General features: G+C 47.6%; 1 protein-coding gene across 2 annotated transcripts; it reads right to left on the bottom strand.

Annotated features, from left to right (window-relative positions):
* Nucleotides 1-3,979: 3,979 nt before the first annotated feature.
* SFRP1 (secreted frizzled related protein 1) lies at nt 3,980-47,860 on the bottom strand. Of its 2 annotated transcripts, XM_045459652.1 has the most exons (4): nt 46,921-47,724; nt 41,774-41,851; nt 38,517-38,601; nt 3,980-7,528 (listed from the first exon to the last, which is right to left on the bottom strand). In XM_045459652.1, exons 1-4 carry the CDS (start codon nt 47,462-47,464, stop codon nt 7,387-7,389), a joined length of 849 nt encoding a protein of 282 aa, XP_045315608.1. In that variant the 5' UTR covers nt 47,465-47,724; the 3' UTR covers nt 3,980-7,386. The 2 variants fall into 2 exon arrangements, with proteins under 2 accessions (XP_045315608.1, XP_045315599.1); XM_045459643.1 differs by lacking the exon at nt 38,517-38,601 and having other exon boundaries at nt 46,921-47,860.
* Nucleotides 47,861-52,893: the final 5,033 nt, after the last annotated feature.

The raw sequence follows: 52,893 nt of genomic DNA, 5'->3' as shown, positions 1-52,893 counted from the left end.
ACAAATAGTGACAGTGGATGCTGGTGTGAGTTACCAAAATGTGCAAGAAATGAGTTTATGTACAAAGCACTTCAACAGGGGCTCTTCTTTGTACTTCCCTTTTTTGAAAGGAAATCTAAGTTCTGGGTTTTGATTGCTTTATTTATCTTTAAGCCCTGACATCTAAGGAATCTCAAAGGTGCTCTGGCCAGGGATCCCACCTGGCTAGCCAATAAACAGGCTTCCTGGGCGTACATGGTTCTAGGGCCCAGGACTCAGGTACTCTGGGGAAGGTTGATGTAAAACTGGGTCTCTTTCCCTGTAGTTGAAATTTTGCTAGGATCCAAACTGACTGGGACCCACCCATAATCCTTTTTTTTTTTTCATCAAGATTCACAACACCGTCAATCCAGTTTTCTAAGTAAGAATTTTTCCTTGGAGCTCACACTCCATGGCAGAGCTTAGCTGAAATCCTGAGGATGGGACCATGAGAATTCCAAAGCCTTCACCCCAGCCCCCATCCACCACTTCTGGCACTCAGGTGATGGGAAGGTCATCCTAATTAAAACCACGTGGTTGGGTTTCAGCTGTGGAAAATTGCTGGATCCTTTCTCCTTCCTCCCACCTCCTCTTTCTCTCCTTAAACACACACATGCAACTTTCCCTCCCTTTATTTAAGCAAACAATTCTCTCCATGATTAAATACAGCTCCTTCTTATCTAAATAGTCCACAGATGTATAAAGACACAGGAGCTTTCTGCTCCTATTTGAAGCTCGTTCTGGTACCCATCTTCTCCAAACCTACAAAAAAAGCCCTCGCTGACAGAAATTCCTAACGCCTGTTCCTCAGTAAATCAGCCCTGCTCGGCAGGCTGTCCTCAATTTATCAAAGAGGTGGGATTTCCCTTCCAAATACTTCAGTTTTCCCCTCTTCTTGGCCTCTCCCATAACCTGAGCTTGAAACTGCCCAGATGTGAACAAATGGAACATGAAAAGTCCCAATTCTGTTGTCAGATTCTGGTATGACTTCAGCTGTCGAGGTAAATACCGCCAGTTGGTCAACTTCAACGACCTCTGGTGGTCCAGGCCTGGGAACTAAGGGGATTCCCCGGAGGGCAGAGGCTTGGAGTGTTAATAGCTTGCTAAGGAAAAAAAAGAAGGGATCTGTGAGTTTCCAGAGTAAGTGGAGTCTGCGCAAGAAGAATCAACTGTCAAGATCTGGGACAAAAGTGAAATCCAGAGAGTGGGTTGGGAGGGTTAGCCCACAGCTTTGGGTTTCTACCTGGAGCTCTCCCACAGTGTGATTTTCTTTCCAACCCGAAGCATGGTTAATATTGAGTCCCATGGAGACGGGCTGTACACAGGGATCCCAGACATGGCATTATTGAGGCAGGAAGCAAAGACCCTGCTGAGTCCTGCAGCCCTTCTCACCTACCCCTTCCAGCCTCAACCTCAAAGTGTGCTTGGCAGACCAGAAGTCAGCCTCTCATCAGGAGAAGCCCATGGGAAATGCAGGACTCAGGCCCCACCCCCTTGCCCAATCAGAATCTGCATTTTCATACAGTCTCCTGGTGGCTCCTGTGCATATTAAAGTCTGAGAAGCACTACTTGGGAAGCCACATGTAGCCAGCTAAAGGAAATAGGCTCATTCCTGCCCTCGTGTCTCTAACCGACCTCTTTTATTAACTAATACCTAATAAGAATAACTCAGAACTTCAGAAAGGGCTGCAGCAGTATGGAGTATGTGGGTGGGGATAAGGGGGAATACCAAAATAATATCCCGCCTGTCATCCCCAGGCCAAAAAAAAAAATGTCCAAACAAAATATTTTACAAAGTAAGATCCAACAGATTGCTGGTATGTGGGAAACCTAGAGCACTAGTTCAAAGTTCCAATTCTAGGGCCCTATGGCAAACTTTTGGAATCTGAAATTTCCAGGTGTGGATGTCAGAAACTGCTTGTTAGCAGGCTCTCCTGGGTGATCTATGCTAAAAAAAATTTTTTTTTCAATGAAATTTTGAGGTTTATCTGTCATCGAAGGTGTGTTACCTTAACTTTCTCTTACACAGGGAAAGAAATTGGAAACTTCCTTCTGGTTCTTTTCTCTCTGAAGGGCATGGATAAATATGTGGGGCTTGGAATGGGCTAGATTCATGGGGAAATAATAAAACGAACCTATATTTGCATTTCTTATATAGTTCTAGGGATCCGTGCTAAAATTTAAGACTGGTTCTATTTCCTTTGATTACTATTAGAGGATTGGTACAGATTTCTCTTCCTCAGGAGCAAAAGTGAATTGCTGATACTTCTGGACCCACCGTGGGGAGATGGCCTTAGGAGTAAGAGCAACCTGGGGTGCCTGGGTGACTCAGTCAGTTAAGCGTCTGACTCTTGGTTTTGGCTCAGGTCATGATCTCATGGTTTGTAAGTTTGAGCCCCGCTGTCAGCATGGAGCCTGCTTGGGATTCTCTCTCTCTCTCTCTCTCTCTCTCTCTCTCTCTCTCTCTCTCTCCTTCTCTGTCTGCCACTCCCCTGTTTGTGTTCTCTCTCAATAAATAAATAAATAAATAAATAAATAAATAAATAAACAAATAAACAAATAAACAAATAAATAAATAAGAAGTAAGAGCAACCTAACTTGGATAACATTGTGACCCTTCATCTCTTTCTGCCCCTGAGTAGGAGAGCACCTGTACAATTCCCTGAAGAGATGTGGATGTTACAGAGTTGAGGTCAAGGCTGCCAATCTTGGTGCTAGCAGCATGTCTTAGGCACAAGGCTCAAGTAGTCCTGACCCTTGGGTACCCCACACTCCAGGGTGACTCCAGCAGCACAAGCCAAGATGCCTTTGTACATACTTCAGCATCTTTTTGCTGATATGTTAAAAAAAATTCAAAACAGCAGTGGGAAATCATGGGTCACAGTGATGGGGCTTCAGCGGGGTCACAAAGACATGCTACCCAACCTAAAAGAGATTTTCCTTTTCATTAACCACAGGGAATACAAAGGAAAAATGCCAATATTGGCCTTGACCTGGCTAGCATATCACTAGTTCACCAGTCATGTACATTCGTATGGGAAGATCTTTAAATACTAGAGCACAACTTTAATGGAATTTTCCTAAGTCCTCCTACCATGCCTGAGAAATGGTGTCTCTGTGCTTAGGTGTGGTTTTGGGTGACCCAGCAGTATTTGCTCACTTCTGGGTAAAATTGCCAGTTGTCTGAGGTTTGGAAGTGCCCTGTTAATCAGGCAATGACATCAAATGAAGTTGTCACTGTAATTGCTTACAGAATTAAAAGTCACCCTGAGGAATCCCTTGGGCAACAGGCATATTACCTAATATAAAACAGCTTGGGCTCAGTAAGTGCCACACTTGGGGTCCAAAGAGAAGCTGGACAGTAACTGAGATGTCGTTCCCACATGTCTAGCCCGTAGGAGCCCTGGGTTCTGGTTCTAGCAACACCATTGACTGGGACCCCCAAACTCCTTATGAAACCCCAGCCATCTTCCCCCGTCACCTTCTCCATCTGTATATTAAACAGTTGGACATGGTTCCCTCTAAGATCTCGTGTGGGTCTAAGACCCCAGATCCCAGAGAGTTTTCAAATTTTAGTTGGTAATTTTAACCAGAATTAGCTGAAGGGAAAAGGCATCTGAAACCAAAAACATGGAAAAGAACAGCAGCATTGAAAACACAGTCTTTGTAGAACAAGTATTTAACCTTTTCTCTGGTCTGAAACACACACAGCTGGGAGAAACGCTTCTGGAAGTTATTCACAGGAGCAGATGATCACTGTGGGATGGGGGTGAAGGTATCAGGCAATGCCTCCCAGGTGCTCCTCCAGCCCACCCAGGCCCAGTTATCATTTGCAAGTTGTAAAACCAGGACAAGAAAACATCACTGAAGAAACTCAAGCAGGGGGATGTATGTGCAGTGGAAGAGAGTGAGTGGTCTATCACTGGGGACGCTGGGGGGAAAGACACAACTCACATTATCATTGATTAATTGAGTGATTTTAGTCAAGTGAATATTGATACATGGCAGGAAAAGCATGAAAGTAAAATGAACACATACGGGAATTACTATTAACATAAGTGATAACATCAAAACATCTGGTAAAATGCAGTTAAAACAATAACACAAATGAAATGGAATGTAAAACATTTTCACAGTATTCAAAGCTTTTGTAAAAGATTTAGACTCTATGTGAGGGGACTAGGGGAAATGGGAATTTCACCTGTGCCCTATGTATCTGCTGGTGACAGATCGGAATGGCCACTACGTTATTCTGTGGGAGTTACCCAAAGGTGCACTTCAGAGACAGCTGTGGAGTTGCAACAGAGCAACGATTTAAATGGAGTCTGATGAGAAATATACATTCTAGCTCTGAGCATGGGGGTCTGTAATCAACACATCCAAGTGAAAACTGGAGCTCTGACAGGATTCTGCCTCCAAAAGCCCTTGGTGCTAATGCACCAGGACCAGGAGCCAAGTGTCACATGGGATATTCTAAAGGTGAAGTGTTCTTGGGGTTCTCACTTTCTATCTTCTGAGAGACTAGTTATCTTTGAAGACTAAACTGAGCTCTGCCATGACTTCACAGGATCCTACCCAGCAGGATTACTTCTCACCTTTACAAATATGACCTTTGAACTAGCAATAGTTATAAATCACATACAGACCTCCTCTTTTAGAAACCGATGACCAAGCCAATAGTCTATACACTGGTTCTGTTCTACCAATGGTTTGTTGTTTCTCAACAAAGGTTTGTGATAAGAAGGCAGTTTTGAGCCCACAGCCTCCTTTTGCATCCTCAAATTGCTGGTGTGTTGTAGACAAAGAGTGTGTATCTCAAATCCACAGTCAAATTCAAAAGTCCTGGGACCATATGGTTGGGGTAAAACATGCAGCTGCAGTTCACATTTCCAATTTATTTTGAACTCATTCTGAAAATGTCACTTCCTGTCTGAGGATTCCCATGTAGACAGCTGCGCAGCACGGCCGCCTAATCTTCCGTACTCTTTCTGCTGTAACAGCTAATACCCCACACAAAACCCTTCCCAAGGCCCAGCTTTGGGCAGACGCCTGTTGCATGATGCTCTGTCAAAATGAGCAGATACATATAAGCAATGAACTCATGAGTTAATCAACCAAAACTAAGGCCCAGATCCATGCACTCATGAAATTGTTCCGAATTTCAGTTAACAATAGTAAAGTAGAATATTTCTAATTAACTAATGTATATACACATTTAAAAGAAAATCATCCAAAATTACAGGCAAATCACTTAAGATCCCCAACACTTTATGATTAAAGGTCAGAGAGAACCAAAAAACAAAAGTGTTAAAATAACAAGATCACTAATGGTGAGAGGTTAATTATATCAGGATCACCCTCAGGTAGGTAATGAGTTGGTATGCTAATTTTCAGACTGGAGTCTTCAGAAGTTAACAGAATCTTCCACTGTTTCTGTGTCAGTCCAGGGCCATGGGGGTGACACTTCCCAGCCTCACTGCAGCTTCTGGATTGGGTATAAACATTCATCCGGAGGGACAACCACTAGTTCACCATCTTCAGGTGTTACAGAGAATTAAGAATCAGGCTTGAGGAACAAATTCACATTAATTGCTTAGAATGACTTCCTATACACTGAACAGGAGGAGTAAAGTTGCTTCTGTGAATGAGCTTATGTACATCACTTATTAAACACAAGGGTTTTAAGAAACATCTTCGGGCACTCAGGGAAACCTGTAGAGATGTGTGTTGTCTTTGAAACTCTCTCCTTAGATGGAGACATTTTTGACTTAACTCTCCCTCTGCAGAAATTTTTTTAAAAAAATTTTTTTAAGTACAAGGAGGACAGGCAATCTGGCTGTTCTGAATTTCTTTGATCTATAGGCAATCAAATTTAAGGGAATCCACTTCTTCACAGGAAATAAAGGCATGGGAAGCACTGTGAGTTCTGACCGGCACTGTGTTGGGGCCAGGACAACCCAGAACTCCTCAGGAAAGAGGACCACAAGGTTTGCTCTCAGGCAAATCCACTTCCCACCCCAAATGCCCCGTGAGAGAGCAGCTCTGCTAGAAAGTAGCCTCAAATGCATCGAAAGACCCTCAGCCCAGTACGTCTTTCAAATGTTAATGTTGACTTTTTTTTAAACATTGAAAAGTAAACACAGTTTTTGTTGTTGTTCTCTAAAAAAAAAAACAACAAAACAAATAAAAACAGAAACAAAAGTGAAATGAGCAAACGGATGAAATCAGAACACTAAGCTCTTCAACCAATTACAATTCACACTGACTCGCAATTTGCTGGGCTGTTCCTAATTTTTTTTTTCTTTGTTTTCTCTTTATGTTCTTTGAAAACCACTAACCATTGCCTTCTCAGTCTGAAAATCATCATCCCTCTCATGCCGTGGGTTTGGTGCCCACGGTGTTTCCTTTTCCTCACGCAAAGGCAGGCACATGCTGCCCTCCACATGTCTGGAGGCTAGATCACACACCAAGGCTGATGTTCACTGCCACTTCCATGGCACCTGAGACTAGCTGATTCAGATCAAAAGACAATCACGTGGAGAGGCAGAGCAGAGATGACCTCCCTGTGTTTTTACCATTACATACTGTCCTGGTGCTTTTCTTCCCTGCACTTAATTTTCTGGCATTGATCTTCAGTTGTAAGTGTGGTGTGTGTTTGTTTCTGCATAAGGTGGACAGAGACAGAAGTTTCTGGAACTTAAAGCAGCACATCAAAGGCATGGATTAGTTAATAGATCCACAAGCAATTTGTGACCACACAAAGAAAGTTGCAGAACTTAATTTTTTTGCTGTTGTCTCTCACTTTTTTCCCAATGCTTTTTGGTTGGGGGTTTTGTTTGTTTTTACTGGCAAAATTTTCTTTTTTAGTGGCTGTCTCTGGTTGAAATGGTTTGCACCTACTTTTCCTCAGCGATGTGCTGTTCCACACTGTAGATCCTAAAAGACTTCCTAATCTAAATGGTTTTCCTTACCTGGGTATGCGGCTTTAAATACTGGCGGTACTGGGGTCTAGAGCGTGGCTATGGAGGGGAAGGAGTGGGAAAGCTGCCAGAGCAAAGCCAGCTGGATTACAATGTCCTCTACCAACCGAAGGGGCAGTGAGCACAGACCTCCAGGCTCTAGGGTTGTATGCTCAGCCCCGCCCCTCACCCCGGCCCACAGCTCCCTCCCCACCCACCCAGGGAGAATCACTTAAAGACTGATTGAAAAGTAGGGCATTCATGATTTTTCATTTTCTTCATGAAGTTTTTGAACTCCTTGTTTTTCTTGTCCCACTTGTGGATTGCCGTCAGCAAGTACTGGCTCTTCACCTTCCGGCCCATGATGAGAAAATGGTGGCTCAGGTTGTCCAGCTGGTGGCAGGGGCAGTCAGCCCCATTCTTCAGGTATAGGACAAGCTTCTTCAGTTCCTTCTTCTTGATGGGTCCCAGCTTCAGAGGCTTCTTCTTCTTGGGGACAATCTTTTTGTCGCCATTTTCTTTTTTCACTTCTTTTATTTTCATCCTCAGCGCTAGAGACGGTGCAGGCAAGGTTGGGGAAGAGGAGAGAAGGAGGGAGAAAAAGCATTTTAGAACCCAGCTTTCCATCTGAAACAATAACCCGAACTATGGCTCAAGGGGGAGATGAAATGAAAGGCAACTGGCAAGTCAACGAAAGAGGCAGTTTTATAGGTAAGAACCAAGGTCTCAGTTAATTTTCATGTTCTGAGTCTGCCCCCTAGTTTTGTGGTGTCTAATGGTAACTCAGTAGTTGCCCTGGGACACCATGAGATTCTCAAGTAAATTTTCAGAACCAAATGATATTTCTCTTTTTTAAAATTCAGTGACTCAAAATATCCTACAGTGCTTTAAGAGAAGAAGGGAATCATATAATTGAATATAATCCACATAATCTAAAGCTATAGACCTCAGAATTCAAAGAAAAATTTTACCCTGAGGTTGTTTTTTTTTTTTTTAAGAGAAAGCCATTGGTTTAGTTTTTTAACATCCACGGGACCTAAAATTCCTCAAAAGTTGGATCCTATAAACAAGACTGACAAAATCTATGTGTGCACATGCGGCAATAGAGAAATTAAACAGCACATCAAATGGTCATGCTTGAGTGCATCAAAAATCAGTGTCCAACTTCTGCATCGGAGAAATCATAGTCCCTACCACTGTGCCTCTAGGGAGTTCTGACAGCAGGTACTGCTGATGTTCTGTCAACCACAAAGCAACTACTAACGGGTGCTACTAATGCTTCTTTCCACTGGGTAGACCCACACAGAATCAAACTCTGCTTTGAGCTCTTGACAGATTAGAGCAAGTCCTGGTGAAGTCTTGACAGATAAATCCATGCGATGATCTCTGAGTCTAATACAGGACAAGGGCTTCCCTTCCTCAGCACCGCTATCTGCAGGAAAGGAAAGAGCCCATCCACCGTGTCCACCTTATCTTTTCCTTGTCTCTACAGACCCTGAGTTAACATTATTTTAATGTGAATGTATGGACAGGAAATTTAGTGAAGATAATTAAATTTGCATGGAGGCATTCTTCACTTGATCTTAGCCAAAAGGCCGAGAAGCGATGCGTGGAGGCATTCTATAAGATGTAAATGCACTAAAAATATGGTGCCACTGTGACACTCAACTCCCCTCTCAGGTTGGCCAGCCCAGATATTTACCAAAGGAGATGAAAGTCATTTTCTAGATACTAGTCACCAGATAATTTGTGCATCCTCTGAATTCTTCTAACTTCAAAATTAGCAAGCCTCCTCTTTTTCATGACTTGAAACTCCCACCCAGGCTCCATGAGGAAAGGCTTGAATGTGAACAGAATAACAGTAGTTAACAATTATGAGAGCATATGGCATGCCAGGAAGTGTGCTAAGTATTTTCCATGAATTTCCTCAATTAAACCTAACAACTCCATGAGGAAGGTATAATTATTTTCCCCATTTAATAGATGAGAAAAGTGTGGTGGAGGGGGTTAAGTTAACTTGGCCAAAGTTTCTAATCCTCAATTTAAACCCATGTCTTAAATGTGCACTTTTAATCACCATGCAGTCCATGCTGACTCTATGGCAGCAAAATTCTTCATAATGAACCCCATATTTAGAGGACCAGCGAAATGGATCAAGAAAATAGGGGAGAAGAGCTCAGACTCACTTCCTGGTTTCACCCACATTTCAAAACGACTTCGTTTACAAAATGGTAAAAGAGTTTCTCCTGGTTTAAAAAGACTGCTGTAGCAAAGGCTTTATTATTCAGTATTTACTTGATTAAAAAACACACCCTTGGCTAACCCAAGAATAAGAAGGAGAGGGGAAAATCCTAGGAACAAACCTTTAATGAATGTGTCAAAGTCAGTAAATTAAACCCACTCCCACTGCTTTCTTTTCTTTACAAAAGGAGTTCCAGATTTTGCAGTCTACTTAACCTCATATAATACCCTAGGCCTGGTATCCCTTAAGAAACACCTCACTCCCAAGGACAGCAGAAGGTTCAGGAACTGGGCACTAAGCAGCAGAAGACTCTTGCTGAGGATTAACCTTGACCTTTCAGGCTGGTCCAGGCTTCCCAGCACACATGGAAGTGAGTTGAGCACAGCTTCCCAATGAGTTCCTTTCTTTAAGCTCTCCCTGACCCAAACCGGCCACTGCCCAATGCTTCTGATTATGCTTTATTCCTACCCCCACTGCAGACAGAGTGTATGGGGACCAGCAGGCAGGAGTGTGGCAAACAGAAAGCATAGAAACTACCTGTCCAGGGCTTCACCCCAGACATGCCCACACAGGCCTACACTTGGGTTAGTTTGTTGGCTTACAAACTTTGTGCCTGGTGGTTCACTTGGGAAAAGACTTCAACTGTTCTGGTCTGTGGCTTGCTGCAGGAGGAAGGTTCTCAGTGGAGTTCAAGAAGGAACCAGGAGGAGGAGACTCACTGCCCAGGCCTAGGGAAAGTCAAGTTTCCATCTTGGCCTCCCCTCTGCAAAACAGAGAAAACAGGGCTGGGGGAAACCACTCATCAAAGAAAGGAATACTACGGGAGGAGAAGGCAGTAAGAACAATTCTGCTCCTTTCACGAGACCCTTTAAATAAGGTGGCCCCAAGGTATTAGGTGAATCCCAAGCTACTTCCCAAAACCTAAGGCTGGCAACCAAGCATTGCTGTAGAAGCGCCGGAATGCATCAACAGCAGATAATGAGTGCATGCCCCAGCTGACAGTGTGGGCACCTTCTTTTCTGCAGAGAAGTGAGCCATCATTTTTTGAGTGCTGCACTCCACAGATGAGCACAGGGTAGGCTGCTTATGTGCAGCACCTTATTTCATGCTCACAGCACTCATGCTAAGAAGGCATCATTATTATTTATCACAATCAAGGAGAAGGACTCAGGTCAAGTAATGACAACACGAAGCCACAGTATGTAAGAGAGATAGAATCAGAATTAAAACCCACACTTAACCCCAAAGACCACACTCTTTCCTACTATACCATGACTGGGTTTAAAATGATATTGCTTCAGTGGAAACTATTTCACTCTTTTGATTGTGTTGCTTTTAATCACAACTCAAATCAAAAATTAATGTTCCTTTGCCATGACCGTGTAAAGGAATTTAGTTTACATAGGTGGGGGGACACTGAGGAGAGAGGGGAAATCAAATGATGGAAATGTGTTATGCATTAGACTCTTTATTTCTTGCCATTTGGCTCAGTTTCTTTTTTGAGGTGGGGAGAGTAAGGAAGGAGGAGGCACATATGGCCAGAAATTACTAACATCTTTCCATCTTTTAAGGGTTTATTTTAGGGATGCAGATTACCAACAATGTTTGGATAGGCGATTAGCCGGCCAAGGTTGATTTCCCTGTGCCTTGTGGATATACGCACAGCCCCCCACCATACCACATCCAGGGGCTTCTGACACAGGGGTGGGTGCTGGCCCAGGAGCAGCCTGGAACGGATCACCACTTCCTCTTCCCCTACCCGGCCTCCACTACACAGAGGGTGCCTGAGCCCCAGAGATTCGCCCATAGACTGTGTTCACAGTTTGCAATGCAAATGGTGGTGTGGGCAGGGAGGAGAAGCCAAAGAGGCAGCAGCTGGGGCACTAGACAGAGTATTGGGTCCTGGGTTCTAACTGTGTGACCACAAAATCTGGTTTCTGCTCTCTGAATCTCAGTTTTCCGTCTGTAAAGCATACGGTGCTGACTGCTGGCCTTGCAGCACTACCATCCAGAGGGCCCATGTGGGTCAATGCTGGGGGTCTAGCCAACCTCATCTCTAGGATTCCCCATGCTGTGCACAGTCTTCTCTTCCTTCATTGTGTGCCCTTCTCACCCTGGGAAAAAATGCTACAACTACCTCCGGCCCTTGATCTCGGCTACCTGTAACACCTGGACCCCAAACTAAAACAAAACAAATAAACAAAACACCTTAGTGTTTTTTAGCAACAACTTCACATCTTCTGAGAGTAGAATATTACTCCTACCTCTCACCTTGCTGGTTGGTCACTGCCAGCAAGAATTCAGAGACCCAGAAACTTGGAAAACCCCAGGTAAGGTTGCCACTAGGGTTCATCTGGGTCTTTCTGATCAATATTAAAATAAATAATCCCTTATGTTCAGGTAGACATTTAAATTTCATCCCACTTTTCGTCACCTGAAACCCTATTTTTTGCTCCCAAATGATACTTCTTTGGTAGCTTCCCCATGAAGCTTGGCCATATTTCTGAGGCTAAAATGAGAACAGGAAACTTATTACATCCATTGCAAACCAACACTCTCTTCAAAACCACCTCTCCGTCCTGGCCCTCTAATGCTAATGGTGCCACCATTAGTCCAATTACCTCAACAGGGTGCTGGGGTGTATGGCAACCCTTGGCTGAGAGCCAGCCATTCATACAACCAATAACATGGAATTGCTGCTGGAGTGCAAGGAGGATTTGATGCAAAAACTGGAAAAGGGGCTGAGTTAGGAACCAGATCCGTGACTCAGCTGATTACAATGAAGGGAAAAGAGAGAAGGAGGGCCCTCAGCGAGCACCATCATTAGGGAGAGAGGACGTGTTATTGTAAAAGCAATCAGAAGCGCAGATGGAAAACCAGGCGGCCAAGTATCTCAGAAGGCACAGGGGGAGGGCATTTCAAATAGAGGACATGCTCCTCCATCCCAAAGGCTGCAGTTTAAGCATGAGTGTGAGGTGAGATCACTCAACTTGGTGACTTGGGGTCACTGGTGGCCTATGGAAGGCACAGATCCTGATCCGAAGGGGTGGGCGTGAATTCCAAAGAGCTAAAAACCACTGGGAAGTGAAAAGGAAAGGTATGCCATACTGGCAACCACCATGCTTCTGGAATGTTTGTGAAGAGTTACCACTGGCTACTTCTAGCCAAACATATTAGATTGAGCACACACAATCATTTCCATTCCATTCTGAAGTCAGTTTAAAATTAAAGTAAAAAAAAAGTTATAAACACATGCAAGAAAACAAGAACATATCAGCATGCAGTATAATGGAAAGCAAATGGATGGTGAAACCTGGCTTGACAGGGAGAAGAAAAACTGAAGCTTAGCAGCTTACAGATAGGGGTGCCAGTAACAAACAAGCCAGTCCACACCGCAAGACCCAGAAATGCTCATGAATTGGGGCCACTGGGTATTTCTGACCTCAGAATTACAGTTAAAAAAACTGTATTAAGTATAAAAAATGGTTGTCTGTAGAAGGACGCTCAGGTCCGCTAGGCTTGGGCCATAAATCTGGTAACAGCCCCTCACCAACTCCAGCAACATCCAAAAGGTTGATTCTAATAGAATGTGTGAACCAGAAGACTCTGGGCTTAGGCATACCAGACACCAGGGAAGGGCAAGGTAGCGAGGCACTGCACTGAGTCCAAAGGAGTAAGTGAAGTCTGCACAATAAATGGTGAGTCCCTCAGGTCTTAGAACCCTGCATTTATATCCTCCAGAGAGGAGTGAAGTGTTTCTATCTAAAGAAACTAGTAGCCCTAAAGAAAAGACCTACAGCACTCCTACCAACAAAACTCTCAAACGAGGCCCAACAAATCACAGGTCATACATGCACACACAGAGCTTCCAATGTAATGCTTCACTCTTTGAATGGCCAGCCAAAGGTCAGCAGGCATTTAAACAAAGCCTCTAAGGGCGAACAACAGAGACCAAAACATACAAACTAAACAAGAAAAAGAGAATTCAGAGACAACAGAGACCACTTAGGGGACACAAACCTTTTACGAAGATAATATTAGATAAGACATTGTATTCATAAAAGCAGAACACAAAATTTTTAGAAGAAACATTCAGAGGGGTGCCTGTGTGGCTCAGTCGGTTGGGCATCTGACTTCGGCTCCAGTCATGATCTCAAAGTTTGTGAGTTCAAGCCTCACGTCGGGCTCTGTGCTGACAGCTCAGAGCCTGGAGCCTGCTTCGGATTCTGTGTCTCCCTCTCTCCGCCCACCCCCACCCCCCCAAACTCATGCTCTGTCTCTCTCTATCTCTCAAATATAAATAAACGTTTAAAAATTTTAAATAAAAGAAAGAAACTAAGAAACATTCAGAGAACAAAAAGAGTATTAGGAAATTTAAAACATAACAATGCTATACAAGTGTTTTAAGACGTGGTTGAAAACAGTTTCCAGGGAAGCCAAACAAAATGACACAGTTGGGAAATAGGAGACAGGAAGATGACACAGAACAAGAGAGAACCAAGAAAACAGATGAGAGAAATACCAAAGAAATCATACACAAAAATTTCCAGAAATAAACATGAGTTCTCAGATTAACAGTTACCCAGCTCAACAAATCATGACATTTAGAAACACCAACATAAAGAGAATGTTTACGGTCCTCTAGAGAAAAAGAGATTATACATCAAATTCAAAGGATCCAGAAATCAGAATGGCATTGGATTTATCAACAGCAACCCTAGAAGCTGGAGGATAACGGATCAATGCCTTTAGAATTCCCCAATTCAACACTGAGCCAAGCTATCAATCAGTGTATGCGTGCAGAATAAAGACATCTTCAGAAGTTCGATCGTTAGAACAAAGTTGTCTTCCAGAGATCTTTTCTTGGGAAAGTACTCCATGATGCATTCTACAAAAGTGCAGAACAAGACACAGGATTCAGGAAACCAAAGATCTAACATCTGATAAAAGCAATGGAAGTCTTAAAATGATTTTTCCAGAATGACCATGTGGCAGGCCTGAAGCTCAATCAGTCCACACTGAAACAGGAGGAAAGAGGGCTCAGGCAAATTACCTGTAGAAAAGTTCGAGGCTGAATTCATACTATAAACATTAAGAACTGGGAAAATAAAATGAGACAATTGCTATCTCAAAGGGAAAAAAAAGGTACAAAAGAAAGGAAATACAAATGCAGTATAGTACATGGCTCAGCTGCGGATCATATTTATTTATTGTAATAAATTAATCATTGAGTATTAATTTAACTGAAAATGTGATATAATTCTACCATAAAAAATGGGGAGAAGTGGAGATATAAGACAGATAAATCTTTATCTTCAATAATAATACAATATCAATAATTATTCAATAATACAAAATCAAAAAATAATGTCTAAAAATTAAAGTTCAGAAATGATGTCTGAAAAATAAAATTAAAATTCAGAAATAAAAGTAAGACACATAAATCTTTGTCTTCAATAAAAAAAGATCAGTAATAACTAAAAATTAAAATGAAAAATTATTTACTGACCCTATTTTGCTAAATATCACAAGTAGCTAAATTAGTTGGAAAATATTCCCTTTGGGTTGTAAGAATTAGTGGTGGGAAAGGCATCAGGCAGAGGTTTTGTTAGAAACATTTCAATACCATGACTTTTTAAATTGCATTTATTTTGACTCAAAAAAACTTAAGCTTTAAAAAGGCTTATAGTCTAGTAAAGAACTTAAAAGTATATAAACTCTAAATCAATCCCAAAACTGTGAGATCTTAAAAGAAATGCAAGGATTACATTTCTAGGTCCTTTACTCTCCATTCAACCGAGGGAGCTTGGCATTAGTTAGGGCTTCTCAAGGGCTTTGTTTGAATAAGAGCTCTGCTCCTTGCCTCTCCACCCAGAGCTCTCTGCTGTATTCCACAGTTCCTCTGAACAGGAAGTAAGAAAGCAAAGGGGGTGCATGGGGTCCTGGCAGATTCTAGGGGCAGTTGGGCAATGACAAATCATCCTGGGGCAGATAACAGACCACACACCCTGACTCCTTAGTAACTCGCTTTTTGTCCTCGGTTACTTTCTCCTGTGGAGAGGGCTGAAGATCCCAGTAGATGGTTTGAGGAGCAGGGGGTAATACTGGAAAACTGTTTACAACATGACCTGTTACCAGCCTCTTGAATCGGGAAGGCCCACAGATGGGCACCCCATGTAGCAGCCCGGTGGGCTTGGCTTACACCCCTCCTCTAAATGGAAAAGCCTGTTCAGACAGCAAGACTTCACTAAGCAGTAATGACAGAAAGGACCTGATTTCTACTTCCCAGCCCCATTTTCACAAATATCTCAGGTGGACGACCCCAAGGCAGCAAGTGCAATAGTGCAGATGAGATTTGTTAACGGCACTGGGTAAGGGATTGGCTGTGAGAAACCACACATGCAGGAAGCCTCCTTCCAACATGCAGTAGAGGGTCTGGGCACCAGGGCAAGCTGACCCAATGAGTCCTACTGACAAAGACCCTGCAATGGAGGCTTAACAGACCTCTCTGTTTCCTGAAGGAGCCGGTGTTTGGCATCATTAATTCATTTAGCAAAGAAAGAGGCTTGCACTTGGTCACAACTCAGACTCTGTCCCCTGACCACAAACCACACGCTGAACACTTACATGCATTTTCTAACTATAGGACATACATTACCAAACACAACGATTGAAAGCAGCTTTCTTTTTCTCTCATTACAAGAAAACAACAGATGTAGAAAATGCTCCTGAGTGACTTATTTGAGGCAAATTATTTACTTGAATTTGTCCTGGTTTTTGGACCCCAAACGTCTTGGGGAGGTTGGGAGTGGAGGCAGCAGGCAGGAGAGAAGAGTCTGCAGCTTTCAGGACCCTCCTCATCACCCACACAGAAACACACACACAGCACACCAGCACCCATGTCAGCTATCCGGAATCCCTCTGCCTAATTGCTTGATTTCATGGATTGTGTTAAATCCCCACTGATTTAAGCTAATGGTACAAAATGAAAACCCCACTTTGAGAGCAAAGAGTTGCCTGGTGGGGTTTTATTTGGGGAGACGTGTGCACTGGCAGCCGTGGCAGCAGGGACAAGGGCCTCAGAGTGGGACAAAGAGGGGCTTTGGCCCTTCTCCTTCCCAGTAAGCCCTGTAGCCCTCCTCCCCATCCCCAGGCAGGGGGCAGAGGAGAATGGGAGAATTGCTTAAATGCAGTCAATCATTAGGATTGATTGAATCTTGGCTCCAAGTCCATGCAAACCTGCCAAGGCAAACAGTTTTTCCTGCCGCGAGGTCACTGGGTTTCCATTCCTCTCCATTCCAGCCTGCCGTGTTTGCCTAAATGGCAAGTTGGAGTGTGGAATGGTCTCTTGGAATAAAAAAGATGGGGAGTGGGTCTGAAAAGCCATGAGCTTTTCCCAGCTCTGAGAGATATTTAAGAGAAAGCTCCTCAAACTTTAGTGTCACCAGAATCACAGAGGACTTGTTAAAAATGCAGATTGCTAGGGGCCCCTGGGTGGCTCAGTGGGTTACGTGGCCAACTCTTGGCTTCGGCTCTGGTCACAATCTTGCAGTTTCATGGGTTCGAGCCCCACATTGGGCTCTGCGTTGACAGTGCGGAGCTTGCTTGGAATCTTTGCTCTCTGCTCCTCCCCCACTCATGCTGTCTGTGTCTCTCTCAAAATAAATAAACTTTAAAAAAAGTTTTTTTTAAAAAACTCTGCAGATTGCAGAGCCAGTTTCTGATTCAGTAGCAATAGGATGGGGCCCAAGAATCTGTATTCCTGAAAAGTTCCCAAGTGATGTTGATGCTTCTGGTCTGAAAGGATTCAAGGGTAAGGATAGGGTGGGGTCTTTGATTTGTCACCTTGGTTGTTCACAGCAGTGCATTCTGAGGATTCTTTCTTGGCTGGTGTTTGCATATCCTGGAGGCTCCACATACTCTATGCCCTCCAAACTCACGTAAGTTCTGGCTGAGGTCAACAAGTTCAACATGGATATGTCCGAGACCCAGCTGACCTTGAGCAAACTGATCCAGCACCATTTTCAGAATCACCAAGGTCTTTGGGGCCCCGATCTTCAGAGGTGAGTCTTGCAAACACAAAGGCTTTGGTAGCAAGAGACAGCACATCTCAGTGGAAAGGACTCTAGCTTCTGGTTCAGACTCCATCACTAACTTTTTGTATAAACTTGTGTAAATCACTTTACTTCTCTGGGTCTTCATGAGGCCACCTGGACCAATTAACCTCAATTTCCTTTTAGCACTGGCAATCTTTCTAAGTCATCATACTTCCTTTCTCTGTCTTAAAAGCCAATATAGAAACACCAATCAACCAAGGGAAAGTACCTTCTATCTCAACATGGTAACCACTGCCCTCACCTGCTTACATCACCTGGGGACTCGCTTCAATTGACAGTAGTCCAGGGCCACAGTGAACACATTGGCTTGAGAGTCCAGCCCTCATTGCGAAGTTGTCTAAACTGAAAGATAGCCCCAGGATACAGCAGACGGAATATAGTCCATGACAGTGTAATAGCACTGTATGGTGACAGATGGTAGCTACACTTGTGGTGAGCATAGCATAACATATAGAGAAGCTGTGTCACTCTGTTGTATGCCCAAAACTAATATAACGCTGTGTGTCTACTATATGCAAATAATTTTTTTTTAAAGATGGCTCCAGATTATCTGACACACTCCAAGCATGGTCGCCGACAGGTCTTCATGCTATCCCATCTCACAGATGGGAGAAGAGACCTAGGGTGTACCCTGACCCCATGGCTGCCCCTGGACACTTGGTTGGGATATCTCTGAAGAAGGTATGAGTCCAGTGCCTGTGGCAACTGGGGCAGGCCCACCTTAGCTCTTATCCCTTTACTGTTCTCTCAGCTGATCTCTCTAAAGGCAGGAGGTGTACTTGAAGCAAAATTCATGCTTTTTCTACCCATCCTTCTGGCCAAGCTACAGTCCATCTTCTCCCTGAAGCCTCCCCATCCCGGTCCAGCTTTGACCTTCATGGCCCTCCCTGTATGAACCATGATTCAGCATAGCATGATAATTACCCATGAGTGTGCCTTACCTGCCCGCATCCCCACTATGAATGCATGCAGCGCAAGGACCACATTCATCTCTGTTCATTGACTAGTGTCATGCCTAACACATCAGAGAGCTCAAGCTAACATTTACTGGATATACGAATGAATAAAGAGACATCAACAGCATACTCACTGCCCTGAAGTTCACAGCCTCACTAGAGAGACTGGAATTATTTGCACAAACCTCTGCTTTAGCACTAATAACAAGAGCCACTGCCAACAGTTATTGAACACTTGTCTGAGCCAGGCACTGGTCTAGGTGATTCTACACACATTAACTCCATGAAGCCTCTAACGACCCTATGAGGTAAATATTCTAATTAGAAGCAGTTTGCTGATTGGGAGGCAGAATGGTTAACGGGTCAATGGCAGAACCAGAATTTAATCCCAGGGAGTCTAGCTCAAATATGAGTGTGTGTGAATAATACCAGAAGGGAAACTAACCCTGCCAGAAGGGGTGGAGGCAAGGTCATTGTTGTGCAACGCCTTCGGCACAGGTGGTGCTCAGAAAAGGTCCCTGTGCACAAGCAGACCTTGAGTGAGGCCTGATCAGGCAACCACAGCCCTCTGGGTCTATTTCTTCTCTTTAACATGCAAGAATGTTCTCCAACAAGTTTATCCCGAACACTGTCCCTAAGAAATCCTAACAGAGAGGTGCCTTTGAAACTCTTGAATGGTACCAGTAATTAAGGTGATATTAATTTGATATAGTGAAACAGTAAGTAAGAGTCTCCACTTTTAAAGGGCCTAGAATGGGGAAAACTGCGAAGTAATTTTCGGAATGGAAAATACCTACAATCAAGAATTAACTGGAAAGAAGTCACTACGCACAATTGTGCACATCAATGATGCAGGGGAGAGAAACATCCCAAATGTTAACAGTAGCTGTCTCTGGGTGGTGAGGAGATAGGTGATGTCAAACCTCTTTATATGCTTTTCACTATTTTCCAAGTTTCATGCAATAAATATGTATTTTATAATCAGAAAAAAAAAGTTTCTCCAAAAAAGAAGTAAGTCATATCAGGAAAAGATTTGGTCAAATAACATGTTTAAAATCTACAGTTCATGACTCTGGCTCATTGACAGGTGTTCAGAGGTTACTCTCTTTTCCTTGTAAGAGGTTCTGCTGCCTCAGGAGGGGAAGCAGATTTTCACAGAAATCCCAGGAACCACCAAATTTAATGTCTATTAATCCTGTGTGCATTTGACCAGGATTTCCCAACCAAAAAATTTGTTAATTCCTTGCTATGCCATGAAGTTTCAATGGGTGGTCACCACAGAGATGCCCTGGTCATGGGGTGGAGGACCAACTATGTAAGTGAGCTTCCAAACCAGGACATTTTTGAGACAGAAAGAAGGTAATTGATCATTATGCCAGGACAACAGGAATAAACCAGGACCATCCCGGGCAAACTAGAATGTTTGGCCATCCTAGCAAGAAACTAGCCCATATGTAAACAGTGCATGCATGTTTTAAAGATGTGACTGACAGGATGCCTGCCTGGCTCAGTCAGAAAGGCATGTGACTCTAGATCTTGGAGTCATGAGTTCAAGCCCCACATTGGGTGTAGAGATTACTTGAATAAATAAAACTTAAAAAATGAAGATGTGACTGGCATGGAGCTGGTGGTGAGGAGTCTGGTGAACAGGAGGTGACAGATCCCCACCTTCTCCCTCTCTGGACTCCCCAAGCCACCCAGCAGGTGCACAGGTCAGAGAATAAGGCATACTTTATCTAACCCAGGAGCTCCCAACCCTTCCAAAGTGGTGAAAGAGACAGCCCTGGCTGGGGGAAAACAGAGTCCAGTAGATACAGAACCATTCAGCTGGTAAAAACCTTTGACACAGCCATGAGTCCTAAGCCATTCCCTCAGTTTAGGGAGGAGACCAATGCCCAGTCAGTGATTTGAGGCACAAAGCTATTTGAGGTATAATATGCAGAACAGAAGACCCCTGTCCTGAGGTATCTTCCCTTCACTATGGCAAGCTGCTTTTCAGGTCTGAGGTGAGGGAATGTTCTCACTCAGGACTCACTGTACCCCCTTTTCCCTCTCAAGGGCATGCTAGGAATAAAAGGACTCAGAGAGGGAAACACCCCTCTGACCCATCACAGTCTTCTCCAAAGTACCAAGCTAAGAAAGCTCAAAAGACAGAGGCCAGTGTCCGAAATCCTTCATTCTGACCGTCATATGGTTTTGCTCTGAGGCAGACAGAAGCCTCATCTCAAGACCTGATCCCACCCTCCATTGATATTACATGCACTTACTCATTTACATTTCTGATCCTGCATATCTACCCAACTTTCTGCACTTCAATTTTCTGTTTCTTTTTTTCCCCACCATCCTAGTCTTTGTGTAAACAGCAGGGATACTCTGAAGACCTAGTCGCCCTAGCAACGTGCCCAACGGTGGCCCTTCACGGGTACCAAGGTCCAGCCCGAACTTACGCCCCTGGCACACACCTTCCCCATCCATGGGATCCGGAGCCTAAGAGGAGCCCAGGGTGCCAGGGAAATAAAGGCAGTGGGGATGCGTATGCCTCTCTGCCCCCAACTAAACTCCCTGCTGTTTCTTCAGGATTGACACTTACATGGCTGTGAAAGCTGTGGTCCCCTGGGGCAGGAGAGAAGGGACAAATAACCCCAGGCCCAAAGGAGACACACACGAAGTCTGGTGGATAGGCAAAGACTCCGGGCACTGCAGAGACAGAACATAGCAAGTGCATTCCTACCCTTCAGGTGGCAAATGCCTTCTGGGTATTTACCAAGTTCTGGGCAAGGTCTTTCAATGTGCCCAAGTACTCTCCACACAGATGCATCCCTTCCTACTGAGAACAAAGTCCCAGGGGTTAGGGGCAATGACTCTGGCTCCAAAGTCCCTTTGGACAGTCCTGTGATCACCCAGTTCCCCCAACAGGTGTGCCCAGTACAGAGAGAGGGTCAGTAGACTCCCCCTCTCCCCGCTCCCACCAAAAACACACTCACTTTGCCTAGTTCCTTTCTCTGGTTCTCAGTGCACCACCCAGAGAGCTAGGGGGAGGCCTCTGGGATTGTGCCCCAAGGGCATTCATCACACTATCCCCATCCCTACCCCCAATCATCCTCCCACACACACACTTACCCCCCCAACTCACATACAAACATAGAGCACTTGCAGTCACTTCAGAACACAAAATGTTTAAGTTCATGGCTACCATCCAAAGATTTCAGATAAGTCAGTAAGTGGGAATGCATCTTGTCAACTGTGGGGTGCTATACAAGCACCAATACCAGTTTATATCTTTTGTGGACAGATGTGTACAGAGAGACACCATATAAACAAGAGCCACAGTGCCAATCCATAAAAAGTTGAGGATTTGCTGAGAAACTATTCTTAATATGGCATGCACGCTAGAGCTGATTATGATCAGTAGCCTGAGGGGCTGTGGGCAGTGGTCAGAGGAGCCGACACACCCGGTGGTATGAAGAATTGCATAAAGATGCAGACTCAAGATCTAGGATCCCTGTGCAAAGCTGCTGACTGTTTTCTCGTGCTCAAGTCTACCCTGATCATGGTTCCTCCAGCAAAAGGCAGATACTGTGCCTACCATTCAACCAATCTTTATTTTACTGAGCTGCTGGAGCAACTCATTAGAGAGCTTCTGAGCACTCAGTGCTGGGGCACTGCTTCCCAAGCACCTTCTGGGGAGCTGACTGCCCTCCATGTCTGCATCTGACTCTCTCAGGCTGGCTGCATGCAGATGTCCTCTGACCTCAGGTGTAGAACAATGTACCTCGTGGCTCTTGGTTTTCTGTGGCTCCACTCACAAGCATGCCTGTCACGTTAGAAAGTGGGTCTCATGACACCCCTGTCTCCAGCAGCTACACATCAGAGCCACTGGCTATTATGCCAAGCTGCTCCCTGCCTCCCAGTAACTACCAGGAGCCAGGCCGCAGCACGTGGGACGCAGCATCCCTTGGGTTACCATCTCATGCCTAGAATTTCCTCTATCAAGTCAGGCACTCCAGACTGACAATGCTTTCTTCATTGGAAACCCTTTCCAAGATTCACACATCAATAACCCACTGCATGAAGCTGGCTTTGCTTCGTGTGGTTGCGAGTCCATAATGCCTCTGACGACCACTCTGTACTGTCATCTACCAAGTTTGCCTCAGGGATCCCTGGTACTGACTGTCAAGTGCCAGGACTGTTCTAAAGGTCCTATAGTTCATCTTCCCAGCAACCTAATGAACGAGGTACTATTATCATCCACCTTTTAAGACAAGTGGTTTTAGAGATATAATTTCCCAAAAGACACCAGCTAGTAAATGACCTAGAGCCAGGATTCAATCTCAGGAAAGTTGGCTCTAGAACCCTGTAGTGAGTTGAATAGTGTTCCCCCAAAATTCATGTCCAACTGGAACCTTAGAATGTGGTTTTGAAATGTAGTCTTTTGGGATGTGATCAGCTACACATGATTGTAACCTGATACCGGCCCAGGTTGCCCTGTTTGACTTCCAACTCTGCTGTGTGACCTTGGGCAAGTCACCTAAACTTTGGAGCTTCATCTTCCTCCACCTAAAAGGAGGGATAATAATATTTTCCATACATCACAGGGTCACTGGTAGGCTCAATATAAAAATAAGCTCGGGGCACCTGGGTGGCTCAGTCGGTTAAGCGTCCGACTTCGGCTCAGGTCACGATCTCGCGGTCCGTGAGTTCGAGCCCCGCGTCGGGCTCTGGGCTGACGGCTTGGAGCCCGGAGCCTGTTTCCGATTCTGTGTCTCCCTCTCTCTCTGCCCCTCCCCCGTTCATGCTGTGTCTCTCTCTGTCCCAAAAATAAATAAACGTTAAACGGGGGAGGGGCAGAGAGAGAGGGAGACACAGAATCGGAAACAGGCTCCGGGCTCCAAGCCGTCAGCCCAGAGCCCGACGCGGGGCTCGAACTCACGGACCGCGAGATCGTGACCTGAGCCGAAGTCGGACGCTTAACCGACTGCGCCACCCAGGCGCCCCCAAAAAAAAATTTTTTTTTTAAATAAATAAGCTCATGTATGAGAAAGCAAACTGTTCCTGTTACTTTTAAATCTCTACTGTTTGGAACATTTTTATTTTTTAAAAAAATTTTTTTTAACGTTTATTTATTTTTGAGACAGAGAGAGGCAGAGCATGAACAGGGGAGGGGCAGAGAGAGAGGGAGACACAGAATCTGAAACATGTTCCGGGCTCCGAGCTGTCAGCACAGAGCCCGACGTGGGGCTTGAACTCACGGACCGTGAGATCATGACCTGAGCCGAAGTCGGACGCTTAACCGACCGAGCCACCCAGGCACCCTGGAACATTTTTATTTTATACCAGGTGAATATATTGCCATTTCAAAACTGAATTACATAATCAAAAATAAATTATATATTTAATTTATATATTCTGTAAGTAAGCATGTGTGTATAAATTAATGGCTTATACTTTAGTCATTCATTTGAACTTCTCAATTTTAAGCACCCCTCTGACTTTAGGAGAAGCAGAGTGGTATAAATATAGTTTTCTACTGTGCTTAGGCCAAATTAACCCAAGCTGTACAATTTTGATTCATTCCCCTACAGTCTTTCAAGAAGCTCTCTGTAACTATGCACGATCTCATTCTTCTTCATCCCACTCCCAAAGACTAAAGACTCCAATGACTCCACAGATAAGAGCCCTGCTAAATTTAAATCCTTGCTTTCTATGATGTGACCTTTGACAACATGGATCCCCTGCCCTGCCCTCCCTCTCTTTCTGTCATTTATATTTCCATATCTTGATTTCTTGAATTCCAGGACACAGCCACATCTTTGCTACAATGAAAAGTATTTCCTGATGTATTGGAATTAGAGAGCCTCCTGGAGGACTATCACATTTCTCTCCCCCTCTGTGTCCCCTAAAAAGGTTGTGGGTTCTCCACTTGAAATGGAAACAATGATCTTGAAGGCCCTCTCCTGGCAATATGTCAAGTCTTCCCATCAGACAGACCTGGTAGCTGGATGGGAAACTGAGGGAAACCATCCTTAGAAAGACGACATACAGGCACCAGATGGCTTTTTTTCAGCCATTCTCAAGATTTGCTTAAAGACATTCCAATGGAAGGAATCAGAAAGTCAGATCAAAATCAGTAGCTGAGCTTGTAAAAACTTCCCAGATCAATACAACTTCTAGATGGAGGAAAAAATGCATTCCTCCAATTTTCTTGTATCTAATGATTAGCTCAACTAATGCACAGAGTTGATTAGCACCTGTTTCTTTGCTCCATCCAGCCTATCACTGTACACAGGTGTCCCAGCAGGGCCAGAACACAAGTGGTAGCTGTGTTCACCATCCTCCAACCCCACCACCATTACCCATTCGCAATTAACTTATTACATGACTGCATGGAATTTTTTGGGGAAAATAAAACCCTAAGATCCTTAGTGGAACCCATACATAAACAGGCACATCTAGGGGAACTGCCAGGAGCCACATCACTGAGTGAAGATATGACGCCACTAGAGACGTCCAGGAGGAGTGAGCGTGGCTCATTAGCCCTGACTCAGAAGCCGGACCTAAGGTAAGGAGGGAAGTGTGGCTCCAGGTATGGCCGTTGTGTGGATCAGCCACACTGTGGGGAAAACATGCCTTGTAAACACATCAAAGAGCTGCTCCACGAGAAGCTGTGACACCTTAGGGCCCAGGCACCCTTGCTGTAGGGCCTTTGGACATCTGGTCTCCAAGAGCTGGGAGCCTTGGCCTGATAGTGGAGCTGGCAATGCCCGGGGATCACCAGCTCAGCCAGCAGCAGCAGGGACAGGTGGCCCGAGCCTGTGGAGACACAGGCAGCTGCAATGGCAGCACAGGGAGGAGAGTCCCTGCAGAGCCTACCCCCAAAGTCTTTGGTGGGCAGGTGGAGACCACCAGTAAGTGCAGGCCAGCAGGTTAGCACAGTTTGGATGGAACTGTCACCATCTGTACCAAGAGGCTGCTAGGCCAGGGCACATCGGGTAAAGTCCCTGATGGTCCATCCAGGAAGAAAGTAGAGCATGAGTGTCTCATTGGATAATCCCAGCCCTTCATCCCTGAGGTCAGACACCCTGTCCCAGGTCCCGGGAGCTTCATAACAGAGTGCGTGTCCCATGTGCCCCAGGAATTTGTAGTGGCCAAGCCAGTCACCTCCAGGTCCCCTTCTCTTTCAGCCCAGCAGTCTGTGTTGACCAATTTTCTATAATGAAGTTCACAGTAAGGCTTCCTATGAGGGGAAAGTTCTACTCTATGGCCTGTGTGTGTGTTTAAAGAACACTAACTTGGGACATAGAAGAACAAATTCTTAGAGTGGACGGGGACCGAAGAGGCCGTCCAGCCACAATCTCGTCACAGAGTCTGGGAGGAATGAGAACTGTGGTCTCAGCTGTCAGCAGCTGGTCAGGTACTGGAACCAGGGCCACCAATTCCCTGTGGCCCACGTCTCCCATCCCCTAGTTTCCCAACACTTGTCCTTGTTGTTTCTGTCTCTTTGCACCCACCCTCTTTCAGAAAGATGACCCCCAGCCCCTCTGGTTCCAGCACACGGGACCATGCAGCCTCCCTTCCCACCTCCAAATGCAAGCAACCCTCCTCTCACTATTTCAACGCCAGGATAAAATGCCAAACACTGGAAAACTGAGCTCCATCCGGGCTGAAGAAGTGCAACCCCAGCTCAATATCAGATAAGTCGTTTCCTGCAAGAAATGTGACTGAGCTGAAGGAGGAAAGCCGGGACCAGAGGCCCCTCCCCCAGTGCCCCACACTCTTTGGGGAGAAGCGAGGGGAGCTAGGCCTGGTCCTCGTTCTGGCCCAGGGCTGCCGATCAGATAAAACAGCAGGCTGCAGCCCAGCACTCCATCCCTCAACTCAGGAAACTTACTGAGCAATCTCGGGGCCTGTCCAGGTGAGCCCCTGACCTGCCTGCCTGTGAGGAGCATTTGGAGATGAGGCAGGGACTAAGACAGATGGACGGGCTCCCGTGAGTTCCCTTGTCAGAGAGCATGCCATCAGATCACACCCAGAGTGGGTGTCAATGATCCCCCTGACCCCGGCCACTTCCAACGTAGCCGTCCACTGCTGTCCAGTGCCACAGTTCCTTGGGACATGGGCCCAGCAGGACTGTCTGTGCCACAGGCTCCATAGAAGGAACAGGAAGCTTTTCTAGTGCAAGCTGTGTTTCTCATTCTAAGAGACGTGGAGGGCAAGGAAGAAGCACAGAGAGTTTGCAGCTGGCCCAGACTAGATTCCGCTTCACCAACCGACCCCCGAGGAGCATCGGGAAAGAGGGAGAAGGTGGGGATAATGAGCAAAAGAAAAGCGCCGAGTTCTTTGCTAGGCTCGCCTGCTTGCTACTTCAGGTAATCATTCAAAACAAGGAAATCTGCCAGAAGACACATTAAGTCTGTAAGAAAAGAAGGCTCCAGGCAAAGAGCTGTCAGTCACAGAGAAAAATCAACACAATCTATTGATTCTCCTTTCCCAGTGAAGGGGCAGCTTCGTGCTCAACCTTCTCCCTGCCTCCCCCATCATGCACAGTTACTGTGAAGGCAAAAAAGGATTTTTTAAGAAGTCACCAGGAAAACTGATACCAGGGAGTGGGGGTGGACCAGATGGTTCTGCTGGTATGAAGGCAAGGGCAGAAGAGGGAGGCAGGAGAAGAGGGAGGCCCAGCCCGGGGTCTGCACTTCATTCCCAGTCTGCTGGACCTCCCTTCTGGCAATGGGAGGACCGCTCCCCAAGAGCCATGGCCACCCGAAGGCTCCAAGCCATCTGGGCTTCACCACAGGCACATACATCGGAATGACATCGGGATTGATTCTGCACACCTAGCAGTGTCCTTTTCCTTGCTGAAAAAGGGGGTCTACCCATGACTGAATAGAAACACATTTCCAAGGTGCTTTTTCCCATGTTGCTGGGTGATCTAATGAGCTGGGGCTCCAGTTTCATCCTCCACCTTCCTCAGGAAAATCATCTGACATGAGATGAGGAGAGTGCACCCACCACGGTAAGACGCCATTCAGCCTTTGAACAGCTCCTGTGGTTGAGACCCCACTACCTTGTTGATCAAGGTTTTGTTTCCTCAACAAGCCAGGTTCTATCAGAGCTATGCAGAACACATCTTCCATTTGCTGGACCAGACAACTTCAGTAGTCTCTCCTCTACTGTCCTCCTGATACTTGTAGTCAAGAGGCGGACATCTTTAAACACACAGACTCGTCCATTTGAAAGAGGATCTGGGAAGAGAACTACCAGGCCCCTTGGAGAGTGGGAAGCATCCAACCTGACCCCACAACACCTAGGTGCAATGGCCCGGCAGCTCACTTTCCCCCCACTTCATATCCCCTATCTGCAAAAAAATATCTGCCATCGCATCCTGGACCAAAGGTGTGCTGAACCCTCAGTCTGAATGCTGGCATCGGTGCAGGGGAACAGCATAGAGACTACCAATAAAAGTCACTCTTGACTGAAGGATAGAGGGTCCTAGATATGCCACATCTGCACCAGGGCCTGGCGTGGCCATTGTCCCTTCTTTGGGGGCCAGGCTGGCATGAAGTTTCAGGCCTAGATTTTCCAAGTGTCCTTTCCTACCCAGTGCTTTGGATTTCAGTCTTCAGTTAAGATTTGCTCCCCAGGAGCCCAAAAATGGGCTACATAAGCCTTTACTTTAAATAGCCTCCAAAACATAGGGTGCCTGGGTGGCTCAGTCAGTTAAGCATCCTACTCTTGATTTCAGCTCAGGTCATGATCCCAGGGTCTTGACATCAAGCCCCACATCAGGCTCTGCGCTGCTTGGGATTCCCTCTCTCGCTCTCTCTCTCTGCCCCTCCCCCACATGTGCATGCACACTCTGTCTCAAAAATAAACAAACATTTTCAAAAATTTTTAAAAATTAAAACAAACTTCCAAATCTCTAAAACTTCTCTGAGAAAAAATATTACCATTACCATCCTGGTTCAGATTTGATATATCTGCAAATCACATCCATCCTTCATTTTTTTTTCTTTTTTAAGGAAAGCCAAATATGGCTTTCTGTTATGAGTGCTTTAGGGAAAATATGGCTATGCCGGACATGCTGACAGCCCCTACTTGAACCAAAAGCCTGTCCTGGGGACACCATGCAGAAATGTAAGATGGCACCTGTGACCAGCTGCCACAGAGTAACAGGCTGGATGTGAATTTGCACTTGTCATTTCCAGGACAGTCAATGCTTCAATACCGTCTCATGGGGTCTACACACCAGTTCTGACAAGTGTGCACAATTATCCCTGTTCGGCAAATGAGAAAATAACAGGACTTGGCCAATGCCTCATGGTAAATTCTGGAGCTGGAATTAGAATGCAGTTCTGAGGTCTAGAAAGCACGTGCACGAGGCTTCCAAGCTGCTTCCCCATCAGGCTCTCCTTTCCTGTGCAGGCGAGGAAGTTCCCATGCCCTCCATTCCTGGGTTTCTGAGGAGACCCCGAGAAGAACAAGAGCCCTGGGAACATGTGCAGGAGAGGGATCTCCATGTGGGACCAGTCCCCTCAGGAGAGGCACTGAGGTCAGGATGCTCAGCGGCCACCCAGGCCCTGCTGGGGAATGCTGATCCACAGTGCAACAATGCATTGCCCTTTGCAGTAGACCTGTAGCCCCAACTCAACTCTGCAGTTAGGGCATCCAACTCACTTTCCCTCTGCTGTGCACTCTTAGATGCAGGCTTTGCTTCTGCAGGTGCCAAAGATGAGGGCCGAGGGCTCCCAGTGAACATTCCTGGAGAGTGGGGAGGCGCCAATAAAGACAACCAATCAGGAAACCACGTCAGAGTATTTGAGGGGAAAAATGGTACAATTTCAGAGCTAGAAGAAGCATTAGAGATCATGTCAGGTGATCCTTTGGATTTGCTTAAGGAAACGGGTCCAGAGACTTTAACGAACTGGCACGAGTCACAGAGCTATTTAGTGTCAGTGTTGGAATTAGATCCCAGGACTCTGGAAGTTGTTTTCTATCACATGACAGATTATCTCCTGCACAGAGTTTTTATTTTTGCTTTTTGGCAGCTGGGGAAACTAAGTCTCAGAGGGGTTGAGTGGCTTACCTGGGCAGACACAGTAGGTGGTAGAACGTAGAACGAGACCTCAGATTCAGGTCTGTATGACGCTTAAGGGTATGCACGCTCCTGCCAATACACTTTCAAAATTCTTGAGATTGCACCCTGCCCTTTATGACACTCCCTGCCGACCACTGGACTCTGCTAAGGAAGTAGCTCCTGCCCACAGAACCAGCATTCTAAATGGACTTCTAGCAAACACTAGCACCTCAACAAAACAGGCCTCACTGGCATTTGAGGTAACAAACAAAACACCAAGACTACAGGGGTGTTCCCCAAGCTTACAAAATGGCCCTGGATTTGCACAAAGACGTGCTGTGGAGAAATCCCTCATGGACTGCCCTAAAGCCTTCCTGAAGTGTGGGACATCCTCTGCCTGTTCTCAAAGGCCTCCCTCCAAAGTGCCAGTGGGGAGAGGAAACTAAGTCTCCAGTGGAGACTTAGCACCTGGAGAAGCCAGAGTGGCTGTAAGAGGCCAGCTTCTCTCAGCTGGGCAAGGGGCCGACTGGCATGGCCAAGCCCACCAGGTAGACACGCAGTGCACACGCAGACATGCACACAGCTTGTACCCCATGGCCACACACATGCGTCTACACCCACGCCTCAGATTTAGCCTTACACATGCAGACATGAGCGTGCGCGTGCACGCGCACACAAACACACACACACACACCACACGCGCCCCATCTGTGGCCTCTCCCCTTGTGCTTTGTTGTAGCTACAGCCCCTCTCACCTCCCTCTTCTAGAAAGCTCCAGACGCCTGAGCTGACCCAGCCCCTCAGGCCCTGGGTAATGCTGTTACCAGTCCAACCATTACGGGGCTGGCTCCAGAAGCACCACATTTGCTGCCCGCCTGGGCCACTAACAAGGTCTGGAGAGAAAAGTCAGGGCAGTTTATGACAGCTCCTAATGATGACTGCTCTTGGTAATGACCAGCTCGGCGGCGACCCGAGCACGAGCTGATTACGGGCTCTGGCTCCTGCTCCGCACTCCCAGAACAAAGGTTTCCCGGGGGCTCTGACCACAGCACATGGCCCCTTCCCTGGCTGCCCGGGACACGTGCTGACCTCATCAGGCCGGCCTTCGGGGGCTCCTTCAACTGGGTGGCCCAGAGCTGGCCCAGGTCCTGTGCCCTCTCTTAAGGGAGGTGGTTTGAGGGCCTCTTCTCTCGCCCCTCCTCACCCTTACCCAACAGACCGCCTCTCCAAAATATCTCACTCTCTGATGCCTAAAGTTCTGCCATTAGCACTTCATTGTTTTGGATTACCGAGTACCTTCTCTTTCTGTCTCCTTCCCTACCCAAGATCTTCTTTTAAGATGTAAGTGAATGTAACATTTTAAAATAGGCTCCTGATGCCTCTCTATTGCCAACAAGACAAATGTTCCATTCTTTAGCATGGCATTCAAGGCCCTTCACAAACTGACCCTTGCCTACTTTGTCAATCTCATTTCTAAATGTTTGCCTCCACCTACCTTATAAGCTAATGGCAAAAAGACTCACTGCTCCGCAATATGTAGATAATGTCCTACCTCCATGTCTGGATCTCCGCTAGGCCCTCTACATAGAGTGTTCTTCCTATGCCCATCTCTTCAGCCTGGCAAACTCCTACCAATTCCGTGGAGGACAACAAAAGGTATCTCCTTTCTGGAGCTTTCTCTGATACCTCCCCAGGAAGACCCACTCCCTCCTGTGCTCCCACAGCCCCCTAGCTATTACAGAAACTTCAGCATATCATGACATGGTATTATGTGTATCTTTGTTTCCCTCTGTGTCTCCTCAGAAGGTAAGCCCTCTGAGGGCAGCCACCACATCCTAATCATCCCACCCAACCATTCTCAAGTGCACTAACCAGTGCCAAGGCTGACATACAATACTTCCTCAATCCAGGCATTTATTAAACCTCTAACACTAGCATGCCATTAGTTCACTGAGGCACCTCAAAGGCAGGAAATACCACATGGAGTAGCACAAAAGTGCTGGGTGCCAGGCCTGGGAGGCAGAACAGAAGTACCTTTGGGAAGCCCATGGCAAACTTGAAGCTTTGGCCTCAAGATGGCCCCAGGAATGGGGAGGGTGAGGTGCCCCAGTCTCCCATGAGCTCACCCACGGATATACCCCCACCTCCACCTCCAAAACTCACCAGCTCCTATTCAGTCAGATAGAGGCATGATAAAGTAGGCTATTCTTACCTCATCTGGTAGCTCTATGCAGGGCTTCTCACTTAGAATCCAGTGTAAAAGGCACCACAGGATAGAAGTGGGCCTACAACAAATCTCCCCTTGCCTGTACTTATCTGCACAGGTATGAGCTCTCTTCTGGCCAGCTACCTTCCTTGCCAAGAGATCACCTCAGAGTTCAGAAAACCTAGGGGGAAGAAGAGGTGGTCTCTTTGGCTTTGACTATGGGACTCTCCTCTTCCCAGGCCCTGGGAAGAAATGACACAAACACTTGTGTGTGCCCACTGGAATCTCCCTGCGTGTCAATCCCAAAATCAGCATACGCAGTACAAAGCATTAGCAAGGCCATGTACTCACTAGAAGCTCAACCACTGTGTGTTGAATTTAATCTGTGCAAGAGTGCATACCTTCTGCAGATAATTTGATTTGTGAAACACACACACACACACACACACACACACACACACACACACCCCATACGCCTGTTTTTAAATGAAGATGGTTAAGAGTAAAGACACTAACCTTGCAGACATCTGAGTTCCTTTGCACCCCTGCATCTTAGAAAAAAGGCGGTAACCCTTTCCATGGGTTCCACCCTCTGGCAGAAGCAGTCACGGCTTACATGGAAGTTAGAGGCTGCCCTCTTCAGCTGCCTCACTTTCCATGTCTCAGCACCTTGCCCACGGCAGACAGCAATACTTAATGACTGATCTCCTTTCCTCCTGTAGCTGACCCCCACCCGGGGGGGTCCCGTGGGCCCATGGCCACACTGAATGGGTAACCACCGTAACACACCAGCTCATTCTAACTGCAGCTCCCTGAGGAGCAGGCCCAGTGCTGGGGACCCCCCCACCTTCCCAGTGGAGTACACAGGCATCCCAAAAGCCAACTCCTCCCATCACACCTCAGCGAAGCCTTTGCGTCTCCAAGTCTCTGGCCAGGGCTAAGTCCTAACACAGGATGCCGACTTAATTGCTAGAGCTGACAAATGATATTCTCTACTCATATTTGTTTACCTGAATTAGGTTCTGTCATTTAAGAATTACTATTTGTCTGGGGTCTTGACTCCTTCCGGGGCCCTTGTCTCCTGACACCAGGAATCCCTGTCTTTACTTTCTCCATTAATCTTGTCTGAAGTTAGAATACTCATCTCCTCTCATAAAGTTCCCTGAATTTCTCCAGCCCCAACAGAAGACCCTCCCTCCTCAAGCCTGAGAGTTGAAACTGCACATGAGAGCATCTGAAGTTACCAGAGAACACGGACAAACAAGCATGGCCAAGGAAGGGCCTGCCTCGTTCACCAGATTCCTGTATTTGTTGAGGACAAAACATCAGGTCCTTGGCCTAAAGTTAAGACTGAAGGAAGCCCTGAAGGACCACAGACAAGTCCCTGGGGCCAGGAGGTAAGCGTGGCGGGCCGGAGCCACTGCCGCACAGGGGGTGCTACCAGAGGAGACTCACTCTCCAGGTGCCAGCTGTCTCTGCATGTGCTGCCACCACGGACACAGAGCTAGGGGGTTCCTTCCACCATAAAGCCATTTCTGAAAACTGAATGGATCTGTTTTGGAAGACACACCAGTGTGAAGTGATTTTCAAAGGGCTCACAAAGACAAGACATCCGAGGTTCTTCCAGAGGGAGATGTCCTGGGAAGCACACTGACGGACACTCTGGCAAGAGAGAGCCCGAGAAAGCCGCCTTCGTCATCCTGCCTGAGTGACACCAGTGTAGGGAAGTGGGTTCCTCATTTTCCCTACTGCCAAAGCACTACTTTGTAATCTCTTTACAACTCACAGACACCCTTTAAGAATTTGTAAATGACTTCCCTTAATTCCTGCCCTGAAGAAATACTCCTTTATTCCCCTAAATAAATTCCCCTAAATGCAAGCCAGTAAGCATCTTCTACCTGCACTCCAATCTCCAGAGAGCTGCCCCCACACACACACCCGCCCCTCTCACCCAGAAAGACCAACACCAGTCACTCTCAAGATTTAAACACAAGGGTGGATGCTCTCTCTGCACGTGAGCCCAGACCTCAACCCCAAACGTCCTCACAAATGACACAAACGTCACCTCTTCTCCTGGGTCCTTGCTTCCTCTCCCTAACCCACCAAGGAAATTAGAATAAGACCTCAGTCTCAGGATCTAAGTCACAGGATGTGCCTAGGAACACCTATAAATGCAGTCCTGCAATAAGGACCCTGCCCAAGGCCAGGGTGATCTAGAAGCTCCAGACTCTGGGATCAGGACGGTCAGAGAACGAGCTGTTTATCATTCAGTAGTCCCTCCCTGAAGAGCCACTATAAACAATTACCACAATAGCTTCCTTTGAAAGACCTAGAAGGCTTTATTTCATCTCCTTTCTTTTCACTACCATTAGCTTATTCATTCAACCCTTCACTCAAACATGTCATGGGCACTTACTACCGCAGCACCTACAGGGCCAGCTCTGCCCTCTCTATTCCAGACGGATCTCTCACCAGCAAGTAAAGCCAGAGGCCCTGGGGACACATCCGCAGCACTTTTTGCCACTACAATTCAAGCTCAGCAGAATTCACAAGGTGATTCTGCCCCCTGCCACCGCATCCTGGCCCCGGCTCCCAAATCATTCAACAGGCCCCCCGCCCCCTGCCAATTTGGTACAACAAATGCCTCTTTTCCAAGAAACCTAAGCTGGCTGCTTCAGGTTCACCTCCCTTGTAACACATCACAGGCTGTTTGTGTGATGCTGATGGAAGCCATCCTGAGGCTTGCCCTCTCTGAACCAGGAAGCCCCCAGTGCCAGCGCTAAGTGGCACTGCAGTCCAGGGAGGCCCACACATGGGCCCTCCCAGTTCTTGCTCCAGGTCCTCAGGGCCACGACGGGAGTGACAGTGCCAGTGACAGGCTGGGCCTCTTACACAGCAAAGCTATAGCTCAAATATTTAGTGTATGTGTCTGGCTTTCACACGGAATTTGCAACCTGCCAGTTACCAGTGTTTACCTTGGTAGAAATTCACGGGAAATTTTCGTCTGAACAGGCCCAGAGTTTATTTTACTGCCAGATAAACAACTTTCTTTGATAAATCATCCGTGTGACAGTGTTCCTGAAAGACTAAACAAAGATTTCAAACGTAATCTATAGGCCTTTGAGAAGCCTTCCAAAGCTAATGCATGTTTAATTGGCTGCTCAAAGTAGGCTAGGGCAGGGCAAGGGCCTGACATTTCTTTGGCCATTTGTTCTCCTTTAAAAAAAAAAAAAAAAAAAACAGATTGGAGCTCCTGGCTCATTTCTGCAAAACTGGACGGAATTCACCAATATTTAAATGCTCACTCGCTTCTCTGAACACTGCCTGTTTTTTGGCTGGAGTGGGTACATCTCACAAATATCACAAGGCAAAGCAGCATTGGCTGTCCTGGAGATACAGCCTGAGAAAAAGAGAAGTGCGGAGGGCACCACAACACACAAGGGCTTTAAAACCTTTCCTAAACGGAACCCAACAAATTATGAATAGGAAAACTCACACCAGGAATAAGATTTCTAAAAGCCACACACACACACACACACACACACACACACACAAATAACCTCGGGAGCCGCATCCTGGAGCTGCAAACAGTCAGCCCTAGCTCCCTGAGTTCTGCTGTCACAAATGTCAGGTACTCCCCCTTTGATGGTGCCTCAAGGCTATCATCAGACTAAAATCCAGATCTAACTTCTGGTATGCACAAGGTTGGTTTTTTGTTTGTTTGTTTGTTTGGTTTCATTTGGTTTTGGTTTGCTTTGGTTTGCTTTGGTTTGGTTAACTCTAGCACCTTGAAGCTGCATAAAGCTTTTAAAGTTTTTCCAAATGGGCTTCTTAAAAGGCTCCTTCAATTTAGTCCTCTGTTAACCAGAGAATTAACCAGAACGTTCCATTCCATTTCCTAAAACATCTTTTGCCAAACTAGCTGATTTCATCCGTGCCAGAATCCTCCCACCTAGGCTAATTTCCATCCTGAAACAATTCTTTCCAATAAGAAGAGACAATAATTATTATGGATTGAGCAGCAGCCATGTTCCAGGAACTGCACACACCTGATTGACTCAAGTCTCCCTACAACACAGTAACACAGGAATCACCACTCACATTTTGCAGGTGAGGAGACACGCTCAGGGAGGTTAAGAGACTTTCTCGTGGTCGGTCAGTTTATAGGGTTGGGATTTAATCCCAGTCTGTCTGGCCCAAAGCCTATGCTCTTTCTACTGTACTACCTGCCTCTCCACAAAGTAAGCAATGACTGCTGAGCTCTTTCCACAGTGCAAGCACACATATCAGTCCATTTATATCCTCAGGCTCTGAAAGCAGTGAAGGAGCACCCAAGGCCCCCTTCCCAGGGAGTTTCCCCAGCACTCCTGGCAGGACAGGAATGTGACAGGCACAGGAGTACATGAAGGAGGAAGGGTATGAAGTCTGGACTGGCTGCCCAGGTGAGTGCTGGTGGGAACAGAAGCCGTAATGGATGCCAAGCAGAGCGGCCTTGGGCAATCAAATGACTAACTCCTTTCTCTGAGTCTTATTTTTCTCAGTCCATAAGATGAGCCCCGGACTGGCTGATCTCTGAGATTCCGTCCAGCTCAGCATGTCTTTACAATGGCAAAGGGATACGAACGAGCAATGCAGCACCCAAAGGAATGGGCCACACGTGCAGGCTGTGAATAGCCCCCTTATGTTATCTCATCCCTTCCCCCACCTTTCTTCACCCATGCCCAGAAAAGCTTCAGAGACCAGAGGTGAAGTGAAGGGTCTGTCCTCCTTGTTCCCCTTCTCCATGACAGTTTATACATACATCAAATGATAAGGAGGACATTTTGCTAAGTGAAACAAGCCAGACACAAAAGGACAAATGTTGTGGGATTCCACTTATATGAAGCACCCAGAATGGTCAAATTCATAGAGACACAGGCTGCGGGCCTTGAGCGACACTTCCCATGGACTTAAAGCACCGAGTGGGTTTTCCCACACGTGAAATGCCTTAACAATCCCTTCCAAGTATTTACAGATCTGTATATGGGATATGTATTTTAGAGATCTTCAATGACAATAAAAAGCAGTTGTTTTCAGCCCACTGACTCCACCCCGGGGGTAACAGTGCCCTTTCCCCATGTCCATTTAATTTTACTTTAAACGAACTAGATTTCTGGATGTGAGTGCTTTTTTTTTTTTTTTTTTTTTAACATACACACATATACACTCACTCACCTAAAACAGGGCATGTATCTTTCCTTGAAATTAATTAACCTGTTGTACACAGTCACTTGGAAAGGAGTTTTCTCCTTTTACAAAAAAAGGAGTCCAGTTTCCATATCCCTGCCATCCTGTCATTCAAATACTCATCTGACAAACTTGCATCTCATGCCGACCGTGGAGAAGAAGACACTTTTCCAGGAACTATTTAAGTACAAACAGGCCTTGTTTTTGTTCATTCTAAGACACAGATTATCTTCCCATTTTAACATGAGGTATATTTCCTTTGTCAGTGGTACAAAATGAATAGCGCATCTCATAATTAATGGGCATCTTACATTAGGTAAAATAAGGTGCAGGACACAGACTCTGCTCTCAAGCAGCTTACAGATGTTGCAATTACTGTGCTGGCAGCCAGCTTTCCTCACCTGCAGGAGGAAACCCAAGGTTTAGTTTGGAAAGGCTGAACTTTTTGCAAGAGATCAAGTTACCCTTGGGAGTAAAACACCGTGCCTCCAAACAGCAGCACAGCCAAGACACCTTGAAAGAAGAGTAAGGCAGAGCAAGAACAAATTAGTGAAGGTTCAGGAACCTCTGAAAATATTTCTTTTCTAGGAAATACTCCCAAATGCTAACAGTGAGCTCTGATTTCTTTTCTTTCATATCTGACTCATTTTGGTGTTACAAAGTATGGTTTTACTCTTTATGAGGAAACACATAAATGGAAAAAAAATCCTTCCAGAAGGCAAGGAAAATTTCTGGGGGCAAAGAAATTTTTTTCCACAGCAAAAAAATACTGGGGTAAAGGACGCTGCCACCTGAACTCTCAAGCTCAAAAAAGTGGAGGAGCCAGTCCAAGAGGAAGGTCTGAACGATCTTGGCAGAAGCACCATGCACATTTCTACCAGAAAAGCTTAAGGGTGTTTACAGATACTGGAGAAGCTAGAGAGACTGGCCAGAGGTGGGGACCTAACCTCACAGCAATTATAAATCAGATCCTCACATGCCTGGGATAAGCTAACATGAAGGAAAGATGGCTATGAGTTGTTACCAGCAAGATAACTAGTGTGGCAGCTTGCAAATACTATATTGGCCTGTTTAAGAGAACGGAGCAGCAGCACCCTCTTGTCACATAGCAGGAAAAGCAGAGAGAACAAAAGGCAGAGCAGTGCGTCCTGATTTAAGGGCAGCAGGCAGGCTGGCCACCATGTTGAATTCAGAGACTCTGCACCATCTAACTTTTGGCTTTCCCACATCTGGTACTTGATCCAGGCTGATCCAGCTGCATTCCTGAGTATCAGCACACAGGTGTTTCTACTGATGCTTTTTCCCTGTTGGGGGAAAAAAATGCGCTCTGAACTGAGGGGGTACAGTGCAGAGGTGGAGAGACTAGTGGCCAAGCAGACCCGCCAGAGATTTAAAAATGCACTGCCTGGGAAAGAGGTGACGGGTTGTGCACGCCCAGCTCCACGGAGGCCGCAGGAGTCTGAGGACGCATTGGCAGGAGGGCGAGTGTGTGTGCTGACCCAGAAGGAATGCACCCCCTTCTTCCTAGAGCTCACAGAGAGCCTTCCAACAACCTGATGCCTTCCCACCAGGGATGTCAGGGCCACTTAATGCAAAGTTTGATCCCTGGAGTAGGGAGTAAAACATTCTTTTTCTTCTCTGTTGTGTGTCAGCTTGCATTGCTGAATTTCTTTGTTTCCTAACTGAATCCCATCAGCGTGGCTGACTGCCTCACTTACTTGAAATGAACTGAGCTAAGAAACAAGTTTCTCAACAAGGCTGCATTCTCCAGGATGCTGAGAAGGGCAGAGCTAAGCTCAGCTCCTGCAGAGTGAAAAAAAAAAAAAGATCCTATTTATTGCCTTATAAGAACATTACAAACAAAAACACCCAAAAAGTCTCTCTTGCATCCAGTTCAAAGGAGCCTGGCATACACCATACCCACCATGCTGAGGGGTTAAAGGCCTCCGTGGCAAAGCCCAATGGCTGTTCTTCTCCTAAATGAGGAGAATTTCTTCTCCATTTAGGAGGAAGAACTCCAGGTGAGAAAGTCAGACTCCTTATTTATGAAATAAGTGGATGTGATACGATGACCTATGGGGTCCAGGAAGACCTCAAAAATTCTCTGAACCTGAGAAGAAAATAATCTCAGGGAAAAAGGAACAATCCCAAACAACCAATCATTCAGATCTGCCAAGACCTGATTGGTTATTAAAATAAGATCTACCCCTCCCTCCCATAGGCAGTAAGCAGGTGGCTTGCTGACTCAGCAGGCAGCTACTACAGTGGGGAAAAGGATATCCATCCCCAGGTGAGGAACCTGACACCCTTAAGAGCCCTACCCTACACGGCAAGGTCAACCTTCCACATTCAAATTCCTCCCCAAAGCTTGCCTCTTTGGCCCACTTCTAGAGAATGTCTCTAGTTTGACTGGTTGCCACAAAGCCCCTAATCACCAGAATTGTGGTGAGCAAGTGGGAATGGAGGGAGGAGACCTGACGACAAGTTTAAGCTGGTAAGTTCTAGACAAAGACTCTGGGCATGAAGACATGGGTTCTCTTCCGACACCTCCTTAACATTAACTTGGCCTTGAGTTCCCACGGCCCCCTCCTCAGTTGGTGAGTTATGTCATGACTCCATGATTCTCTAGAGAATCACTGATTAGTGCTTCGTCAGTGTTTAAGAAAAAAATGTTTAATTAAATTCTAATTTATTCTAAGTTAAGTATTTTTGCACATGGTATCTAGCACAGTGTTTTGTACTCAAGAAATGTTGAATGGAGGGATACATGAATCAATGAATGATCAGATACATTGAATTTGAGTTCCTGAACAGGAAGGCATAGTCAGTCAATCACCTGCACACACAGAGTTCCAGAGTTTGCCATCACTTGTCCCTCAGGAGGTGAGCCCAACAGAAGTCATAGGAGCACAAAACATCATCTGATATATTACCTTTCAGAGTTTACTCTAATACGGTGTCCTGGATTTGCTGGAATATCAGGGGGCCAACTCCTAAAAGTGAGTGCGCTGATATATAATATCTGAAGAGGACCCATGAAATCAAAATGTGGCCCCTTAGGTATCCCTTGTAAGGATTCCTTGGGATCACAGCCATATCTCAACAGATTCTTTCTGCCCCAGCCATGCAGCAAAAGGCTTCTCGTCTGGGTTTACGAGAGAGTTTTCCTCTATGTCCACATGCATCTTTGGGAAGGAATCTCAGCTCCATTTGTGGAAGAAAAACTTGTTGCTAATGCAGTATGGGGCTGTGCACCCACAGACTCTACAGCAGGAGACGTACCAGGCTAGACTGGGCTTTCACCACCCTCTGATGAAGCAAGGGGGTGAGCATCAAGGGGCAAATATAACTATCAGTAGGTGGAAGGGTAACCAGGGTCTGCACACATCACTGCAGGCACACTCTACAATTTCATCTGGCTACATTTAAAATGGCAAAAACAGGGGCACCTGGGTGGCTCAGTCGGTTAAGCACCCAACTCTGATTTCAGCTTTGGTCATGATCTCACGGTTCCTGAGATAGAGCCCTGAGTCGGGCTCCACGCTGTTAGCACAGAACCTGCTTAGGATTCTCTCTCCCTCTCTCTCTGCCCCTCCCCTGCTCACTCATGCACACATGCACTCTTGCTCTCTCTCTCTCTCACAAAGCATATAAATAAATAAACTTTAAAAAGTAAATAAATAAAACAGCAATAAGAAAAAAGGATGTGATTCAAAGACAGGAGGGAAAATGCACACCAGATTAATCTTCTTAGAGGTCCTGCGGTCCTCCAAGAACAAAGGAGGCAGAGACACCTAGTGCAGAAATAAAGCACGCAAGACATTTTCATCCTCAAGAAGCTCTCTGTGGCAAAGGATCTGAATTCTCCCACCTGGGGTCTTCAGTCATGATGACAATCCTGAGAATGTATGCGTCACTTATATGATTTCCTTCAACTTGCATGTTTGGCCCTATTTGTGTGACTCAGGCCCAGCACTTTGCCAGAACAAGTCCCTTTCATACCCTTTATTATGTTTAGTTAATGAAAACATGGAGTTGGCAGCCCCAAATGGACAAAGACTCACATTACCTACCGTTCTGTTTCTCCTGCTAAGGAACCTTGAGAAATGCACTTTCAGTGCCAGGCTGAACCTTCCTTCAGCAAAGTGGGCCTGGCCTGAGCCAAGCCACTTTTCACCATCCATATAAAATAGAAGGAGTCGGCCCTCCAAATGGATGCGGTTGACAGCTACCTTTCCCAGAGAAGATAGTCTCGGGGTGTCAGGTCTCCTATGAGGCAGACTACAAGGAACCATCCCTGAAAGGCCCCCTGAGATCTGCTCCCCAGGCCACATACAGCACTTCCCCCTGGGGCTGCAGGTGCTGATCTAGAAGTCCCTTTTAACACAGTGACTTGAGAAGAAGGGAAGACAATTCCCACTACTGGAGGAACGTCAATTGTCTGTGTCAGGAAGGAGTTGATCATGGCCCTCAGCATTGGACAACACCCTCCCTGGGTGGACACTCCCTCCCTGGGAGGACACCCCGTGTAGTCATTTCAGAGTGTGGGCAGGGTGGTGCTGACACCTAGGGGTGGGTAGAGAAAGAGCCTGTGTGGAGGGAAGACCGAGCTGTGGGCAGAACCTCCTGGGTGCACCTCCTGGAGGCATCCAAGGAGTGGTGTTGTCACCTAACTCCTCTCCGTCTGCCCACAAGTCTACCTCCCTCCACTCCCAGAGAAGGTCCCCAAAAGTTGTCCAGTGATCCCTCACACAGAAGGGCCAAAGCTAAGTTTGACTTTAATAAAAACTAGCCAGCCCTCCACCCTGTCTAGATTTCCACGGGCCCGAGAACAGCAACCATTCGGGGAGAATGGACGGAGAGAATATAAAGGTCCAAAAAGATGTGTCACTGGGCTCTCTGTTCACAGGGACGCAGATCAGGAAGAACCAGGCAATGCCAAACCTCCTAGAGGCAGCCAGGGATGCTTTCTTACCAAACTCGCTCGCACAGAGATGTTCAATTATGGCTTCAGATTTCAACTCGTTGTCACACGGAGGACACACGGTTGTGCCTAGGAAAGGAAAAGAAGAGAAAGAGGAGCTGTGAGTTCCAGGGGTAGGGGGGTCTGGAAGGAGCTGCCCCTGGGGAAGAGGTTGGCCCCAGGGCCAGGCTGAAAGTAGTTAAAGGTCTCCTGGAATTTCTGAAGGGCAACTAGAGAATAAGAGAAGAGTCCTGAAGCCCTGGACCTAAAGCCAAACAGACATAGCTTCTTGAAAACCTGTTGAATATGGTACAACCATTTAACCCAAACTTATCCAGGGGGGCTAGGCAGGGCGGGTCTCTGAACTCCGGTTTGATGAGGTGTGGTGGTCCCTGGGAAACACATCTATTCCAGTTGTTTCCGGTTCTTTCTCCCCTCTCCCTTAAACATCCCTCTCTGAATCCTGCCCCCTTCCCATTCCCAAACTCCCAATAGGACAGCAGATCAATCTGAACCCCTTTCTAGGAGCCAAGAAGGAAACTCAGCCAGACTCACAAACTCCAGCCGCAGGCCCTGAACACCCCTTCCAAAAAGGCTATTGCAGTGCGAGTTCCTGCCTGCCAGGTGAGGGCTGGGGATGGGGGGGCAGTGGGGGCTGGGGACCGGGGTAGCAAGAGCTGCCAAATGGGAGAGCCGGGGGGGGGGGGCAGATGGGGGACCCTCTGAAGGCGTTTTCACAATACGGTGAAGGGCTTTGAAGAGGAGGTGTGTGTGTGGCAGGCATGAGGGCCACTGCCAGGCATTAGGCACAGGGGGAGGAGACTTCTGAGGCCAGGGCCGGAGGTCTCCGAGCCAAAATACTGCTGGAGGGGATCCCTTGAAAGCAAAGTGCCTCTGTGGGAGGACAGGCAGAAAGTAGGCAGTGGAATCCCCAGAAGGGCGAGGCAGCTGCTCACCATCACCCCCACCCCCACCATCACCTATCAAACTCTAGGAGTGGAACCCATCTAGGAAAGCATTTTACACATTCTAAAGGCACTACACCTTGGCCAACCACCGGAGGCCAAGCCCGGCTGGAGCTGAGGAGCCCAGGAAAGCCACCCCAAGGCAAAATGGTAAGAGGTGAGGCCCTTGGTCCTCTTCCTCCCCATCCTCTCCTCTCCTGTGGCTTCCGTGGCTTCTGTGGCTTCCGTGGCAGCATCTCCTGCCTGGGAGTTCCCCTGCGGCTCAGTGAAATGGGCAAAGCTTCCCCCGATACTGACGCTGTGGAAGTTGCTGCCAAGCCCTGCCAGGCCAGGGCTGCCCCCAAGATATACCTAGTGCACGGCCGGTCACCCCCACTTCCAAGCAGGGTCCCCTCATGGCCCAGCAGAGGCCACACCCCTCCACCTTCACTCTGTACCCAGGGCCGGACACCATCCACGTCCTCGGGGCAGCAAGAATCACAGCTACACTCCAAGCAGAAGACTATGACTGTCTTTGGGCCCAGAATTTGGAAATTTGCTTTTCAGTCAGAACTTGCAATGGGGTTCTGGAGGTGGTGTTTCTGACAAAAGGACAAACTTAGCCAGAATTTTGCATTATGGTTCTTGCTTCCATGGGGAAAAAAACAGGGAAAGGAGGTCCTACATGTTACCTATACTAGGAGTGTGAACTGTGCTTTGGGGTTTTCTTTGTTTTATTATTATCTTTTTTAAGTGGAAGTTATCATACTGAAAGTGTCTATGAATATGGTGTTCACCGAACAAGCAGCTGTGAGAATATAAAACACCATCACCCTGGCACACCCCCATCATCTCCTCTGGACCCTCTGAGTTCCCTGATCTGACTGGCAGCTGAGGGCTCCGGAGCCATCAGGGACATTTTCTCAGTCTCATCAATTAATGTTTGACCTTCAGCGCCACTCAAGGTGGAAAGAGCTCTTGGGGTGAGCTCTGTGTGCTCTCCACAGGGCTAACCCCCATCTCAACTTTTCTTATGGCACTCTGCAGCAGCCTGATCCGAGAAGGGAGGAATGTGTAATGCAATATTAATCTGCGCCCCCTCTGGCGTGTCCTCAGGGCCCTGCAGGCTGTCTCAGTAGGAGAAATCCACCATCCATCTGAGAAGGAGAACTAAATCACTGTTGGAAGGTATACTTAAAATAATGTTTAAAGCAAAGGAACCAAAAACTGAAAGGTTTTGTAGCTCATTAATATTTTAGGGGGAGTAGAAGAGAAAGTCCAACACTGGAATTAAGATTAAGTGATTTTTCAAAAATCAATGCACACACGCACACAGCTTGCTTGCACTCTCTCTCACACACACACCGATACATACACAAACACATGCACACTATTACACACACTCTCTCTCTCTCTCTCTCTCTCACACACACACACACACACACACACACACACACACACAGCAGTTCTTCCCTGACCAGCTCCTTGATACATGGAGAAAGGACCCTAAGAAAGGCTCTCGAGACACAAGGGCACCATGACCTCTGCAATCTGCAACTAAAACAGCCAGGCTGATTTAATGCACAACAGGTCTAAACAACAAAAACTAAAACTAAAACGATGTGCTCCCTCATAGAACTTAAATCAGTGAAACCTAAGCGGGAAGGAGGAACAACAGTTTATCAGCCTGGGAACGTACAGGTCTCATGTTAAGTGCAAGATTTAGAAACGACTTTCCTGGAAAGTTTATACAGTTATGCCTCTTCCGATAACAGATGTGGGTGTCGCTGGGGCATCAGCCTTTTGGAGGGAAAAGCATCTTTTCATTCATTTCTCATTGTCAAGTTTATCTTTAATAACACATGGCTGCAAAAGCCTGCCCAATATCCCAAAACATGACCAATTACGTGAACAGAAACCGGCCTAGAGCATGCAGAGATACGCACTGCTTTGAAAATTTGGTTTTAATTTCAGAGAATCAGAAGAAAGAATAAAAGTCACGCATGTGTATTTATTCTCACCCAAAAGTACCGGTTCCATTCTGGAGCCACTAGCCATGTGGCAGTTTGGTCTGTGTCAACCTACCCTTACACACACACACACACACACACACACACACACACACACACACAGCTCTCCCAGACCCACCTCAGCTGACAGTGGCCAGGCATCCTGGGGTAGGGGGGGAAGTCTTGTGGGACTCCCTCCACCCAAGGGCTGCAGCACTGGAGAGGAGTGGGTGCTCTCTCCGGGCAGGGCCTCTCACCATAAACACTGAGGGGAGAACCAGTCCCCAAGCCCCACAGCTGACTGGTCCTCCACAGCCTGTCTCCATTGGGCAGCTGGCCTTGGGAGGGTGACTGCCTAGGCACTACTGGGACAGAGCGGAGGGGAGAGGAGCATGGGACCGAGGCCCCTGAGGAGATAGCAGACAAGCGAAAAGAGCAGCCAAGGAGTCAAAGGCAAGACAACAATTATTCGGTATTCCTCTACTTCCACCACAGCCTTTTGAGGGGTTCTGTTAGGAGGATTCTTCCCCCTTTATAAGCAGTCCCCATCTTCCCCTCTGAAGGTGCTCCCCCAATGGGCCCCCACCTCACGTGCCTGGGCTGTCCCAGAAACAGACAACCGGGAGTGGAGCAGAGGCTGCTGGGGCAGAGCTGGGCTAATCTCCTGGCCTGTGAGGAAGGGGAGAAGGAAAATCCTGCCGGCTGCAGGGGATGGCTCCACACCCGCAGAACACAAAGTGCTTTGTTTGCTCTAGGTAATTGCTCAGCTCTTGCTCCCAAAGGGCCGCACTTCCCCGAAGGTTAACCCTGTGCAGACACCCAGGAGGTGGGGAGCAGAGGTGCCCTGACCACTGCAGCCAGACAGCCAGGTTTCCCACCCAGCAGGGGTCCATGCCACCCAATGCCCATCACTTTGGACCGATCTCCTCCCTCCCTAGAAGAAGCAGGAGCATTCAAGTTTGGGGCCCCCTGTCCCCATGCTACCCCCTCACTCTGGAAGAGTAAGCCCTTCAGAGGACACTTCTCTCTCAGGCATCCTTGGAGATGAGCTAAGCCAGCAAGCAGGCGGTCCCCCACCCTAAACCCCTCCTCAGCAAACCCGCAAGACATGTGCCCTGGTGCTGAGGGCACCTAGGGGCCCCCATCCCAGACTATATGCACATCTTTCAGCCTCAACTCTGCTTCTGAAGAATTCGCTCCTATAAAAGGCCACTGCGCTGCATTTTTTGCTTGTTTATTTTGATTTTTTTTTTTTTTTTTTTTTTTTTTTTTTGCCTCTCCGGGATTTTTTTCCCTCCCACTCAAAAGCTGCCCTTTAAGTGGGAGGGGTTCTGAGAGGAAGCTCAGGCCCCTCCAGGGACTGTTAGGAAAGTCTCCAATTTGCGGAGCCCCACTCCCCAAGGAGAGATGAACAATGAGCTAATTACATTTTTATCTTTCTAATTACCTGAGGATTTGTGTAAATGGGAGAAGCAGGGGGTATGCAAGAATGGGAGGACCAGCTTTCCAGCCCCAACCCTCCCCAAGCAGACAACCTGAAAAGGGTGGAGAAACAGAAATCCTCAGCTTCTAAACTTTTTTTTTTTTTTCTCAGCCAGTTCTCAGCCCTCCCGGAGTTCCTAGGCCCAGTGACTAGCTCAGGAAAGCTGGAGGGAAGCGAGAAGTGTTTGGTTTTTGGGTTTTTTAATCCTCGTCGAACCTATGAAAGTAAACGAAGCTGCGCCTTAGCATTTTCTCGGCCTTTCTGGGCTTCCTACACTGTGGGTTTGGGTGTTTCCATCCCGTCTCGGGTGTGAAAAACTTCGATGGGGACTCGGTTCCCTCCCAGAGAGAGAAGGGCTCTCCTTTCCTGTGGAGCATAAGGCTTTGTCTCAGGTGTGGAGGCAGCGACCCTGGATCCCAGGAAGCGACGCCAGGGGCACCGCACGGAGCTTGCTTGGGGCTCAGGCGCGGCCACCGCTGCCGGCCAAGCCCGCCGTGCACCTGGTCTGGTAGAGGTGCTAAGCGACACCTCGGACTTTTTAAAACTCATTGCACAGCTTGAGAGCAACCTCCAGGGAGCACGTCCGAACTCCAGGGAGGAGCAGCGGGGCAGGGTGGGGGGAGGGGGCGGATCAGCGTGGCAGCGGCATCCCCGCGGCGGGTCCCCGGGTGCCCCGCCGGCCCGGGTCGGGGGACTCGCGCGCGTGGGAGGGGGCGGCCTGACCTTGGGGCTTGGAGGCTTCGGTGGCATTGGGCGGGGTCATGGCGATGCAGACGTCGCCCTCGGGGAACTTGTCACACTTGAGCATCTCAGGCCAGTAGAAGCCGAAGAACTGCATGACGGGCTCGCACGAGTCGCGCACGGCTTCGCAGAGCCAGCGGCACGGGTAGATGGGCCGGTCGAGGCAGACGGGCGCGAAGAGCGAGCAGAGGAAGACCTGGGTGCCGATGTGGCAGTTCTTGTTGAGCAGGGGCACCCAGCTGCTGGCCTGCTGCTTCACCTCGGCCATGGTCTCGTGCTCCAGCAGGTTGGGCAGCACCATCTTCTTGTAGCCCACGTTGTGGCACAGCCGCAGGTCCACCGGGATGTCCACGCACTGCGGCGGCTTGGTGTAGAAGCGCCCGCTCTGGTAGGAGCCGATGTCCGACTGGAAGCTCACGTAGTCGTACTCGCTGGCGGAGCCCGCGGCCAGGAGCCCGGCGGCCAGCGCCAGCAGCACGCCCGGGGCGGCCCAGCGGCGGCCCCCAGCGCCGCGCCCGCTGCCCATGCTGGCTCGGCGCACTGGCTCCCGCGACGTCGGGGCTGCCTCGGCCGCCTCCCCGCGCGCGTCCCGCCGCAAACTTCCAGGGACCTCCAGGGACAAAAGGCGCCGGCCCCAGCGCTGCCCGGCTCGGCGGCCGCGCGCTCCTGCCCGGTCCTCGGCGGGTGGCGGCCCTCGGCCTGCGGCGGGCGCCGCGGCGGGAGCTCGCGCGGGGAAGGGGAGCGCGCGCGGCGGGCCGAGTGCTGCTGCCCCGGCTCCCGGACGCGCGGCGGGCTGGCGGGCGGGCGGGCGGGCGCGCGGCACTTACTCGGGAGGCTGCAGAATTCGAGTGCCCGGTGCTCCTGTTGCAAAGCCCTCGGAGACTCCCTGCGCAGCCAATCAGCTCCCGGCTGCTGCGAGCCGCACTCATTTAGCACGTCAGTCACCGGCGCAATTAACCAATCGCTTCACTTGCAAGAGGGTTCCGTTTACTAGAACTAAACCCAGGTCAACACCCCTTAAAAAACAAAACCAAAAATAAATAAATAAATAGCGGAAGAAGTGGGGGAAGGAGAGGAGAAAATGGAAGGAACGGACAGGAAAAGAAAGAGGGGATAGATAAAAGTGTGGGGTGGATAAAGAGGACAGTCAACGCTGGTCAACTTGAGTAGGCTTGATGAAAAGCCAGGAACCTTAACAGTACTTGCAAACCCGTGACATACTGAAGACCCCCCCATTTTTAATACAATTTTTCCTAATTTCAGGCAGCAGCCCACCAGACAAGCAGCCCACCTCCCCGGTTTTGTCCTCTGTAGTTGCAGTACAAAGACAGACCATTTCAGACAAACCCGGGCTCAGGAAGGCTGAACCAAGGGAGGTCTGCTTTTAAATCCCCAGCCGTCCAGGTGTCCAGGCTCGGTTCGTGCAAACCCAAAGGGGAAGGTTTAAACCTTCCAGCCGCTTGCCGGTTTAAAAATGCAGCACCCTTCCAGGTGGGACAACCGGCCGGTGGCCAACCTCAGACAACACCAGAGGCAGTAGGTAACTGTCCCAATGTTGCTCAGGGTGGGAGGAAATATTTCTCACAGAGGTGTTAGCTTTAGGAGGACAGAAGAAGAAAGGAAAGGAGAAAAGAAAAGACATACTCAAGTCCCAGCCTGACAGCAAGTCTTGTGTGTGCCCGCAAATACACATTGACATGTTTGTGGTGTATAAAGCCGAAACATTAAAAACACATGTGCACTTATCAGTGTGGCTTGTGTAAATATCAAGTCCATCACTCAGGCTCACATGCTACATTCAGAGCTGGCCCAGGAACCTCGGGTCAAAACCCAGGGTCCCCATTAAGGCAGAAGGCAAAAAGAGTGTATCAGTAGATATACAGCAGGCCCTCTCTAAAGGCAACCCCTCCCCCAAGGAAACAGAAGTCTCCCTGCCCTCGGAGTCTCTGGGAATTTTTTTGTATATTTCTAACATTACCCTGAGAGGAAGGGTCAATCTCCAGAGAGCTGAGAGTGTGACCATGACTGACCCCTGGAGACAGGTGACAACCGCAAACATCTCGTGAAGTTTGCTAGGTCTCTACACTGCCTGCATCTTGAAGTGTGAGTGGAGGGAAGCCAAGGATGCCGAAAACCCACATCTGAGCAGTGTGACACTACTGCATGTGGCAAATGGGCCACAGATCTCAGAGCTCAAGGCAGGCACTGTAGGTGGTGTTGTCTTGCTGGGCCAGCTTGTTTGTAAAGCTCTGGGGAAGCTTGCTTTGGACGCTGCAGACCTAATTTCTTGATGGACGGATTCCAAGTACAACTACCAGAGTTCATGAAGAAGTAAGGCTCTGTTCTTAAAGCAGTCGTGGCCATCCAGCGATTGTGATTCAGCCGTCCACATTGGAAGCAGCTGCACGGTCATCCTCTCTGTCATTTCTCAGCTCATGAAAGGTGCAGCAAAGAAAGACAGGCAGAATGGAGGGAAAGAGATGAGAGAGATAGAGCAAGACTTTGGATGGCCAAGGGTTAATCCCCAAACAATTGGTGATGCTCAGCCCAAGAAGCCGGGGAAGACATTCCTCACAGAGAATAGACTGCAGGAGACTGGGCAACTGTTTCTCAATTCAAGGGGCATTTAGAGAAAAATGCTGTTTGGTAGGGGGTCCTTTTCTTTCCTACAGCCAGGCCCTCAGTTCCAAACCAAATGTGTCTGTTTACTCACGCACTGGAAAGAGTTGTGTTTGTAGATAACATCCTCTCATCTCTGAATCCACGCTTAGCTGACCTCTCACTCATGTTTGCAGTTTCCCCAAATGGTGGGAACTTATGTCTTTCCACCATTAAAATTCTGGAAAGTAGCCCGGGTGATAGCTACTTTCAGTAGTAGACCTCCACCAGTCTCAGAGGGTCTCAAGGAGAAAATCTCACAGTACCACTGATGAGAGGACCTAGGCTGCACCTAGTTGTTCCTTGTGGACTTTGATCACCCCAACCCCCAACCCTCTACCCCATCTTACTGCTTGGGAGAGAGGCCTCTTGGGCTGTGCCAAGGACACAGTCATCTTGAGGACAGACAGGGAGTGTTGGTATGACTAAGAACCCAGAATCCTAAACCCAGTACATTTCTGGCTCCTCCAAAGACCCAGCTGGAAAGGAAGGACTCAATCTCAGTACCACTGACGGACCAGAACCTGCACCTGAGATTTTGGAGAGTGACTGCCCACTGCCAATCAGTTCACATATCGTATAATAGCACCAGGCAGAACAACCTGAAAACTGTACTTTAGAGGTGCATACAGGTTTTTGTCCTTATTCACACTATCAAAACTTGGCGCTTCAAAGTCCAGTCTCCCTTTTCCTAATAGCAAGCATTTGTGTATGTAGAGGAGAAAGTTCTAGAACAAAGATTTTTTAAACATGCTATTGATGTGACAGAGCTCCCAGAAACCAGGGTTTTGAAATATGAGAGCTGTGAGCCAGGAAGCACACCTCCTTTCCTTGAACGGTTTAAATGATCAGGAGCAAAATACTACTTGAAACGTGTTTTTCATCTCAAAAAAGTTTTGATTTTCCCATACTGCCAGTTGCCCATACATGAAAGTTGGAAATGTGTTCCCTGTTGCTTCATAACACCAGCTTAAGGAGGCATTCTTCAGTCTTCCCATTGCCCAAAGCTGAATGTTGGGGCCAAGCAGGACCACGCAGGGGCTTCCCAGGTGCCTACCTGGTGGCCTCTTCTTACACACACAGCTCCTTCCTGCCCATTCCTAGAAAAAGGGGGGAAGGTGGGGGTTGCTTTTCAGCCTCAGCCTCTTCCTCCTATTCTGCTCCATTATCATTTGTCAGTGGTTTTTCGGACACTCCAAAGATACACTCAGCATCCTCTCCATTATCCAGGGCAAGACAGTGTCCTGTCTATGGCTGGGTGCTTGTGGGTCTGGTACAATGCAGAGGACAGCATTCTGGCCCCGAGTCAGGAAATATGGAGTAATGCCTGTGTTCTGCTCTTCACGGGCTGAATGGCTCGCACGTTATCCCTCTGGCCCTAGAGTTCTCATCTGTAAAACAGAACTATTGATGCCTGTCCCACTACTCTGGAAAATAAAATACAGTACATGCTTTTTAATAGTTTTTTAGTATAAGTATGTCCCAAATAGAGCATGGGACATACCTATACTATAAGGTATTCCTTGTTTATGTGAAATTTAAAATGAACTCCTGTGTCCTGTATTTTATCTGGCAAACCCACTACCCGTCCTTCAGGCATCGCCTCCTCCCAACAGCCTTGCCTGACCTCCTCTCAGTCCATCACCTGCCTTCTCCACCCTTAGTCGGATGAACTGCTCTCTCTGCCCTGCACCCAGCGCACTTGTGCACACTTTGTTATAGCACTCACGTGGATGTTTTCAAACCGTTTGCTTTGGGGTATCTACTACATGACTGTGAGCCCTTGGAAGGCCAGAATCTTGTCATATTTTGTCTCACGTGGGCATCCCCAGCATCTATCACTGTTCCAGGCACACAGCCAGTGCTTGGTGAAGCCCACCGTCACAAAAAGTGCATCAATATATAGTAGAAGGAGGCAGGTATGTGAAATACCCAATCTAAGGGAGGTATTATGCCTGAGCATTGATTTTGCACTGCGTTTCCCAAGAACCAAGGTAAAAAGCAAGCATGAATAACTCACGTGGCTGTCCTTGTCTGCAGGAAAGAAAAATCTTCCCTAGATCTGAATTCTAAAGGAAATGATCATGAGCCCCTTACACAAAGACTGTAAAGAGGGTGTGGGGCTTTTGTATTGACCCTCCTCTGGTCCACGTCCAGAGCTGACCTGCTGCACAGATGCTCGCAGACTCACCTCTCTCTCCCCAGGGCATACACAGAGTAGGCTGCTCTAAATGATGGGCAGCCAGCGGGTGGGCTGATGAATGCAGTGGGCTGTTTCAGGAAGAGGGCAGATCTTCTAGTAAGTCCTGCAGGGACTGACGCTGCAGTGAACACTGAGCCCCAGCCTCTTAAGGCAATCCTCTTAAAAACAGGGGCTGGTACCTGGAAAGCCAGGTTTCCAGAAGCCTCTGACAACACCTGGGAGTGGAGTGGGCAGGAGATGCTGGTAGGGGCTCTGGCTCTGTAACACGTGGTGCGAGGTTCTGGCTTCAGAGCTCAAGGCTTCACTGGGAAGGAAAAATGGGTCTTTAGGGACCCCTCCCCCTCTCCCTGTGAAGGCGAACTGGCACATGCTTCCATGACTGCAAGCCCAGGAATCTGCCCAGATTTCTCCAGGGAGGGCAGTGGCCCAGAGGCGGGACACATTCCCCAAGGAGCCCTGTGTGTATTGACTTAATCCTTCCTGGCAGGCACACCAGTCAGCTCCACCACCTTTCTCAACAGCAGCTGGGATACGAATGAGGGGCTGAGGGGGGAAGAGTGGGAGAGAGCCATCATCACACTCCTGCTCTCCTCCCCTCCTCCGGAGAGCTTCACTCCCAGCTCCAGTCCAGGGCTGGCTGGGAAAGCGATCACTCGGGGCCTCCATCCGGGCAGGGGGCAGCCTCCTGTACCAGGCTGGCCTCCGCTGGCTAAGGCACAGTGCCCGCCCAGTAGAGTAAGCTGTCTTCCTTCAGGCTTTCTCCATTTGCACCCTTCCTGCCTTATCGCCTTCGAACCTCACACAAAGCCTCAGAGCTGGCAGAGAAGCTCACTATTCCCATTTTATAAAAGACCCAGAGGCTCCAAGTGATGGGCCCCTTTCCACCAGTCCACCCACCACTGCGCTCTGGTGCAGGACAGACTCAAGTCAGGAACACAGATCTTTGGATTCCAATTCTGTTGACTCTGCATTAGGCTGAATTGCCTTTGCTCAGTGTTCATCCTTAGGAAGAGAAGCCTGCAGAGCCTTCGGCTGTCCTTAATGTCTTATCATGAATTCATTTATTGGACTCTTCCAAGAGGCCAGCTAGAAGG

Source organism: Leopardus geoffroyi, chromosome B1, assembly GCF_018350155.1.
Source record: "Leopardus geoffroyi isolate Oge1 chromosome B1, O.geoffroyi_Oge1_pat1.0, whole genome shotgun sequence".
In the NCBI taxonomy this organism is placed as follows: domain Eukaryota; kingdom Metazoa; phylum Chordata; class Mammalia; order Carnivora; family Felidae; genus Leopardus; species Leopardus geoffroyi.
The sequence above is the reverse complement of the archived record's forward strand: the minus strand, read 5'-3'. Positions and strand labels throughout refer to the sequence as shown.

Bases quoted from the DNA above. Each gene is read 5' to 3' on its own strand.
- SFRP1 (XM_045459643.1), bottom strand. From the start codon at position 47,464: ATGGGCAGCGGGCGCGGCGCTGGGGGCCGCCGCTGGGCCGCCCCGGGC. The intron at 41,852-46,920 runs GTCAGGCCGCCC...TTCCTTTCCTAG, and splicing joins CGAAGCCTCCAAGCCCCAAG to GCACAACCGTGTGTCCTCCG. The intron at 7,529-41,773 runs GTAAGAAAGCAT...CACCGTCTCTAG, and splicing joins TCTCTGTGCGAGCGAGTTTG to CGCTGAGGATGAAAATAAAA.